Here is a 70,156-nt window from a genome sequence, read left to right as displayed (position 1 = left end):
ATCTGTCAAAGAACCAAGCACATCTTTTGGAGTTAAAGCAGTTCATTTCTGAAGCATCACCATGCTCTAGTCTGTTTCGAGCCTTGAAAAATTCCCCCTCTAATCCAAGTGTGACTAAAAACCTGGATTCCTTTTGAATGAAGCTAACCCAAAAGATGCACTCCAGCTTCTAATGGGTCTTTTTACCTATGGGACCAAAGCAAGTCTGGCCTAGAGTAAACCTCCACTGAACTGTGTGCAGTGTGGACACCATGTGCTCAAGATCAGCCATTTGGCTATATTGCCCCACTTCTACATGGCCAACCCACTGGCTGATGTAGTGTTTCTTCTTGCTTTTACACAACCTATTGCTTAGGACTTGCCACGTGTCTGTGCAGCACCCAAAGCAGAGGGACCTAATGGGGCCCGAGCACAAAAGACAAGCACTGTTTAAGGACTAATATTACAGGATCCTGTTCCTTATTCCTGACCAGTCCATGCGCAGAGAGCAAGAGCTATGAACAGAAAAAAAAAAAACAAAAAAAAAAAACACACTATGAATTCTGCAGTCCAATCAACCTCCAGCATACCAGGTATGAAGAAAGGGAAGGGGGAAAAAAAGAAAAAACACCAAGCAATCTGACACTTCTACCTGTAAATAATTATTCATCCAAACTCTAGCGATAAGCACATGACACTCTCCATGCAGATTAGGGCTCTGCTGGAGAAGAAAACCCTTCTTGCTTTCTCTCTTCTCGTCAAAGGCTATATTGTTCCCAAAGAGTTAACAGCAAAGCAGGTCTGCAATTACCAGGGAATAATGGGGTGTGATTGGGGCACTAAAGAGCTGGAATTGATTTTTTTTTCAGGCTTTCAGCCCTAGAAGCCCCTCCCTGACTTCCTGGTAACTCATGACCAGCAGGGTCAATAGAGCAGAAATCCTTCTAAAGGGCCAATCTGTATTTGAATTATTTAAACAATGTAGTACAGCCAAGTTAAATGGGGCTTATCAAACGTTACACCTCTTAAAGCACAATTGGAGACAGAAGGATATTAACTGCTGAATGCTCCACCACTGGCCTGAGAGAGGGGAAGGGAGAAAAAATTTGGGAGAAAGAAATTTAAAAAAGGGGGCCAAGGCAGGCTGATTTGTACAAGGGGGAGGAACAGGTGCCTGCTGCGGGGTCTTGGCCAGAGATGGTTTCTTCTTCTTTTTGGAGGCCTGCCATGCTTACCCAAACCAGGGTTGGTTTTATCATCCTGACCCAAGGACATTAAAACCCCTGACTTGGGGTATTTAAGTGCTTTAATCTGCATCATGCCCCCCTCAGGATGACATCAGCTAAAAAACTAGAAGATATGTGTCTTTTTTTCGCCTTTCCCGAAGGCAATGCAGGCAGAGGTTGTTTCCATGTCACGATAGGCTGCGGGTTATTATCCCTGTGTGCAGCTCGGGATGTGCACTTTGCCCAGAAAGGGCTGAGACACGGAGCCGTCCGCAGGTCGCAGTGGAAAAAAGGAACAGGAAGCTAAAAACATAAGAACAGCAGGATTTTCCTCCAAATTTGAAAGCTAAACTAAAATCTCTCTTATACTGAGAGGGGCTAGGGACAACTAGGGAAAGTCCAGCTTGCCGAGCAGCCCCGAAAGACAGCTGTGAGAAATTTTCCCCATAAAAGCAGTGAGCTTGCTTGGGTTTGGGAGCTGGGAATTTATCCAGGAAAACAGTTCTTGATTTTCTTACAAAAGTGAAAGCAAACAAGAATCCACTTGGCTGTTTTCCTGGCCATTTCTCCTGCATTACCCCGAAACTTTTGTGGTGTTTCAGGTGACCAGCCATGAATTGGGAAGCTCAGAGAGTCCCCAGTGGGATGCAGGGGGGGCAGGTAAATAGTTCACAGGTAATTCATGCACTGGCATTTTCACATGACTTCTTTGACCCAGAGAGAAAACAAATATGTTTGCAAGTAAGAAAGCGTGATCTGCCAACAAACTGCAAACAGGGCCCAGAAGACCCTGAATTCACTAGATTATGTATGGACAAGTGAGAAATAATTCAGCCACATACAACCATGCAGTAAGGATATAGGGGAAAGATATAGGAAAAAAAGATTTGTAAATGCTTCACGGACCAAAAATATATAAATATTGGTTAACTGACCTGCAAAGGTTTTGCCAGAAAGCACTGAGTCTAAAGCAAAGGGGAAAAGAGGAAATAATGAAAATTAACAATGCTGTCTAAATGACCCACATCATTCATTGATATAACTACTGTGCTGCCTCTCAGCTAATTAACCCTGTCAATTAATGGGAATTTAAACTGCTTTCTCTGTGCTGTACACACAGAGGTACCAGCTTCCCGAGAGTTGATTTTTGGGGGGTCTTTGCCCACCCCTGAGCTGCCGTGCCCAGGCTGAACCCCCAGCCCAATGGCAGTGGATCAGGGACGTGCAGTTGGCCAGAGCTGGCCAGGAAAACCCAGAGGGAAACATTTCCTGCTGCAAAACGCACTCCCATCCAAACTGGAATGTTTCAGGAGACGTTGCTGATTTCACTGAGGTTGTGTATTTTTCTAAAAAAAAAAAAAAAAAAAAAAAAATGAGAGGAAAGAGAGGAAAGTTTTCCTGACTCTGTTCCATCCTTTTTATCAGAAGTTAGGAATATAAGAAGGTGCCTCACAGCTCAAATCCAGCCCAGTGCTATCTCAGTATTTGACATTATTTGTCATTTGGGGAAGAATTTCAAAATGTTTAGATTTCGTTGTGGTTCAAAATGAAGCCCCAAACTCAACCCTTCCTCCCCCTCCTCACCGAGCAGCGTTTGCCATCCATCCCCAACTGTACTTTTAGGACCATCGTTTGCTGCAAATGCAAACCAGTTTTGGGGCCAATGTCTGTAACCTCCAGCTCAAATAAAACCGGGCGCTGGGTTTGCTCACTCAGCCGTGACAGATCCAGCCCCAGACACCCTCTGCCTCCCCGTGCATGGGGGGGTCCTGTCCCCGCCGGCTCTGGACGTCACATCTCCAGTGGGTTCTCCCCCCTTGAACGACAGACGTCTTGGCGAAGGTCACCATCTCTGGCAGCCCCCGATTTCACACACTGCTTTCCCACCCCGCAGCACCGGGCGATGCTGGAAGGGAACGGGATGATCACAATATTGAGAAAGCTCAACCCAAGCAAATGGAGGATTTATAAACTCCTGGCCTAGCCCGCACGCTGCAAGGTCGCCCCTTATCTGAGTTTGCAGAGGGTTTGCAAAGTGCTGGCAGCCCTCCAAATATGTTTGGAAGTTTTTACTCTAACCTAAGGCTGCCGGACTCCCACATTTGACATTTTCCAAGTGCTGTTAAACGACGAGGCGGCGACCGGGAACAATGTGTGATTATAACAGCCGGCTGGGATAGGGAGAGCTGCTAGCTGAGGCATTGCAAGAGCCGTAGCAAGTGTGAAGGCTCAGCAGCCTGGCTGCCTGCCCCGCGGGAGCCGTCCTCATCAGGGATGCTGCAGGGTGGAAGGAGAGTGACGGGCAAAGCCAGCCCTCGCCCCTTGAAATCCTTTTAATCGCTGACCAGAGGTGAAATAATGAAGTTTGGCAAAGGGGGAAAAGTTGAGGTACCTTTATCAGAGCAGCTGTGGGAGCATCCCTGCCTGGTTGCCTCTGCTTGGCCTGCAGATACCCCATAATCTGCACCGTCACAGTGCAAGACCCTGCAAGGCACCCCATAGTCACAGGGTCTGGGCTTCCACCCCCATTTCACAAAGAAACGAGACAAAATGCAGCCGTACTGATGAATCAGTCAATAAAGGAGCTTGTGGACTTGAACCTGAGTTTCTCAAGGTCTGCACTAACTCCTGCGTAGACAATTCTTCCCCTTTGTGCCTTAATTAATCCATCTGTAGCAAGGGTTAATCACCGTTAAAGAGCTGCATTCATTAATGGATGTGCTCAGTATCGCACAATAACTTAAATGAGCTGAGGTGCCCTAATTCTTAGCTGGGAATATTTCTGTTATTTAGTGGAAAAAAGGGGAGGAGAGGAAATCCACGCTGAAGACAGATAAAAATATAAACTCACTCATTGTTTTATTTCCCCTTTTTCTTCCTTTTATCTGGCTGGAAAACTGACTGCACAAGACAGGGAGTAAAAGAAAACAAAAGAGAGAGGAAAGAAAACAAAAAACCCGAAAGCGCTGGTTTTCCTTCTTTCTTTCTCGAGAAAACATGTCCAGAAAATTTCTTCCAAAATACAATTTTTCACTTGATAGTCACCCCCACTTAACAAATAAATTTTTGAGAGGGGAAATGAAAAGAGAAGATTGGCTGAGGAGAAGAGGGATGTGCTTGAAAACAAATTGGATTGGAAGTGCAAAGGGAGTTATTAGTCAAATAGGGAAGATTATTTTACATCTCGACCACCTATACAGCCACGCGTGCGACTGCCTAAACGAAATGTTGGCTTAATCATCCTGGTCAAAGTCCGGTGGCTGCAAGCAAAGCTTGTTGTACTGTGGATTAACAGGGGAAAAAAACTTAAGGGATTCTATATACAGTTTTAGCCAGTTTTTCTGGCTTTGGTTAGAAACCCCAGGGTCAGAGCAAAGCTCTGATTTCAAACAACTGTATTTTGAGTGATCCTGTTTATTCCAAGTGTCTGCTGAAGCTTTGACTCCGAGCTATTAGTACAAAATAAATAATTTTCACACAAGCTATTTTTTCCTCCCTTGCCAGAAAAATAAAGCCAGGCAGCCACGGCAGCGACACGTGTGAGCAGCAGAGAGGGAGCGAGAAGGGGCCGTGGGCTGCTGTGATTTTCTCAGCTGCTGAATGACACGCGGAGCACAGCAAGATTGCCTCGGCCAGCGTGATGCAGGATGCTTTTTTTGACACACAGGGGGTGGTGGGAGGCTCGCAGGGTGTGTTAGACCACAGGTTTTATGGTGTCTAAATCCACTGCTGTTGGAGAGGGTGTGTGACCTGCAATAAAGGCAGCTTAGCCTCTGTGTGCGGTAGCTTCGTAGGCTGCCCGTTGCAGACCCTGCCTGGATGAGGTAGATGTGCTGGCAGAAGACCCTGCAATGGGTGCAGATGCATCCAGAGAACCATACTTTTGTGGGACTGGATGCAAATATGTTTTTTTTAGGAAGCAGAATCCCACCACAGTGCTCCCTAGTAGGATCCCTCAAGGAGTCTCATCCCCTGGGACCCATCCAGGCTGGCTGGGATGCGGTTGGACCCACAGAATTTGGATCCTTGGGGCAGGGGAACAAGAGGTCAAGAGATAAAGGCAGCGGGTCCCTGCTCAGCTGTGTTCCCAGCAGATGCCAGGGATGAGCTGTATTTGCACACCTGCAGCTGAGCCCCCTCCCATACTGATGGTCGTACACTCACAGCCCACTTACCTTCTCCACCAGATGCTTTCCTGGTCCCCTTTTTGCTGGTTGATGTCTTGAGCTCACCAGATCTCTGCAACTGGATACTGGATTTCAGATCTAGCAATGGAGTGAAACAGGAGGGAGGTTCAAACAGTAGGGTGCACTCCAACAAATGAGGGGCTCAGAGGTAGGAAATAACTCTCCAAAGCCCCTGCAGAGGCCACCTGGCCTCCTTCCATGGCGTACCTGAAAGGCAGCCCTGCTGTAGTCCTGGTGCTGGTTTTTAAGGATCTATTAAACTATATACCGATCAATCTAGCTAGCTAACTTAAATTATCAGGTTATAAAAAGACATATATTCATTTAAGCTGTAAGATCTCAAGGATGGCATTGTGTCCTACAAAAGGCAAGGTGTTGGACTACTAGTACGTCACTGTTAAACTACTGGGATGTAGAGAAAGCAGACAGGGCTTTAGATACACAGACATTTCTTAAGGAAAAAATTGAAGATAAGGATTTAAATATGTTTATATCAATTCTGGTTCTGTATATCCTTCACCTGCAATTTTCTAGAGGCAGGGGGAACATACCAGGGGAAAATCACTACAAGCTCACTTCAGTCTCAGCTTTTTCCACACATATCTGCTAACAGCCACTATTTTCAGTTTGGAGGAAGGAGATATAAACACAGTCCATCACTGTCACAAATTACACATTTCAGTTTTCCATGTTTGGCAAAATAAGGGCTCAGCATACCTTTAATGCAAAGCACAGGCTTGATTTTACTGTTACTCTTGGAGACCACAGGTGGTTGGGCCACTGTCATGTTAGTAAGGTCTTGATCTGAAATAGAGCACCTGTACACCCCATACTATGGCTAAATATCAATAAAATCATAGGTGTCTTGCCCATTGTTCCCACTGGAGTTCAGGACCTGCAGCGTCCCAAAGGAAATCTATGAATAACTCAAATCTGAGGTCCCACCAGGACAAAGGCAGGAGAGCAGAGGGAGCCAGCTGGCTTTCCCAAGCCATGAGCTGTAGACATCTATTAACAGTTAGATTTTTGGCTCCACTAAGTGCACTCAGCCTGACTTGGTTTTATTGGCATCACCCATCTCCCAGTAAATGTGATAAGGGAGTCTGATTAGCCACGGCATTCAGACCCTGCTCTGAGCTAGTCTCCGGCACTGCTGTCTGAAGGCTACTTACCACATGTGCTTTCTGTGCCACGTTTCCAGGCCCAGCAGGCTCTAATGAAGGTTGTCCCTGGACTTCATTGTTTACTTTAAGGCAAGCATCAGAATTAAGACCAATTTAGCTGCCCCCTCTTTTCCTTTTCTTTTTTTTTCACCAGGCTCAGTCTAAACATGCATCGAAAGAAAGAGACTTTTTTATTGCCAAGACAACGCGTGATAAGAAAAGATCATCTGTCTGCAAGAAAATGACTTCTGTGGGGATAAGAAAGTGGTCCCAAGGGTCTGATTCCAGAACAGGCACAGCCTCTGGAGAACATTAAAGAATTATAACCCCCATGATAAGGCATTTTCTTTTATAGTTTTTTATTTCATAGAAATAGTCACAGCTTAAAGATAAGAACAACATACATTTTGTTTAACTAGGCTCTTGTTCCTTGGTGTGGGGCTCACTGTGAACTGGCATCCATCAAACTCTTTTGTGATTTACATGAATACCTGATTCTTCTGATAAGGGAAAGTGTAAGTCAACACAGTTCTGTTGTAATTGGGTGTTACCTGTTTAGATACTGAACTGTTATCTCAGCATCAGTTCACAGGCGAGCTCAACTTTACCTTTTCTTGCTAGGTGCAGAGAGAATGTATCTTGGTTTTGTATTGGCCCCCAGGTGTTGCAACAAACTGCTTGGAAGCATCTTTTCTCTTCAGTCTAGTAGAGGTGGTCACAGGACACTGTGGATGCTAAAAGTCAATGTACATCCAAACAGTGATGGGAAAAAATTACAGAAGAAAACTCCCCAGTTAAACTCAAAGTCCCCACTTCAGGTTCAGTATAATCCCTGGACACAGACTGGTGGAGACTCCGTGGTCTAGCAAAGAGGTACTACCATATCATTATTTTGTTGATATAATTATCCTAGTGAGCATTATTTCATGCTTATAGTATAAAAAAGATATTACTGATGTGTGTATGATAACAGCAATATCTGACCTTCATCATACCTTCAGCACTAAATGATAGAGGTACTAAGACATCTCAAAGCCTGATAAGTTTGCAACCCAAAAAACAAACCAGAAAAGGATCCCAGTAAAGGATTTGATGACTGCAATTAAGCAGGACTTCTCAGAAGAGAGACTGTAGCTCCTGCCTTGGACGCTATCCCCTTTAAATAGATGCCAGCATCCCAGGAGACAACTGCTTTACTTCTAACAAAAATAGGACCACCCAATCTTCTGTAACATGAGTAACTAGAAACAAAAAAGGAAAAAAAGAAAAGACTGCTAACAGCCTGAATCTCTCACCTGTGGTCTCTTGGGGGCCAGAGGACTGAAGAAATGGAATAGAAATAACTAACCAAAATGCTCATTTTGGATAACAGAGGCTGCCCAGCGTTTGCTGTCTTTCTGCCTGATGCCTTTAGGAGACCCAAGCTCAGGGAACTGGAGAAGCAGCATGGAAGTCAGCCATTAGCAGCAAGACAATCTCTTGTGCTTCCATCCCAAGTTTTAATATCAGCCTACAATATTTTGTGATTTCCCTGGCCTAAGCCAGGTCCCTACCAAACCCCTTGGAGTGGCAGATGGTATAGGCTGATATTAAAACTCAGTGCAGCGATGCTCTGCAATGAAATGGCTGTTTATGACAGATCTCCCCAAACCACAGTGATATCTCATGTGCTAATCCTACACCACTGCCCAAATGGGAGGAACATTGTTTCCTGCCAGCAAACACTCAGGAATAGATAAATAAGAGGATCAGCAGGGTAGATACAGACTTCTTCTTGGAAGTGGGATCCAGGTCTTCAAAAAGAGTACGACTCAAAGCCTGATCCTTCTTCAGCCTCCCCAAAAGCTTCTGCTCAATGCAAAGTCTAGATTGAGCCCCCTCATCCAAGTGTTGGGCAGTAGGTCATGCACCACCTAAAACATCATCTTGGCCATAGGCCCCTCTCTTTGTGTTGGGTGGGAACCTCTTGATAAGCAGAGATCATGGCTCTGTTGGTCTCAGGTGTCCTCAGAAACCAGGAATACTTGATATTGAGACAACTGAAAAAATGTTCCAGCCTATGTAGTTGAAAAGGCAGGATTGCATTGGCTTGTTTTTATGAGTTTAAAAGAATTTCTTGACCACCACGCCATTAGAAATCAGGGGTTTTATGGTGGTATAGAGAAAGACAGATATATAGATATGTATATATATAAAATGCTAAATATACTTTTAGCACAGGAGAGCTGAGGTTTAAGAGGCTATTTCCTGGCTTAATCTAATTCTCTCACTAGACATTTTCCTTCACACTAAGTGAAATTCTGGCTGAATTAAAGAACTGCTTTTCTTCTTATCTGCCGCTCCTGTTATCTAGCTGCAAAGAAAAGGCTGGGAGCTGAGAGACAGCCAGGGTATACCATGTTACAGATCGCCTTCCCACTGTTCCCCCGGGCTTGCATCAAATGCCAGGAAGATTTGTTAAAAAGCAGCCTGTCACTCTCAACCTAACCATACAGGGATAATAGCAATGGGAAAGCTACAAAATAGGCCACTTTGATGGGTATCTTGATTTTTTTTTAAGGGGGAGTCTCCCAAAATCTCCTACAGACCCAGTGAAGTGGTTGCACTATGACCTCTGTAGAGCAGGAACCATCCTTTTCATTAAAATGTCCAGGTCCATTCACATGTGCGAGCCTCCAAGGGTGTCATGAAAAGAGAAGAAATAAAAAGCACCAATCCCATTCATTATTTACTGTCACTACTTGTTTCTGGCTCCTGAGCCACGTTAGGGTAACTAGCAGGAGCCAAGAGACCTCAGCTCCCTCCATGACTCCACCACTGACTTACTTCTTAGCCCTGGGCAAGTCCCTCCACTTATTTTCACCTATTTCTCCCCCTTCAGCAAAGTTTCTGTCTTGGTTATAGAAGTTGCCAGTTCTGGGAAAGCAGGATAAGTTTGCCCAGCACCAAACACACCTGGGGCTTCTACTTCCAACTGATCCTCTTCATGTCATGGTGAGAACAATACTTGTGCCTAATTAGGGTAGCTCTTAACTAAGAAACCTCTTTTATCCTTGGATTTTTCATTAGTGTCTTGTCCCAGAGTTATTCACATACCTTTCTCCAGGTTCCCTACAAGTCCTCCCTTGTCTCAAGGTGTCATCAGCCTCTTCCACACTTCATGTCTGTGTGTCGCAGATTTTGCAACTGAGTTAGCTCTGCCAAGAGCTGCACTTCTCACTCAAGACACATTTATTAGGTTTCCATTGTCATTGTCTTACACGTCTGTTCCCTAAACTAAGAATACACTGGTAAGCACAGAGATGTTTAGAGCTCTTGAAACCAAATTAGCTGCCATCCTTTTTACTCACATGCAGGTTCTTTATATATAGCTTTGATGCAGGCTACTTGCAGCCTACTTCCTTGTAGTATCCTGCTGTCTCTGGAAACATCAAGCAAAAAAAAAAAACCAACCCAAACAAAGCAGCTCTTCCTTGCAGGACCCAAACATCCTTCCAAGAAGGACCCTGCTCCAGAGTCAGTCAGGAATTGCAGCAACCTCAATTTCAAAGGCAGTATGGATGCTCAACACTGGGTCTCAGTAGAAGCTGCTTTTTACAGGGTTTTCAAGAAATGGACAGGGCAATATTTGTAAGGTTCATGGCAGACTGCACGAGCTGCAGTTATGCCACTGTGAAGTTCTGCCTATAGAGAAGTGTCTAAACAGGTATTGCCACAGGTAAAAAGTGTTTGTTACTGCTCCTTCCTCCTTTTTTCACCATCCTCTTGCACGGCCAGTGTTCACCTGTAGACCAGGAGGCCAATGAATCTCAGGAAGCAGAAAAATGGCAGGTCCACCTCTGAGGGAGTCAAGAGGTCTTGGTTTGAAGCATAAGCTCATGCTCAGAGTAAGAAGGAGGCACAAAGTCTTTCTTGTCCTCCCATCCCTCTCCCTCACCTCCTGGGTAACTTTAAGAGAATCTCCTGCTTTGATTTCCCCTCCTGTAAAACAGGACTGAAATCTGTTTCCTCTGAGATCAACTAGAGAAAAGAGATGTACTGCATCATAAAATGATGGTCATTGGAATGACGTACCTCTTCCCATTTGAAACAGATAGAGATCTGGCCCCGTAATTCCACAAAAAAATCTCGATCTGAATATCTTTAATACACTGACCTGATTTTAAAAGAAACAGAAACCTGGCGTTGAAAAGCAGGTGGGTTGTATCACCTCTTTTATTATTTAATTTGGCTGGAATGTCTTTCTTTAAAGATGAATGAACCTTCTGCTGACAGCAACTCCCTTACTTTTTGCTTTCAAACCAAAATTGACGGGATTTTAGGGGATTTTCTGTTTTAAAATAAACTTCCTCATAGTGTGCTTAGTCGCTGTCCTGAAAAACTCTGGCTAAAACCACAGTATCATTCTGGGGAAGTTACTCCTTGTAGAGTAGTTACAGACCAGAACATTTCTGATCTCCCCTACACTGACAGGTTTAGTTGCCCAGTCCTTCAGACATCCACATAAATTCAGGCTATAGTAAGGACAACTTTAGGGTGCCTTTAGGTTTGCCACCCAAACTCCAGGAAACTCTGTCTCTAAGACACACAAAACTTGGTACAAGAGACCTTGTCATAGTACATGTCTTCCTAAGACTGCGCACTTGCTCACACACTGCCAGAAAATGAGTATATAACAGCACCAGTCGGTGATACCTCCCAAACAACGACCATCAACCTTCACTGTCAAGTCCTCCCACGTGAATCTGTGGGGCTACTCACTTGGGTAAGACAAATCAGCTGTAAATTCAGCCCAAAGCCAGCCCTCACCTCAAAGGTGTGGGCAGTATGGCCTTCATAGCTACATAGCACAGAAGGGTTGGCTCACGTTATTGCTGTCCAGCTTCCCAAGAGGTAACATCGCCAGGAAAACATCATGGCTTACTTGGTTTAGATGAAGATGTAAACAAATGATCATTGCCAAAAAATTACCTCAGTGACAGCTAGGCAGGGTTAAATGGGTGGATGCCCAGTATCTGCTAGTAAAATTCTTTTTTAGGAAGGAAGCATGTGCCTTTAGCTCAAGACAAATATCCTCCTGGGCATCAGAGTGAGAGCTGATAGACCTCCATCTAGCAGAGCACAAGCTGGAGACCTCCAAAACTTTCCTGAGAAACCTTAGATTATCCTGTAAAAAATAATAGTCACTTCTTCATATTTCTTCTAACTCTGCAGGATCCTGTCTAACCAGCCATTGTCAATGCCTTTATCTCCCCCCTCTTGCCCTTGGGGGATGCCACTGTTTGGCCCAGCAGAGAAGGACCTCAGCTGACCCGGGAACCCTGTAAAGCAGAGCAGCAACCTTCCAACCTGAATAGAAAATACAATAGGTAGCTAAGTATTTTCTTTAGACAAGGCATATTGGGGACAGTTGGAGCCCATACTTTGCTTCTTCACGTTGTGTAGATTATGAAGTCTTTTCTTGCTGCAGCAATAGCCTGTGCTCACTAGAAGCAACCTCTCCATCTTTAAGAGCATAATTTGTGGGCTCTGCCAAGTGGACAGGAAATTAATGAAGTTTAAATGAAGAGCTGCTCCCTTTTCTAGCTGTCTGATTATTTCTTTTGATTTAGTATAATCCTGGCAGAGTGCTCCTGATCTAATCACAGGAGCTTGCACTTTGTGATCCAATTACTGCCAAGTTTCTCGATGTTCGTTTTGCTTTGATGAGAACATTTAAATGTGTGAACTTTGATGGGGCTGGCTGACAGCTCTCAGCTCTGGGATCTCATTTTAATTATAGACCCAAGGAAATGGGTGAAAATTGGTTGTCTCAAAACATCACCTTGAGAAAGCAGGTTTCTCTTTGTGGGAAAGCGAGAATCCTTTTGTTTGGGGGGAACAAATTGGAATAGTGTGATTTTCCACAGACCAGAATATCTACTTCACCTCTAGCCAGTCTTGCAGCCTGTCCATAGCTTAGACATGCAAACTGCTCCTGGCTCAGCATTGCTTTGAGTCAGAGTCCATCAATCCTGATACCTGGTACCTAGTCCTACTCTTGCCTACAGGACTCCACCCTTCTGCCAAACCTGGCTTGAACTAATCAGTAACTGTAAATGCTATCTGATCAAACGTGCGATCAGCACACTTACATAGTTCCTTTTTTAAAAAGGAAGCTACAGACACTGAGATAACACGGAGCCTGTTTTCCAACAACCTTCTCCAGCCCAAACTTGCGCTAAGTTGGGCTGAGAACAGATGATTTCAGTGCACTGGGTGAGGAAATCGAAGACGTCTCCTTTGCACACTGATTTTTCCAGTGCTGTCACCCAAACACCGTCACGTCGTACCCTCAGTCTTTCCTGACCTAAGGTTTCCTCGGTTGCCAGTCCCTTCCCAACACAGCCAGGCAGAGAAAGAAGCTCAGGGGTTCTGCCTTGTGAGATAGCAGCACTCCACCAGCTCCCAGAGCCTTCCTTGTGATGCTGCTGCCCAGTGTTTGCTTATGTCCCCGCATTGTCCCCAACCCTGATAACTCCTCTGGCCAACGTTATCGTCTTATCGCCGCAGCGACACTGCCGAACCATCAGCCCTCCACGTTTCGCAGGGAGGACACCAAGCTCTAGCTGCTGATTAGACCTATCTATAAGCCCATTCAGGATTGTTTTGATCAATGGCTTAATCTCTGTTTGTACGGTCAAATCCCTCCTTCCCTTGTCTGCAGGCTGGATATTGGGATGAATGCCCCCTCCGCTCGTGCCATCTCAGAGCCTGGCTACATGGAGAGCATGTCGCAGCCAAAGATTCACCATTTTCACACCATGGGGCTTTATTAACTTTATTTTAGCAGGTGGGCAACTGAGGTGCCAAGAGAGGCGCAGTGGCCTCTCCAAAGTCTCAGGACAATTGAGAAGTTTCCCAAGCCTTATGGGCATCCTTCTCCTCCTACAGCACTGTAAAGGACTGGCCAAGTCAGGGCGTTATTGTGTTGACAGCTGAATACAGGAGCCTTGGCCAGAGACACCTTTCCATCTAAAGTCCTGATATCTTTTGAAGACGTGACCATTTGTTGAGCTTTATTTACCAAACAACCCTCTTTCAGTCAATGGAGCAGAGATAAGCACATGTAGAGAACTTGATGAGATCAGGACTCACCTGACAGGGTGGAGAAGAAAAAGAAAAATAGTAAAAGTAAAAGCTCATTGATGATCCAGGCTCCAAAACAGGTCAAATCTGAAGGGCAGAGTTCTCCCCCAAATACCTCTCTCTCACTTTTTTTTTTCTTTTTCTCCAAAAATGGCAATGTAAGGTATTTGGGCTCCAGCATTGAACCAGCATCAATGAGAAAAAAAAGAGAGCAGGGAAAAGAGAAACCAGGAAAAATTGATATAAAAGGGGAAAAGCTCTATATATTTTCACCTCATTTTCTTATTTCAAACATGAAAAATGTGAAATAGGCCAAGAATTCTGGAAAAAAAAAAAAAATCCATCACCAACAGAAGATGTCCTCATTCTCTACTGTATGTTTCACCTTGGTGGCCAACTTTATACAAAGGAAGGAGAAAAAGTCCATTTCACAGAAGGAGGTCCTGGATTAGAGGCCCAGCTGGACGCACTGCAGATGTTTCCCAGTGATGTCTATATTCTTGTCAGTAACTGATGGAGGGGGATGTTTCTTCCACCTGAGAATCACCCGCCTCTCCGGAGTGACTACAGAGGGACACTAAGCCTACATGATTTGCCCAGAGGTTTCTAGGCAGCTTGAAGCAGAGCTAAGGGGATTGGTCACAGCATCCTCAGCTACGTCAAATAAATTATGACAGAATCAGGATTAGTTTTTGGCCAGTTGACCACATCCACCCTATTAAACTCCAGCTCCCAACTCAGAGTGACAACAGTCAAACCACCTCATGAGAATGGTCCTGGCATGTTCCCACAAAGAGTTTGGGATATGTCTTTTGGTTGCCCCCATGGATGATGTCCAGCACCCTTACTCCAGTGTAGCTAAACTTACCAGGAGACATCCTGCCTCAAAATCTGGCAGGAGACCCTTAGCAGAGATTGTCCTCCCAGTGAATAGCAAAGCAAAGTGGACTCACAGCTGTTCGCTGCCACCGTCTCCTGATCTCCATATTTAATGGGATTCCACCAGCATCAGTCCACGGGACCCTGGAGAAAGGGAAGGGACTAACCCTGGGAGATAAGGAGCCTGACTCTGGCCTTGCTTTCTCCAGCTGCACCTTGGCATGGTCCCTGCCTACAGGAGATGTGGTATGTGTATGACTTGATTTAATCCTGCTCAGCTCAGGATGGAGGTGGGACACCCATTTTGCATTTCACAGGAGGTACCTGGACAGCAGAGGAAAGGAGAGGATCCGAGATATTTCCATGATTACAAATAACCCCTAAATTTTACCCACCACCTTGAATGTGTGAAGGAAGTAGATGTGGTGGGAGTAATTCTCCAGGCATCTCCCCTGTAGCCACAGAGACCAGGCTCCTCCAGATGTGAACAGCTCTGCATGGCATATTAACTCACATCACCTCCGATTTGGGGTTGAAATCCCAGGGACAGACAAAAGGTAGGAAACAAGACAGGAGCAGCTAAGGCTCAAAGATGCTCTTCACACAACCCGTCAGTGGAAAATTAAAGATTTTAGGATACCCTCAAAAAAACCCCTATGATTTATTCCAAATGGGATAGGAAGATGTGCAGAACAAAGAGCAAAGCCTCTGTTCCAAAGTGCCTCTCACCTACAACCTCGAGGCTGGGGGGGTTGTGACCCAGCTATGATGCTGAGATTTGCTCCAAGAACAGGTGAGTACAAGGAACATCTGCAGGGGGTGATGATAGAAATGTGCATCTGATGCGAACGAGTGAGAAAAAAAACATTGGAGACTTCTCTGTTATCTTGGTATTTGCAGTGGAGTGCTGTGGCTCTCATAGTTTTAATAACATTTTCCATGGAAGATGAAAAGGCAGGAAATAAATAGTTAAACAACAAAGACCCTGTTGTTGGGGTTTTTTTGTTTGTTTTTGTTTTTGTTTTGTTTTGTTTTGTTTTTTCCCTTTGTGTGTTTGGTTTCTGCCTGCAACAACATAAAATGTAACATTTTTTGCCCATTCTGTGTTTTTCCCACTGCATGCTGTTAACAGCCAAGGCTTTTTAGACTTGCAGGCATGCAATAAGAAGACAGAATTTTGAAAATGTTCTTTATTCTCTATAAGAAAAAAAAAAAAAAAAAAAGAAGAAGACTGTAGAAAGAAGGAATACATTTTTACTGCAAGCTAAGGAAAATATTTCAAATTTTTTTCAGCTGTAATTAGTAAAGCCCATCTGAATTCATACTCCCATGATACTGTCCTTTCAAGAGCAAAGCCTTGGCCCTAAATGTAGCTGAAAACAATTAGAAATGTTAACCTTCTTGCTTAGAGAAGATCAAGCCTAGCTTTTCTTTTTATTGAAAGTGCAATTCATCTAGAAATGTCTTAAAATCTTCTTAAAACAAGCAAGCCAACCAAAAGCAAACCAAAAACCCAAAAGAGAAAGTGAAATTAAATTAACTTTTTAAAAAAATCTAACAAAACTATTAAACTTCAGAGCATTGTTCAGACAGAAACAAAAAATATTGAACCTTCCAGTTTGCTGATTTTGTATTTCTGCTTCTTCCAGATGAAATACAAATGGCATTTTTCTTGATTTTTGGGAGGATTTTCCACTGAACCAAAAAATGCATTTCCTAATCAGTTCTACTTCTGACGTGTGTTTTTCTGGAGTGAGCATTAGCTCTACCACAGTCTGTAAGGAAAAGTGCTAAAAATTGTCCTTTTTGTGTGTCAGAAGAAGATGGTAAATCAAAAGTACATATTTTGCAGAGGATCCCTCTGTGGGTGCGTGCCACCATTTCTCCATGGTGGTTTACATATCTTTGGGTGTTAACAACTGGAATATGCTCCGATGCCTCCAATGCCCCACTGGCATTACAGTGAGACTTTACAGCTGTTCTGCCAAAAATACATAATCCTGTGTTAAGGCAAGGGACTAAGTGCTCTGTGAAAGACAGGTCCTGTCCTGGATCTTCTATCCCCCACAAGCCTTTTAATGATCCTCTCCCTTGTCTTCCCAGATAATGAGATCCACCTACCCCGCAGTGTTGTTGTGAGGCTTAACTTGGTAACCTTCATAAAGTGTCCAGGGATCCTCTGTAAAAGAGAAAAGAAAAAGAAAAGAAAAAAAGAAAAAATACCTGATACAGCCTGATTCTGGTCTCCTATGGTCAAGGAGCAAGGACTGGGGAGCTACAGCTGGTCAACACAAGCAAGCCCAAGATCTGCCGTCTCTCTTGGAGGTACCATTGCCGAGTACAGGAGCCATCCTTCATTTAGCCTTTTGGGTACCAGCAAGGGTGACGTTGCCGTGACACACGTTTTTCCAGCCTATGTGAAGACGTGTGCTTTTGCGATGTCTTTGCCGTTACGTACGAAATCAAAGTCTGCTTTGTCCCCCTTGCTTGAAACGCTGTTAGTACATCTTTTCACCAGCGCAATATTCCCCGTAGAGTCAGCCGTGAAGATGGTGGCCACTTAGATGGGAGGGCAAAGGAAGATGTCTTTTTTCAGAGGACCCAGGTCCTCTGAAAGGTCTGGGAAGCCTGCTCACCCTAAAAATGGAGAGGATTCCCAGGCAAAAGCGTATTTTTTTTTTTTCCACAAAGATGTCACCCAGTCTAATAAAAGCTACAATCTCTCCTTGCACTGCTGCTCCTCCTTCAGTATAGTTTTTACGTTGCTAGCAAGAATGTTAAGCCAAAGAAAACTCAGACCAGTTATGGGGCAAGACCCCAAGACCAGGTGCAAGATGCAAATCACTCTGTCCAGAAAACTCAAGCAGAGTTTTCACTTTCCTTCATGACAGCAGATGAGGATCTCCCACCACCTTCCTCACAGCATCCATCCAGTCCCTGGTACCTGGCCAGGGTAGGACAACACAGCACCGAGCCCGAGCTGCTGTCTCCTGCAAGACAAGAGCTATATAGGCCTATTCAAAGCACTGTCTGCTCAGCTAGGTACGTTACAAACTCAGATAGCTGAGTTTACAAGAGCATCCAGCTTTATCGAAATCTATATATTTTTTCCACCTGGAAAATAGATAAATTGATTGATGGATTGATAGATTGATTGACAGATGATAGCTAGAACTACACAGACTTTCAAATCCAGGCTCTTCTACTTCAAACTTTTTTTTTTTTTTTTTTTTTTCAATAACACCCTCCAAAATTCAAGCAATGCCCTGGAGTCTGTCTCACCCCCTCTTACACTGGCCAGCCCCAGAACTCACAGCGTTCCTCCTTACTTGTATGATGCTTATGGAGATCCATGAAAAAACAGAGGTGCATCTATCTCCAAGCGCATTGACTAACTGGTATTACTGTTTATTAATAATATCAACACTGTATTAATGAACTAAGAATGAGGACTAATTAGATATATACTGGTAACATTCCTGGGTATTCTTTCCACTGTGCGCTGCACTGCAGTTTTGCCTGACAGTAGCAATATAATTTCATGATAAAATAATGAACTTTCATGTTCATAGAATCATAAAATCACAGAATCACAGACTATTTTGGGTTGGAAGGGACCTCAAAGACCATCTAGACCCAACCCCCCTGCCCCGGGCAGGGCCCCCTTCCCCCAGCCCAGGGGGCTCCCAGCCCCGTCCAACCTGGCCTTGAACCCTTCCAGGGAGGGGGCAGCCACAGCTGCTCTGGGCACCCTGGGCCAGCGCCTCACCCCCCGCACAGGGAACAATTTCTGCCTTAGATCTTGTATAAATCTGCCCTCTCTCTGTTTAAAACCATCCCCCCTTGTCCTACCCCCACCCCCTGACCCAGAGTCCCTCCCCACCTCTCCTGTCCCCCCTTTAAGCCCTGGGAGGCCGCTCAAAGGGCTCCCCGGAGCCTTCTCTTCTCCAGGCTGAACCCCCCCAACTCTCTCAGCCCGGCCTCCCCGGGGAGCTGCTCCAGCCCCCTGATCATCTCCATGGCCTCATCTGGAGCGTTACGGTATCTTTTACGGTTAAGGCATGCTGTGGAATTTCTTGCTTTTCCCCACAGATGACAAAATGCCACCTTCGCCCAAGATTTTCCATCCTGGACAGCACTCCTAGGTCAGTGTAAAGCTGAACGCCTAGGCTAAAAGCCAAAGCCAAGATGGGTTTGAGCAGATTTAAGGGATCATCAGCTCTGCTGCTCTCAAGTAATGCCACTGCATCAGCAATATTAACACCATCGATACTTTTCTTTATGGTACAAACCCAAAAGAGGAGAAGCAGAAGAGTGAGCAGGCTCTTCCCGATGGGAAAGGGAAGCTGGAAACTTTATTTGCGCAGCCATAGGAATCTCATCGTCATAGTCTGAATTCCTGCTGCCCTGAGCAAAGCTGGGGAAGGTTGCAACATTCACTTGTCTGGAGAAGAGCAGCGTAAGGGGTGCTCTGAGTGTTTTTTTGGTGGGAAATTTCTAGAAAGTTGGAAAGTTAGAAAAGAACAAAATGCCCACGATGTCATTCAACTCCAGAAATTGTTGTGTAGATCACATGGAAATTAGATATAATCCAAAGGAGCCCTGGCAGCGCTTGGAGATTAATGACTAATTATTTATTAGCACCAACTCTGCTTATCCAGCCTCTGCTCCTAAACATCCCACACCATGGAAGGAGCTGAGTCTTTCCCATGTCCTAACACCTTGCTCAGGATGCCTGAGGCTTTTTAGGTCCCCGATTCCAGCAGGAGTTTGGATCCTCCTTTCTTTTGCAAAACTGAGGCCGAGATATTTGGGGGAGGCTGTGTAAGCATCTTCTGGGTCCCAGCCCAGTGTCCTGAGCTCAGAGAATTAATTTGTGACAGATCCAGGTGAAGTGAGGGATATTCCCAGAAAGCTCCCAGCTGTCCCTTGCTGGACGACACCGTCAACCTCCGATCACACGCTCACCCTGCACCAGAGGGTTTTTTCCCTTGTTGAAAAAGACTAGATATTTTTAGGCCTTTTTTTTTTTTTTTTTTAAGTTTTCCATTTAAAAACTGTCAATATTTTCTGTTTTTTGACTGGCAATCTAGTCCAAGGTCAAACCAACCTCCTGCATTACCGTTCAGTCCTGCCAGCACTTGCCTGCATGTGAAACCCTACTTGTCCTTTGCTCATGTGGGAGAATTTCACGTGGATTTAGCACTTGGGATTTTCAGTGTTTCGAGCACTGAGAATCAGTATGAAAAGCTAATATTTGACTTTGCAGCTTCACTTTTGTTTCTCTCATTTTTTTTTTTTTTTTTTTTCCTCTCCAGAATAGGTGGATTAATTCAAACTCATGCAACTCCCTGATGTGTCAGTGCGGAGAGGAAAAAAAAAAAAAAAAAAAGAAATGTTTTTTTCAGCCCAGGAGGAAATCAGTGATGACGCCTCCACCCTGACACTGCATCTGCCATCCAGGGACGGAGGATTTGGGTTAGGTTTGGCCCTTTCTCATCAGATCCAAACCCACCGCTGCCGTGTCCCCCCCCCCCCCCCCAGCCCATTGCCCGGTGGTTGATGCTCGGAGGGGGGGAGCAGGAGCATCCCCTCCTGGTCCAGCCCTTCCTTTCCCGGCGGCGACGGGGCTGGCCGGGGCACTGACCCCAGCGCCGGGGAGTCTGGAGCGGAGCTGGCGGCCGCCGCTCCCCGCCATCAGCCCACACCTCATCAATAGGGGCTGACAGCCCCGGCCTCGCCGCCCCGACGGCACCGCCGACGGCACGGCCGGGGTGCACGCAGGCAGCACCCCCCCCCCAAATTGGGGTCTGAGGTGCAGGCAGGCAACCCCCTTAATCCGGGCTGTAGGGAGACCCGTGGTTTCAGGATACGGGCGGCTACGGCGGGAGGAGTGTGGGGAGGGCTGTGGGTCGAGGTACAGGCAGCCCCGTGGGTCTGGGGTGCTGGCAGGGCTGTGGGTCGGGTCACAGGCAGCCCCATCGATCTGGGGTGTGGGCAGCTCCGTGGGTCAGGACACAGGCAGCCCCGTAAATCCAGGGGGTCCGGGCATCCTCAGGGAGTACGACCTGCCCCGTGGGTCTGGGAGACGGGCAGACCAAGGGGTCCAGGCAGTCATGGATCTGGGGGGGGAGGGACTTGGGGGGGGTACAGGCAGCACCACTTGTCAGAGGGTGTGGGAAGCCCCACAGGCCTGGGGGGCACAGGCAGCCCCATAGCTGAGGTGGTACTGACAGCCCCACGGGTCCAGGCTCAGCACACAGACCCATAAATAAATATCCATGGGGAGGGACACACGGATGCAGCCGCACACGGAGATAGAGTGACAGATAAGGATATATAGGGACAGATAGAGACATAAGTGAGAGACTTAGACCCATAGAGAGATATGTATAGATAAATAAATAGGTATTTCAGCAAGTAGATAGGCACTAACAGGCAAATAGGCATAGAAATAACTAGAAAGTTACATCGGTATATGGATGCGTGCCTAGATGAATAGATTGATACATGAAATGCATATAAGAATGTATGGATATATGGATAAATGGATAAATGAGTAGGTGATATGGATAAATGGATAAATGGGTAGGTGGATATATGGATAAATGGGTAAACGGGTGGATGGATACAGGGATAAATGGGTAAATGGGTAGATGGGCAAATATGCAGATGGATAAATGGATAGATGGATACATGGATAAATGGGTAGATGGATTATGGTTACGTGGATATATGGATAAATGGGTAAATGGGTAGGTGGATATATGGATAAATGGGTAAATGGGTGGATGGATACAGGGATAAATGGGTAAATGGGTAGATGGGCAAATATGCAGATGGATAAATGGATAGATGGATACATGGATAAATGGGTAGATGGATTATGGTTACGTGGATATATGGATAAATGGGTAAATGGGTGGATGGATATATGGTTACAGGGATAAATGGGTAGATGGATAAATATGCAGATGGATAAATGGATAGATGGATAGATGGATTAATGGAAAAATGGGTAGATGGATATATGGTTACATGGCTACATGGATATATGGATACGTGGGTGCATGGATATATGGATAAATGGGTAGATGGATAAATGTGCAAATGGATAACTGGGTAGATGGACAGTGACACTGACTGAGGTTTTGCACTGCTGGGGCTCCAGCCCACGCAATTCCAAGCAGCCCAGTCTTCTGCCTGGTGCAGGAGGTTTTCCCAGACTCTCCGGCATGGGAAGGGGCTTTCCATCACCGCTGCCGTCACTGGTGGACACGAGGGGCCGTGCCAGCAGCCAGGGGGGGCGATTTCACGGGGGCACTGCCGGTGTGCTCCCCACACGCGGCTTTGTTGTCATCACGTCAAAGTGCCGCAGCGGTGACAATAAACCAGCACGCGGGGATGGCGGTGAGAGTGGGTCACGGGCGCCCCGGCGGTGACGTGACCCCCCCCACGGGCCCCCCAACCCCCTCATCCCTGGAGGTGACGCTCACCCATTCATCCCCACGCCGGTGGCCCCAGGGGATCCCCCCCACCCACCGGTGACGAGCGCCCACAGGTTCCCACACAGTCATTCTATCACACCGTGGGGAAGCCCCCCCTCTGTGCTGGGCTGTCACAGCTCCCCACCAGCTGAGAGGGTCCCGGATTGGGAACTGCAGAGCCCTGATATTTTAGGCTCAATTCACTCGATTTTGGCAGTAAAGCTGAACAGGAGCGTGGGACGCTGACCCACAGCGTATTTTCAGTGCCCTCCCCGGGACACTTCTGTCCCCTGCATCAGGCATCCACCACGTTCACACAGTGGCACAGACACACGTGGAATCATGCAAAGTGTGATGCAGGCACACGTGTTCATATCCTGGGGAAAGATCCCAGTTCCGGGTGGGTTTTGGGTCCTGACTCTCCCCAAATCACCCCGGCGCTGCCCCTCACCGCTCAGCCTCTCTGCCCTCCTGCTGCATCGGAGCATGAAGTGTTGCTCCACGCATCTCTGTGCCCATGGATTTGTCCTTGGGGAGTTTGTTTGTAGTTATTTACACTGGGGCTTGGGGGGAAGAAAGAAAATAAAAAATTAAAAAAGAAAGAAGAAATAAAGAAGAAAAGAAAAAGAAAAAAAAAAAAGAAGAAAAAGAAGAAAAAAGAAAAATTTAAAAAAAAAAAAAAAATAAAAAGGAAAAAGAGAAAAGAAAAATGTAAAAGAGAAAAAAGAAAAAATAAAACCAGAAAAAAAAAATAAAAATCCAAAATCCAAAATAAAAAATGAAATATAAAAAATACAAAATACAATATACAAAATACAAAATAAAAATAAAATTTAAAAAACAAAATAAAACCCAAACAAAATATAAAATAAAAAAAAAATGTTAAAAGCATTTAAAAATAAAAAGGAATAACAATATTTGGGGGAGGAAGGGGCAGTCAAAAACAATTTAGAAATGCTCCTGGAGCATTGCTGAAATCTCTGGACGTCCTTCTCCCACCCAGCAGTACCTGGCCTTGGGGGGGGCGGGGAATCCAGAGGGAGGGGGGTGGCATTTTAGGGCCACTGTCACCCTGTAACAGATGTGACGTTTGTTTAGGAAAGTGTCTCTGAAGGTGCGACAAGAGACGTTGATAAGTTGGGGTGGGGGGAGGGAGCCTAAGGGGGCCCCCTCCAGCTCTGACACCTTCCTGCCCACACGCGCTCTCGGTTGTGGGTGGGGGGGGATGTTTATCTCTGTGGTTTCCGCCCCCCCCCCCCCCCCAGCTGTGGGGTCGGTTGCTCACAGTGGGGTTTCCTCAGGCTGAGGTGTCCCGACGCGTGGGTAGGGGTGCAAGGCTGGGGGGGGGGGGGGGAGATCAGGATCAGTCCCCCGAGAGCGGGGGGGGCTGATTCACCCCTCCCCATCCCTCCACCGCGGTTTGATGCTGGGCCCCCCCCCACTCCTTTACCCCGTGTGGGCCAAATCGGGGGAGGGCAGGAGCGGGCAGAGGGGGGGGGGGGGGGGCAGCGGCATCCCCCTCTAAACCCCCCCCATCCCCAAACCCCCCCCAAAGGCGGGGGGAGAGGCGGGTGCCCCGCGGTGCCACCCCGGGACGTCTCCAGCGCCTCGTGTCCCACCCCCCCACCCCCACCCCGCGCCGGGCCCGATCCTGCCGCGCCGCCCCCCCAAAACCGGGGGTGCAGAGGGGCCCAATCCCCTCGATTTGCCCCCCCCCCCCCAAATTACACCGGCTGCTCTAATACAAACCAGCGCCGTGCAACCCCCCCGGCCGCTTCTCCACATCCCCTATACCTATAGATACCTATAGATACGCACCTATAGATCTGTGCCTATAGATATATACCGCCCGCAGGTGCCACCCAGCCGAGGGCACCGGTGTTTTGCTCGCTCCCCTGCACCCCGTAAGGCCCAGACACACACCCCCCCACCCCCAAGGTCCTTTCCCAGCTGGCGGCTGGTGGAATAAGTAAAATAAATTAAAAAAAAAAAAAAAAAAATGTTCAAAATTACGCGTGCAGGCTTGGCACAGCAGCCGCCGGCTGCCTTTATCCCTTTCTCTGTTAAAACCACACTTGCCTGCTGTGGTTTTGCTTTTTTTTTTTTTTTTTTTTAATCGCTTTTTTTTTTTCAAGATTTTTTTTAAATATTAAATTTTCAGCACAGTCCTGCGGAGAAAATTTAAAATCAACTTTTCCCGTCTCCCGTCAGCCCCAATTCCTAATGTTTTGTTGTCCGTTTGTTTGTTTGTTTGTTTGTTTTTTCTTTGTTCGCTGTCACTCCCGGGTGCATCTATCAACACCCCGAGATTTAACTCTAAAACCGCCGCGGAATTAACTTCGATGCGGGAAAAAATACAAAACGGCTTCGTATCGATTTATTTCCTTCCTGAGAGGGGAAAAAAAGAGTCTGGAAAAGAGAGTGAAAAAGCCGAGGTGTGTTCCGCAGGATTATTTTCAACCAGATTTCGTTAACCGCTTCGTTTTGCGGGCGAGAGAAGGAAAAAAAAAAAAGCTCCTCCGAGTGCAGAGCAGGTATTTAGTTATTATTTTTTCTTGTCGCTGCACTCTGCGGTGTCCTATCCTTTGGGGTTTTTTGGTTGTGTTTTTTTTTCTGTTTGTTTGTTTTGTTTTGTTTTTTTTCGGGATAAAATTTGTCTGAATTCCATCCTCTCCCTCCCAGGCTGGGGGGTCGGCTCAGCTCCTCACGGCATTGATTTTTCAGGGTGAGCACCTCCCCGCCCCACGACGCGATGCTCGGCACACAGGACCGGTATTTTCCCGCTGAAAGAGGCTGGATCCGGCCACGCACACGCAAAACCGACCACGGGATTATTTTTTAAGTGTTGTTTTTCCTAGAAGAGGCAAAGCCAACGCAGGTCCTTGAAATCATCTCTGCTCCTGGTGGAGCTGCTCGGGCGGTTTTAATCGGTTTTAATTGGATTTTTGCCTTTTTTTTTTTTTTTTTTTTTTTTTGTTAAGGAAACCGCTGATACTCAGTCGGAATTCAACGAAGCTTCAAGCAAAGCCCGGCTTTTGTCGAGAAAATCGCCAGGGATTTTGCAAGGCGTGGAGAGGGAGATGCGTGTCCAAACCCCAGCACATCTGGATACGCATCTGCTTTGAGAGAAGAAATAATAATAATAATAAAAAAAAAAAAAAAAGACATCGATATATTTAATTCCCCCTTCCTTCTCTGCATGCCGATAGCCCTACATCCATAAGAATATTTTTATATATACCCACATGCACACAGCGTGGTATAAATGACACTGTATTTTTAGGTATGGGAGTATATACATGCTTATATGTAACACACGCTCCCGTGTCCAACACGCATTAATTCCCGTCTATATGCAATGTTTGTATTGGTACGTATATAACTACATACTTATTATTACATATATATTTCACCTATGTGCTTAATGCATAATTATCTGCAACACACATAGCATCACCACTGCCGATATTTCCCCGTGCTGCATTTATTTGCCTGTAACTTTATTTCTATACGTGCCTATACCCACCTTCGTGCCTAGATTGGTGGATTTAGCTCCTCCACACACAGCCCCGCCGGGCTGGACCCCCCTTTTTTGGGGGTCCCCGTGCCCCCCCCCCTTCTCCAGAGTAACGGAGCCCATGACCCCCCGTGACCCTCCCAGCTTTGGGGCACCCCCCCTTCAATAAATCGCTTTCCCCTTTTTTTTTTTTCCCCCTGTTCCCTCTTTCATACAGAGATTTTTAAATTCCTCAGATATTTTTTTTTTTTTTTTGGTCTTTCTGAGACCCAAAAAGCCTCTACCAGCTTCCCCACCTCCCCCCCCCCCCCCCGAATTTTTCAAGGGGAGCCCCGGCGCCGCGCTGTAGGAAATATTAAGGGTGTGAGCGCTATTCCCGGGGAGCAGTGCTGTGGGGGTTCCCTCCGGGGGGGGGGGGGGGGGGAAGAGAGGGGTACCCAGCTTTAGGGATGGGGGGGTAACCCCCAAACAGGCTGGGGAAGAGGGGAGAGCAGCTGTGACCCCTCCACACACCGTGAAGGATTTGGGGCAGGAGCTTGGAGAAATCCCGCCCTGGGCAAGCCCCCCCAGGGAAGGGGGTCGCCTCCAAAGGGCTTGGGGACCTGGATGGGGTGGGGGGGTATCGTGTTCCCCCCTCTCCGAGGAAATACCCTTTATTATTTCTCTGAGCTGGGGAGGTGTGGAGCAGGGCTGCCCGGCTGGACTTTGCCTGCAGCGTGGGGCCGGCCGTGTGGTCATGCCCGTGCTGGTGCTTTGATTTTATTATTTTATTCTTTCTTTTTTTTTTTTTTTTTTTTTTTTTTTTTTCTTTTGCACAGCAATGAAACCTGGCGCCCGGCTGATGGTGCAACAGATACCAGCCCCCCCTCCCCCGCCTCTCTGCTTACCTCTCCCCCCCTCCCTCTCTCTTTTCCTCCCATCACCGCCCACTTTCACGTGACGTGGGCAAACCAGTCAGCGAGTGGGACTGGGGAGCCTGGCCACACTGGGGAGCCCTGGATTTTGGGGGGGGGCTTCTGGGGGGGTTGTGTAAGACAGAACCCCGCTGCCCCTAACCCCTCTCCACGAAGCAGGAGCAGGCGGGAGCCAGGCATCTCATAACCCTCTGCCTTCCCCGAAGCGAGGGGGTGTCCTGCCCCACGGCCTTGCCCCCCCTCCACCCTTTGCCCCCCCAGCTCCAAAGGTGGGTAGCGCTTCTCTGTTGTCCCCTTGCTCTTTTCCCTCGCTGTCACGCCGGGAGCCCAGCGAGCCCCTTCCCACAGGCCTCCCCTGAAAGCTTCCTCCTATTGTCTCCTCGGGCTTGAAAACACTCAATTTTCCTTTAAATTTTTTTTTTTTTTGGGGGGGGTTGATTTTTTTATTATCACCATCATTTTTAAAGCACGAGGGGAATTCACTCCTTTTTCCCCTCCTGTGGTTCCTGCTCCTCTTTGGAGAGTCCTGTGGAAACACTCCATCCTAGGCCGGTTACACACACATGAACCAACCTCTTCCTCCATCCCCTGGGTTTCGGGGGGGGGGGAAGCAGAGATCCCTTAAACCCCCTTCTTCCCAGCTCGCTTCCATCCTTACCCCTTCCCAACGCTGCCTCCAGCTTCTCCCTCTTTCCTCGGCCGCCTGCCGCTCTCTCCTCCCGGGTATCAGCCCTTATCTCCTGGTTATCTCTTCTGCTGCTAAATTCAGCCCAACGGAGGGGTTCAGCCTGGGGAATCTGCTAGTTAAATCTAAATCAGTCCCAAGAGTTATTTTTCCAGCCATAATTCCCCCCCCCCGGCCCCCCCATCCAGCCCTTCTCCGCGTGTGAGATGGTTTTCTAGGATTCCTGCACAAACTGTGGAGAAAGCAGCATCACAGATAATTTCACCTCCCTCCCAGACCTTTCTTGAGAAGGGTATTTCACCCTGGCCCCCCCTCCACAAGTGTTTTTTGGGGGTCTCGCCACATACAGGGCTCCCATGGCATCCCATGGCCTGCGCTCTGCCCCAAAACCAGCCGCCCCCCCCTCTTTTCCAAAGGAACTCAAATCAGAAACTAAACCAACACGGGAAAAAAAACCCACCGCACCCACTCTGCCCAGTGGCTTTGGGAAATGTCTCCCCATCCGGACCCACGGCGTCCCCAATCCCCCGTGGGTCAGCCCACTGGGCTTCCAGCTTCTCCCCACGAGGGAAAAGCAGAGAAGGGAGGGTGGGTTAAAAACACCCGGGAATAGTTTCGTGGGTGCTAATAGAGGCCTGCTGCCCATAGGCAAGTGGGTCGGGGCAGCATTAATGGGGGGATGCAGTGCTTAATGCCCCCCCCCTCCTCTTTTAAGCACCCAGCCTTTGCAGGGTACGGACACGCGTGGGGCAGGCACGGGTGGGGAGGGGCGAGCCAGCCTTCCTCCTCCTCCTCCTCCTCCTCTCCCCCCTCGCTTTCCCCACCGGCTGCCTAATTTAATTCCACACCACCCCCCCCCCCCCCTTCCCAACACCCCCCAGCCTCAGCCTCCGGGTCGCCTCCCCCCGCTGCCAGCCCCACATCAAACGCCGGCCCCGGGGGCCATTAACAACTTAAAGCACCGACCCTACCTGCGGGACAAAGGTTTTTGCGCTCCAGGCCCTAGGAGAAAGCATCGCTGTCTCTCACCTTCCCGGCTGCGTAACGCCCCCCTCGCCTTTTTCATCCCCCCCCCCCCCACCCCGGGACTGCTCTAACCTCCTTATCTCCTCCTGCATCCCCGGCTGCATCTCCCCCTGCCTCCCCCGGAGGTGTTGTTGGACGGGGCGGGCTGGGGGGGGGTGGAAGAAAGGCGGGGAGGAGACTGACCGAGGGTTTTAAGCAGCCCAGCCTCGTCGTGGAAGGGGGGGGGGTGGGTGGGGGGGGGGCGGGAGGTGATGGATGGAGCCCGGTGGGAGAAGCTAAATCCAGGCGGGAGCTAAATCTCTCCTCTGGAGGGACCTGGACTTCTTGCTTGGGGTCTCGAAGCGGTGGCCGGACCTGCTGAAGGTGGGGAAGGTGGGCGGTGGGGAAAGGGGGGTGGGGGGGGGTTGCGGAGGCGAATTGCATCGCCGGCGGTGGTTGGGTTTTGGCTGGAAGGCCGTGCCCACGCGCGAGACCGCTCTCCCGGCCACCGCTCACCGCCGGGGAAAGCGGAGTTTGGGGGTTTTCCACCCGCTCCCCACCGCTCTGGATTGCGGCCGGGGACCCGGCTGGGGTTTGGGGAGGCCCGTCGCGACATGTACCAGAGTTTAGCCATGGCAGCTAACCCCGGCCCTCCGGCGTACGAGGGGGCAGGTGGCTTCATGCACAGCGCGGCCGCAGCGTCCCCCGTCTATGTGCCCACCACGAGGGTCACCTCCATGCTCCCCAGCCTGCCGTACCTCCAGAGCAGCGGCTCTTCCCAGCAAGGCAGCCCCGTCTCCAGCCACTCCATCTGGACTCAACCCGGAGCCGAAAGCGCCGCTTACAACCCCGGATCTTCTCACCCTTCCGTGTCACCTCGGTTCTCCTTCTCCACCAGCACCCCCATCCCGGCCACCTCTTCCCGGGAAGCCGCGGCGGCTTACGGCAGCTCCTTGAACCTTTCTGCTAACGGGAGGGAGCAGTACAGCAGGGGGTTCGGCACCTCCTATTCCACCCCCTACCCGGCTTACATGAGCCCCGAAATGGCCACGACCTGGACTTCTTCACCCTTCGACAGCCCCATGCTCCACAACCTGCAGAGCCGAGGGACCCCCGCGGCCACCCGCCACGCCAACATAGGTGAGCGCTGCCACGGTTGGGGTAGGGGAGGGTGGGTTTCACCCCAAATTATTTCACAACGCACACACACCCCCCCCAAATTTTTGCCCACGCACCCCTCTCGGAGTCGCGCGAGGAGGCGCGAACGGGCAGGAGGGAGAAACTCGGCGGATTTAGGATGTCTCTGTCTCTGGCAACCACAGCACTGCGGGGCCCCCCCCCTCACCATCCCTCACACTCACGTTTTCTCCGCAAAACTGTCATTTCAAAATATCCTCCAGGATCACGGCTTCCAAAAGAAATGAATATAATTTAGGGTAGGCCTGGAGCAGTAAGAAATTATGTGCCAAGGGTCTGCTGGCTCCACGAGCAGCTCCGAGGGGATTTAGGGGCTGCGATGGGGGTGACCGTGGTGTGCAGGACCACGATGCCCCGTGGATGTGCAGGCAGCCCCTTCCCCAGCTGCCTCCGGGTGTAAAATGGGGAATATTTGTTTGGAAAATGGGGAAATCAAAGTTTGGCCCATGAATTCCAGATCTTCCCTTTGGGCTGGTTTATTGTTATGACAATTTGTTTAAATTTTGGAAAGGCTGGTTAGGCTAGAAAAAGGGAAAGAGAAGGGAAATTTAGGTCTGAGGGGGGAGGAGGAGAAAAAGAAATGTACCCACATTTATTATCATGCTTTTTGGGGGACTCGGGCCCATCTGAACAACCCAGCTCTGTATTTCAGTGTCTCCTCGCCCCCCCAAAATTTCAGCCCTGATCTCCTGTGCTGATCCTGATCTTGGAGCCTTTTATTTCATTAAGTGCCCTTAGGTCCTATGACCAAAAACCAGCCGGAATGGCTTAAAATATAGCTTTTAAATTTTGTATGGTGGAAGAGGGAGAATTGGGGAGAGAAATGCAGGGCACATCCTTGCATCATGGTTTCACAAACCCTTTTTTCCTCTGCGCCTTCTCTCCATAAAGGTATTCCCGTTGGCTTCGGGGTTGGGGTTAACAAAGAAAATGACTCAAATTTGTCTGCAGATACATTTTAAGATTGCGTTCTTTAACCTGAATCTCTGAGGGTAATTTTTCCATCACGTCTTGCAAGATTTGCTTTATCTTTGACATGATTTTAAGACGTTAAAGAAAGGAAAGTTGGGCGTCAGTGCAGGCTTGGCCTTGCCAATTCCTTTTGCTTTTCTTTGGGCATTATGAAAGTGCTTAAAATGGGGAACAGGTTATCTTTAAGGACAGCTTTGGCCAACCAGGCAATGTTTTTGGGAAGCCATGAGAAGGTAGAAAGTACAGGAAAAAAGCAAGATGAGTTGAATAATCAAATAATGGCTGAATATTAGCAAGGACATATGCGCATTCATATTTGACTACCTTGACAAAAAAAAAATATCACCTTTTTGCAGTGGTCTCAAAAGGACTCTTACTAATAAAAATAACTTAAAACCAAAATAATGAAAATGACAAATTGCAGTTGCAGAAATACCCGGCAGCTTTTAAGGTGCCAGAGATTGAGCGTAGTGATTTTGGGGTTTCAAGCCCTGCGTTAGGCAGTGGTTTGCATTGCAGGTCTCGCAGCCTAATTTTGGTGGCAAAAAGTGGTTTTTATCTGGGTTCTTAAATAGCACCGGGAAGACGGGATGCATTGAGCCAGTCCAGGAAACTTTAGCGGTCATTAATGAAGGAGGAAGGAGTCGGGACCCCCCTTCTATCCCCAGGTCCTGATTTGGGTGCTGGATTCATGGTATTGCCTTCAGCATCGCCCAGGGCAGCACGGCAGGAACCTGGGGGATTGATTAGGGTGAGTCTAATTAAGTGTCTGCCTTAAGAGTGGAAAAAGCACTTGGGTTTTATATAAAAAATGCTAGTTTTCTGGTAAAAAAAAAAAAAAAAAAAAAAAAGGAAACTGCCTGAAAGGTGGCTAGTTTTAAATTCAGGATTAAAATGCATTTTTCGGAAGGCAGTTCCTCCAGCAAGTGGTTTAAGGTCCAGACCTGCCCCTTTCCCTCCTCTCCCCGAGTCGGGACGCGGCCGCTGCCGGCTGCTCCCAGCCGGGTCCCTGCCCGACGCCGGGGCGATGCCTTGCTCAGGCTGCGGGTGTCGAGGGGTTGTATGAAGCACGACAAGGCTGGCTGGTCATTTCTGAGCAGAGAGAAGACAGATAAGTAATTTTTGTTGGGTTTTTTGTTTGGTTTTTTTGGTTGGTTGATTTTTTTTTTTTTTTTTTTTTTGATGAGAAAGGGTGAAAAGCCCCGATGGGCTGAAAAATTGAAGGCACTGAAAGATTTAGTGGGAGGGAAACACCACCGTGGATTGAACCCGTCACAGACCCACTTTAATAACGCATTTGAGCCTGACTCAGTCCCTGGTATGGTGGAGCCCAGACTCCTTCCTTTGTCTTTCCTTAGGGCTAAAGATATTTTTATTCTCCACACAATGAGGAATCTCAGGGTGGAAGCAAAATCCTTCACGCGAGGCTATATTAAATCAAGTGATTTTTGCAGCCCTCTCATTTCTCTCCAGCGATTTTACTTTCTGGAGAATCGTCACCTTTGGCCAGTGCTAATTGCAGCATGCCCCTGAGAATATTAATTATGATAATTTTTTAATAACGAAGATCAAATCTTTGCAGGTGTAGCTGGATATGCAGATACAGATATGAAGTCTATGCAATTGGACATGGCATTTTTTTCCCCGCTGTAAATCCATGTACTGAGGAAAGAAGTTTGGTGAAACTGTATACAAACATGATAGAAAATGGAAATTTTCTAATTTTTTGTAATAAGAGGAATTTTGGCCTGGGTTAAAACATGCCAGTGAAGCTCTGTGCTACAAAGTGGGAAGGATGGGTGCGTAAATCACATGGGTTTACTTGAAAATCTTTCCCCGGTGTGAGTTCAAAAATGCCAAATTTGAGTTTTTCAGGGTAAGTTTGTCGAGTGATTTCATTATCCTGAAGGGCAGGATCAGACCCAGCAGGGCCGAGGCCGTGAACTTGCTCCAGGCATTCCCTGGGATGGCTTTACAGTGAATTCCCGACTTAATGAGGCATGAAAAGGTCCGGCTGCAAAGTCCCCTTTCAGGACGCTTCCCTTCCAGCACCAAAAACTTCTTGAAAACTGTCCCAAAATTCACAGCTTGCCCCTTCCCCAGGCAGAGGGGAGCGGGGATTGAGGGCGGCATGGGAGCCCGAGCGCATCCAGCCCGCGGCCGCTCGCTGCCTCCTGGATGTTTCCAGCCTGGGAATGAAGGGCCAGATCCTGATTTGCCACCCCCACCCCCCTGTAATTTTGCTCTTTCCAAAAAAGCAGCGGGGCTTTTCTTTTGCCGTGGCATCGAGGAGGTGGATGTGATTGGGAGTAAATCGGGGAGAGGGGCTGTGGGAATTTCTGACGGGTGCTTTGCGTTTTGTTTTGACTCAGTCGAAGTCAGGGCTCCCTGAACAGGCACCGTTTGAACACAGCAGCAGCATCTGGGAAGATCAAAGCCTGGAGCAGACGCTTGGTTGGAAAATGTCTTCTCCACTGCTGGTGGGGGAGAGATTGTGAACCAGATCTTAAGCTTTCCCATAGGGATGCTAAGAGATTTGCCCTGTAGCATCCCCTGAGCAGGCATTTCCAGTGACTCATCGGCATTTGTTACTGACCCTCTGCCCTACAAGCAGCTCCTGACCTTCCCCAAGCATCTAAGGATGAGGTGGCTGCTCCCCGTGGGGCAGCGGGCGATGGGGGGGGGCCCAGCATCTCTGCTGTCCCTGCCCTCACAGGGATGGGACCGTGGGATGGAGGGATGGGGCTGTAGGATGGAGGGATGGGGAGGTAGGACAGAGGGATGGGGCTGTAGGACGGAGGGATGGGGAGGTAGGACGGAGGGATGGGGCTGTAGGACGGAGGGATGGGGCTGTAGGACGGAGGGATGGGGCTGTAAGACAAAGGGATGGGGCTGTAGGATGGAAGGATGGGGCTGTAGGACAAAGGGATGGGGCTGTAGGATGGAGGGATGGGGCTGTAGGACAAAGGGATGGGGCTGCAGGACAAAGGGATGGGGCTGTAGGACGGAGGGATGGGGCTGTAGGACAAAGGGATGGGGCTGCGGGACAGAGGGATGGGGCTGTAGGAAAAAGGGATGGGGCTGTAGGATGGAGGGATGGGGCTGCAGGACGGAGGGATGGGGCTGTAGGATGGAGGGATGGGGCTGTAGGATGGAGGGATGGGGCTGCAGGACGGAGGGATGGGGCTGCAGGACGGAGGGATGGGGCTGTAGGATGGAGGGATGGGGCTGTAGGACGGAGGGATGGGGCTGTAGGACGGAGGGATGGGGCTGTAGGATGGAGGGATGGGGCTGCAGGACAAAGGGATGGGGCTGTAGGACGGAGGGATGGGGCTGCAGGACGTGTCTGCATTTTACACGGGACCCTACATCCCCTGTTTTGCAAGCGGTTGCATTTCTCACTTCGGCTCCGCCGGCGGGGAAGGTTGGCCCAGGGCTTTGTTCCCCCCTGCAGGTTTCAAGCCACATTCTGCTCTCCTGCTTAATTTAATTGTCACCAGTCAGTCTGGGATTTGAGATGAAACTCACAGAATTAGGGTTTCTAATCTCTGAGCAAGATCAAGCTCCAATACGCAACTGATTAGTACCCTCCAAATCCCCAAACAGTATATTTTATATTGTAAATGAAGCAACTATAATAATAAAAATACCACCATCATGGGTACTATATCACCCTTATTAATAATACAATTCCTCAACTGAAAATTGTACTTTATTGACAAATACAAATGCGTAAGTTGCATAGAACAGCCATGGTGTAGTATATAATACATTAGAAATGCTCATGAATTTTTGGAAAGCAGTGCAACTCAAGTCAGTAGATAGTGGCACTGAATCTAAGACTTTATAAAGCCAGGATTAATTATTTTTCTCCTCCGCACATGTGCTCATGTATGTGTCTTTATCCCTGTAACAATAACAGCAATATTTTTTTTTAAGAGACAGCCTATGTTTTGCTCTCTTCATATTTATTGCCACCAATTTTGGGGGAAAAGAGGTGAAATCTTTGGAAACAGATGAACATTTATCAAGCGGTCTTTCCCAAAGGAAATTGGGTCCGATCCTGCCGCCTCTGTGGTCTTCTGATGATGGAAAAACCTTGGCTCAGCCAGCAGAGAGGGTGTCCCCAAAATTGGTTATCCCAAACGCAGCTGGGCATTTTGAATGGTCAAATGATTTCACTCTGAAAAATTAAGAATGCCTTGAAAAAAAAGCACCTACAAAGCACCAACCAGCAAACAAAAATCCCAAACTGGGTGAAAAAGCAGTGAGATGAGCAAGTTCTTGTGCCTGAAGGTCAGCAGCCTGTTGCTGCTGGGGGACAATGTTTGCAAGGGCTGTTAAAAATACAGGTGGAGAAATGCAATTTGAAGGAAAATCCAATTTTAAAAGATTGATAGTGTAGTCCCAAAACCCGCAGAGACCTTGTCTCTCATCAGCACAGGGCTCTGAGCTGAAATTTTTGCTCCTCGAGCCCTGCAGTGCTTTGTATGCGTAGGGAAAAGGGGTGCAAATATAGCATAACATCTGTCAGCGGTTTTGTTCCCAAAATCACATACCAGCCCGGTGTTTTCTTCCTTCCCTACAATTTCCTTAACTGAAAAGAAGCTGCAGAAATGGGATATTTGGGGATCTCCCCCTGCTCGGCGATGCTCCCGGGGGGGGCACAAGGCAGAGGAAGGTGGGGGGGATGCAGCCAAATATCTCGAGTCTTTCGAGGCGTTTTGCAACCCTATTAGAAAAAGACTTAACGAAGCGTCTGCCTCCCATTTGGGGCTCAGCACTGCCTGCGAAACCAGGCGGGGATCCGTGTCGCGAGCTCAGACCGTGGGCTTAAAGCCGCCGGCTTTGCTCACGCTGGGAGGGCAGAGGCAGAAATGCTGATTTTTTTTTTTTTTTTTGCTGGGATGGCCGCTCCAGTTCCATCTTACAGCAACGTCCGATCCCGGAATAACGCGATTACACTGCCAAAACCCCTCAGTCGTAATAGCAAGGTTGAGCTGTTACGGGTAGAGCTTGCTTTTTGGGGGGGAGATGTGTGTAATTATGCCTGAAGGGTTGGAGAAAGAGAGATTGGAAATGCCAGATATTCACCTTGTAGATGGATCCTGAATTCACACTGCTGTCTGGCAGGAAGGTGTAAATACGCCTTTGGTGTGAAACGCTGCTTAAATAACCAGAGAAATATGTGAGAATGTGTTTTTGCCTCCGAAATTAAGCCAAATTATAGAAGCGAATTTCATTACAAGGTTGGATTGAGGGTTTTTTATATTTTGAGGAAGAAGAAAAAAACCTTGTGGGTCCCCTTTGTGGGGCAAAAACCTTGCAGCTGTCTATGATAACGTCCAGCGTTACAGCAAAATATTAAAATCTCTTTGGCCTTTCCAAGTCTTCCCCACATCATCGGTCACGGTGACCGGTCCAAGTTGTAAATACATCTGTAATGACAAATTAAACCCAATTATCTGCCATGCCCGAGCAGTGAGGGCTTTTATACACGGGTGCTTACGCGTGTGTGACAGCGCTTGAAAATAATTTGATCATCATTGGCTTCGCAGCGGCTGGTACAAGTGGTATTAAATGCTCTTTTGAAAAACCCTCCCTACGTTTCTGCCCTGCCGAGCGATGCTGTTGTAAGGTCTCAGAGCAGAAATGTTGTTTCCCCCCCCCCCCCCCCCCCCCGCCCCTTGCAGCTTTTTTAGAAGGTCACTCGCTGCAGGGTACGCTTGAGTTTGCAGCATTCCCCGTGCTATTGCGCCCTTTTAAACACTCGGGGCACTTGGTGCTGATTTCTTCTTCAATATGATAAGCTGGAGCTGGATTTTCTCATCCCCAAAAAAGCACAGGCGGGCAAGCGCTGGGTCTGCTAGGAAGGAAGATCTGGGCAGAGATTTTTGAAGCTGGATGCGGATCTGACCCCGTCATCAGCACTGAAATATTTCAGCTTTCAGGTTTTGACAAGGTCTGGATTTTAAAGACAAGTTTGGGGCAGTGTCAGCTGGAAGCAAAAATAATTTTTTCTTTTCCAATGAGTTCCTGGTGATTATTTTTTTCTCAATTGCTGGCCCAGAGGGGTTGGTGGTTTTTTTTTGCTTAATTAGGTGGACACTTAAACATAGGATGCACCCTTTGGTTGTGGGGGAGCAAAGTTGGGTCCTTCCCATGTCTTTCTGCCTTTTTCTCTGTCTTTCTAAGACCAGTTCTGCTGTTTCGCTCAGGCAAGGCTTGCAGGATCAGGCCCGCCAGTAAATATATTCAGTATGGACTGTGAAAAAAACCAAAAAAAAAAACAAAAAAAAACCAACACCCCAAACCCCCTTCACCTTGCTCAGATCTGAAACCATCCCTGTTTTTAAAGCAAAGGGAGTTTCGCCTGGGGCTGGTGCAGAATAAGGCCCATGCAAGAAGCTTCCATAGGGAAAAAAAACGTGTCCCCCTGCAAATTATTTGGAGACCTACAGCTTTTCTTAGGGAGATGAAGCCCAAAAATCCAGTGGGACCTTACTTTTTTCCTTTCTGGAAAGTGCCTGCTTGGTTTATTTTTTGCAGTATGAAAGGATTCATGCTTTTTATTTTTTTTTAATTATTTTTAGTAACCCGTAAAGCTGGTGAGCGCCTTATCGGAGCCAGCTGGGCTCAAACAGCTCACGCCAGCCTTGGAAAGAGACTCAAAACCTTGTTTTATTTGTGAAAGAGGGAAAAAATAATTCATGGAAAGTCAAGGAAAAGTAAGTTTTCCACCAGAGGAGGGGTGAGGGCAGCCGGACGAGGGATGCAGCAGGGCTGGTCTCCCGTCTCCAGAAGTGCTGGACACTTCTGAATCTGGGATAACAAAACCACTGCCTGGAAATGTTTTCTCCTAATCCCTGGGAATTAAGTCGGTGTCTGCCAGGGGAGCATTTCAGGAGAGGTCCTGCAGTGGGACGCTGCTGCCTGCTCTTGCTCTCCTTCCCAAATCTCAGCCATTTTCCTCCGGTCGATGCTTCCAGCTGCAGCACGGTGCATTTACGGGGTGCCGGGGTAGGCCTGGGTGCCTGCTGCCATCAGGCTCCCCTAAAAGGTTAAAACCCGAGCCCAGCAGAAGAGGTTGGAGGCAGGAATGGAGTAGGGGGGGGAAAGGAGACCACACCACTCCCTCGGAGCAAGATTTTGCCAATTCTTCCTTTTTTTTTTTTTTTTTTTTTTTTTTTCACAGTACTTTCAGAGTACTCTCTGGCTATGTCTATATTTAAGCAAGCTCCAGGTTGTCCTCTGGCCTCGAGGGCCGGGGGAGTGGGCTGTCTCCTTTGGCTCTGCAAACATCTCCAAACAGTCTGGGAGACATCTCCCAAATGTTGCCAGCCGTTGTGTCTCCGTGCACCTCGGTTTTCCTTCAAGCTCCAGCTTCCGGAGTCATGTTATCATACGTCAGGCTCTGGTTTTGCAGGGAGGGAAGAAGCAGCTTTTCTGGACAAGAGAAAAGATGGGAAACTCCGATTCCTACATGCTGAAACTTCAGCAGAGACAAAAAAAAAAAAAAAACTTAATAATTATTATTTAAACTCCTATGAGTTTCAAAGGCAGGCTCTTGGGTTTGCGAGCCAAGGAGCCATCATTATTTAGGACTCAGGGCTTGCAGTGCTGGGGCTGTAGAAAATCAGCGAGGTGGTGAGCCCCAGACATCGGGACTCCTCCAAATGACATGTTTGGCCCCAGATGTCTGAGATTATTTTGGGAAGGCAGTGCTGGCCCCAGGGGCTGGTTGTTCGGGGGACTGGCTGCTGGGAAGGACGCTGAGTTGGGACATGCCTTGGTGATGTGGAGAACGAGAGGGGCAGCTGGCTTGGGGGGGGGGGGGGGGGGAATGTCTCCTCCTCACGCTCCCCTGGGCTGTGGGGATGCTCTGGATCCTGGGCACACCCGAGGCTTTTCTCCAGGGGCTTCCCATGTTCGGTCCTTCTTTGCTTCAGTGGGGTGGATGTACCCTGACCCTCTGGATGTGAAGATTTGGCCTCGAGGGTTTTTCCAGCTCCCAGCACAAGCAGGAGGGTGAAACCCCCCTCGCAGCACTTCCCTTTGCCCCCAGCCAGGGGAGGGTCTCACTCCGGCAGGGCTACCTGCCTGCCCCACTGCCTGCCCTCCCCAACCATTTCTATTCCTAAACCAACATCCCAGTCAGACCCTGTCACCTCCCTTGACGCGAAATCAATAACAACGGGTGAGCAGGTTAATTATAATCACAGAATAAACGCCGCGGTCTCAAAGTTCACTCAACTTCAGCAGCATTTCAAAACGAGTGGACGACGCCAAGAAACTTTCATTGATTCTTCCAGGGCAGGTGTGGGAGTTTGAACCTGTCCCCAGGCTGATTTTGATTCAAGACCTACTCAGTTTTCTTCCTTATCTCGACTTTCGCCTATCTTATAATGCCTGTTATTTTAGATAAAAAGTCCAATCAATTGAGTTAGAAAAACTGCAAGTTATATGTTGCCCTGATAAGTTCGGTACCTGCCGTTTTATTGGCCTGGGCTGCAGTTTCTGTGCGAACTGACCTTTGCAGATGCTTTATCGGCAGCTGGGAGAATCGCACCATCCTCCCGCCCTGCTCAGGGGCTGAGTTGACTTAACGTTCTGAATAACTAATAAAAAAGGAAAAGAGGAGGGCCAGGGGTTAGACAAACTGACTGTCCCCTATAACGTGACAAACCATAGTAAACACCTTTTTGTTTGTCCCTGGCTGGCGTCCCGTAGGGAGGCCAGGATCTGGCTTGACTTATTTTAGTGTAATTCCTCTGAGTGGGATTTATCAGCGTAACACCTCCGAATTGGAGTCAGAGCCTATGTCTAAATTAGTGAGCTAAAGAAAACGGGGGCAGGGGTTTGGATATGCACATGGTCGTCAGTATTGGTTAGCGCTGTCATGCTCAGAGAGGGCTTAGAATATGTGGAGCAGTATATACCCTACATTTTTCACATATTCCTACATATGGTATATATATTTTATATATATATATTAAGTGATTTTTTTTAATATATATGTGTGTGTGTTATATTTGTGCATGTATATATAAATAAATATATACACACACACACAATTCTACATAACTATATTCTATACAGCCATAGAATAATTCTAATAGCAACACCAGAGACCACTGATTAGAGATGACTCCTAGCTTGCTACGATGGCATTCTTAAGGACATGGCATATGTGTATATATATAAATACAGATATTTTTATATACATACAAATATACATACACATGTATAATACACACAAACTTATGATAGCAATAATACAATTAATTGTATTCCTACAAGCAGGAGTTTGCCCATTTGACTTGGATAAATGTCTTCCCTTCTGATCTGCAGCAGTCTGGGGCAAAAGGAAAAAAAAAAAAAAAAAAAGAAACAAACTTCGGGTTTCTGGATTTGTAGGATTGTAGAAATGCAGGTTGGAAGATCTCTAGTCCAGCCTCCTGTTTGAAGCAGGACAACCACTAGCAGTGGCTGAGGTCAGCTGTGGTTTTATCTGGTTGAGGCTTGGAAAAGCCCAGGGATGGAAATTCCCCCACCTCCTAATGAAAATGCTTTTCCTAATGCCCAGCCTGTGTTTGTGCTGCGTCCCCTTGTGCCTTCTCCCACTATTAAGAAGAGTTTGCCTCTGCTGCCTGCATACATCTGGCTAGCTGACGTCCTTGTAATGATCCCCCAAAACACCAATTCCCCTGGGCCCAGAGCTGGCCTGGCTTTGGGCAACCTGTGTGCTGGTAGTCACCTCTACAGACAGACAGATGGTCACCATCGCACAGACGGGTGTTGCACTAGGACATACGACCACAAACCACTGGATTCCCGTGGTTTAAGGAGTTTCAGCTCATCAGCTGCTCTGTAGAAGCCCGAGCGGGCCAAGAGCACGTGAAGGCTGTGTCACGCCTGATGATGAACTACTGCCAGATGCCAGCCCCATGGGAACACAACAGACCGTGCTCTTCAGCTATTAGCACAGCCCCTGGCACGGTCCGAGCACAGACCATCTCAGCCTGACCCGAGCATCTCCTGGTGCAGGCCCTGGGAAGCAGTTTGGGTGTGATCACTGTGGCGTGGGGTCCGAGAGCACCTGAACGTGGCCAGGCTCTTCTAGCTGGGCTCAGGGTCAGGGCTCACCAGTCAGCCCGTAGCCATAAGGCCAGTTCCCATGGCTCAGCCGCAGAGCAGCAGGTTGGCAAACCTCCCCAGCACACCTGCTTGTGGTCCCCTGTGGGCACATCAGACACAGAAACAGATGCCCAGGTGGGATCGTGGCATTGCAAATCGCAAGCTTTTCCGATCCTCTCTATTTTTTTTTCCCCATTGTCCCTTCCCCTGAGGTCATCAAAGAAGACCCACTGGTAGGGCACGTCCACTTGGAGATAGGACCTATTCCAAGGAGGATAACGCTGTGGCTGGTTTTCATTTGTCAAAAGAAAGACCATTTCCAGGTGCCTTCTGCCAAGCAGACAACAAGCTGTAGATGGCCTCATCCTGTACATTCCCTGGGCTCTCTGTGATAATCTAAGATTTGTTTAAAAATATTTGGATGGTTGTTAAGCAGCGTAATCTCCTGTTTATCAGAAGAGCCTCACATATTTACAAGTGTAAGAATTGTAAGTAGGAGTAAGAAAGGGGAGGTCACTGTGGTGGGTGAGATCAGGTGTGCATCCCCCCAGAAGAAAGCAGACCTTGGAGTTCACTCACGCACAACCTGACAGTCAGCAGAAGTTGCTGTGGGACAGCAGGTTGCTATCAAAGGGGTGGCCAGCAAGTGCTCCAAGCAAAAGCACCCTACATCCTTGGGGATGTTTGGGTCCCTGTCTCCTATGTACCTTCTGGATGTGGGACATAGGATTTCAGTGTGTGGGTCAACAGTCTCTTCACTCAGCTCTGGTACAACCACCAGGCTTGATGGTCTGGTGGTTCTGGTGTGCTGGAGAGCTGTCAATGCTTTTCCAAGCAACCAGGTTGGCCAGTCCCCCAGGACCATCTCCTACCCCTTCCCAAAACAAGCAATTTGCTTGAATCTGCTTTAGAGGAATCCAGCCTGTTTCCACCCACCCTTCTTTCATCCACCGCTTGTCTCCACATCTGTGACTGTGGCCCTTGAAAGCTGTCCTGTTGTCCCCCTTGAGTGAAGCAGGGAAGAGCCTTTTCTCCTTCTCACGGGGGAAGAACAGTGCTGCAAGGAGATGAAAAGCCTTGCTCGAGGGAAGCCTATTGCAGAGCCAAGACTGAGCTCAAATCCAGGCCCAGGATTTGACCACCCTTCCCATCGTGTCCCTCTTGCACGTGATGTCAGCTGGTCCCTTGGCTGCTTCTACCTCCATTGTCCTTCGAACTGGGGAAAACATATCCACAAAGGAAAGGAGTATTCTTGGCTGTTGGCAATGGTGTGTGCCACAGACCTTGGCTTGCCGCAGGCAGAGGAGGGAGCTTTGCAGGGGAGGGACACAATGTTCCTTTTGCTTTGATGTAAAACATTTGGCCTGGGAAGGGCTGCACAGGAACAATCTCGCTGTGGTGTTTCACGAAGAAAGGAAAAAAATTTGCCTTTTTGAAAGCAGCGTGCGGCTCAGCCAGATTGTGGGTTGGAAGTTTCCTAAGCAATAACTAGGGTCTTTAGGTTTGCAAGGGGATAACTCTTTGGTCTGTGCAGCCAACTGAATAACCAAACATTTTCTCCCCCATAGACATGTCAGATAAACCCCAAAACATTCTGGGGCAGCGTCAAGCCATTTCTGCGAAGCTTCACAATGATGCATTTTACTTGAAACTGTGTTTTTGGTTAACAGTGAGGAATTAAACCTTTCCCCATTTCCTGCAGATCAGCAATCACACAGGTGATGTTCTCTGTTGATCTAGATCAGTAGGGAGCCACATTCCCACCAGCAACCATCCCAGTGATGGGCATTACTCAAACAGGTACTGTCATGCTCTCCATCTGTCTAGGTCCCATTATTCTCTAAAATAGTGGGCCCCTGGATGAATTTCCCCCAAATTCTGTCAGAGGGGAAACAGGCAGAGAAGAGGGAAGGGGAAAAAGCCAACGGGCAGAACCTGTTTTTATAGAAACATCCTTGGCTCCGTTAGATGAAGGGTAAGATAATGCACAGGGGTTTCTGATCTGTCTGTGTGTCAAGCTGATGATGTCCTGCTTGAAAAAGGCTCACAAACAGCTTTCTTTTGGCTACAGATCTCTCCCATGAATAAATTTGGGCTCTTTTATTTACAGTTTCTCCTTGCCTTGTCTACTTTTGTCTCTCCTTGTTTTTTTGCTGCTGTCTTCCTTTCTAGTTCAGCCATGCTCTGTTACAGTACTGGACCAACCAGCACTTTTAACAGCTGTGGTCTGATCAGAAATATTCTGGTGGGTTTTTCCCCTTGAAACTTCAGCTTCTGGGTCCATGCAACTCATGGGAGTACCTCAGCCCGGTCAAAAGAAATAGATGTGACTTTCAGTTCCACTAGCTGTAGTAAAATGCATATCAAAAGGATTCCTAAGGGCTTGAACTGTAGGAAGGACTTTCACACTGTCACTTTTTAATGGAAACAATCTTGGGGTTTGGGATAACCATCCTGAGCAGCTGGGAATGGAAAATCTTATTTCCCCCTGTCGTGCTGCCATGGTTGTCCCTTGAAGCAGAAGGTGAGGGTGTCTTGGGTGGATCCCAGGTTGTCCATGTGTCCAAGGGACCAATGTCCTTTGTCTCAGCTGTGAGTGCCCCTGAGAGTTCATTTGGGATTCGTGTATACAGAGAATCATGTCTCTCACCTCTTATCATAACAAATTGTTTTAGGAAACTGTTTCTCTGTGGGGAAAACTGCTCTCAGGGTCTGTTTAGAGCCTGTAAGTGCCTGGCTGTGTTTGAAAGACAGCTTCTCCTTTGCTGAGTTGCTTCATTGGGTTGGGAAGACACTTCTGCAGGGGGAAATGTTGATATCAATTATCCCTCCAGTTGTAAACAAAACTCCAGTGTTATATTAATGGAAATCTCTTTCCATTCTTCTTCACCCAGAGGGGCTGAAGGCAGGAGGGGGCTGAAGGGCAGAAGAAGGTAGACAACGTCTTTGTTGTTTCTCATGCAGCAGGGTCTGACCCCCAACCAGTGCAGGGAGGGCTCTTTGTCCCCTTCTGGAGGCTGGTTTGGGGATAGAAACTTATAAACTGATTGCTGGCTCTGAATTGAAGGATTCAAAATCTGTCTACTGGAGGAGCTTTTACTGTTATTTTTCTTTAGGGTCCGGATCCATCAGGTTTATGTGCTCAAGATGATTGCTCCAAGGTTAACAGATTTAGGGTTGTTAAAGAACAGTCCAAGCAAACCCAGAAGGTCTGGACCTAGGAATGGACATACCATCAGGCTGGCAGAGTTGGGGTTTGCAGAGATGGTGGAAAGACCCAGAGAAGGCAGTTCAAGCCACTCTTGTTCAAGACTCAAGGCCTGGACAACCTCCCTCTGATCCCCAGATGACTTGGTTGTAATAGGCTATTTTATTCTCCTGGTAGGGAAGGCAAAAGTACTCAGACTTTGGGTGGGTCATGTTCTTTGTCAGAGATGCTGTCATGCCCTATCCATGCTGGAAAAAATGCCTGTAGGTGTGGGCTGGCTGGCGGCCCTCAGATCTGCTTTCTTGTTGGGCCCTGCATTGTCCAAACCAGTTGATCTCTGTGGACCTGTCGGGTGGATGTGAAGGACCACTCCCAATGACTAAGAGCCATGAAGGGCAATATCCAAGAATGCTTTTTCCCCACCAGACCCGTGCCCCACTCAGGAGTTGCTCCTGGCTCCCCCGGGACTGAATGTCCCATTGTGGAAAGTATTTCTGACATTAGCATGCTCAAGGCCTCACCCAAGATTAGGAGGCTGTTGTGCAACACACAAGTGACATTTCCTGCCCTGGGGACCTTGCAGTCCTCATAAACAGTAGGTGTGAGGGGGAAAAAGATCTCCTTTCACACAGCCAGCTAATGACCAGGATAGGGACAGGACCCAATCCAACCTCATAAACGGCCAGGTCATTCAGAGAGATTTCATGATCTGCTCTTCACGTGAGAAGCTCTTTCATGGACTAAAGTATTAGTCAATGCTGGGGGCCCAACCCATGAAAAGGACTGAATGATCCCAAGACTGATATTATCCAAGATAAGGGCTTGGCAAAGGCACTTGGAGGACCTGTACCTTCAAAGAGGAAGATGAGACCATTCAGCACATGTGAGGCTACTCCAGCCATGGGCCGGTGTCCTCCTCAGCCTAACCATCAAACGTCATCCTTTCCTCAGCCCTGTCCCAGTGCTGGCCATACCTGGCTTTGGGAGAGGGAGTAAATCTTTTCAGCAGAAAGGCTATTACAGAGGTCACCCGACGGACCCATAAATCTCCATTATCAGGCAGCGGCTCCTGTGCCATGAAACGGAAATTATTGCCCTGAGTGTGACTGGGGGAGCCTTTCCTTCCCCCCGCATTGTTCAGGGCCCTCTGGGAGCCGCTTGGGCAATTTGCTGCCTGAATAAACGTTTCCTTTCCCGGCTGCTAAGTACAAGGAATAAGTGTCAGGGGATCTCATAATGCCAGGATTTAGAGCTCCAGCGCCAAGACAGAAGCCAAGAAAACACTTTGCTGCTTTTTCCCAGGGAGCCTCCTTAATCCCCATTATTAATAACAACTGCAAATTAAACAATCAATGCAATTGAAGCCCGGTGACCTCCATGACCAATATAGCTCAGCCTGCCAGTGGATCACGGTTCCTGTGGGCTCTGAGCCTGGGGAATAGGCTTGTCTTGGCAAGGACCTCAGAGGTATTTCTGTCTTCTCATGAGCACTCAGGCATGGGGAGAGGGTCTTGCCCCCCAGCTACGCCCCTGGGGGAAGGAGGCAGGTAGAGTCCATGGCCAAGATCTTCAGAAACAATCAGCCATTTTGAGGACTTGTGTATCCTAGGTCTTGGACACCCGCTCATGACAAACTGCACGGGCTGCAGCTCTTCAGGTGATACTTTCTCATTATTTTGTAGACCCTCAGGTTTCCAAGAGCGGCTGGGATGTCTCAGCTGTGTGGCCAGAAGGTCAGCTCAAAAAGCTCCCCTCAGTAACTTCATCCCCGAGTTTAGTGATGCTGTGAAATTATAGCACCTCTTTTAGAAAGAAATCCAGTCCCTTGCCTTCTACTCCTCCACTGAGGCCCAAACACCCTTTGTTCACTAAAGGGCAGGCACTAAACTTACATCATCTTCTCTGAGCCAGTATCCAGTAGTGTCCAAGACACATCCCTTGCCATCATCCAGCATACTTTGAAGCAGGAGAGGCTATTTCTCCTCCAGGTGAGATCTCTTGAGGTCAAGGTGTTCCCTTTGCTTTGACGGGACTCCAGGAATGGTTTTAATGAGGTTGCAACCTTCAGATGTCATCTTCTGACTCAGCACTGGGTGGTGCAGGCAAGGGACGCACCCATCCAATATCACCCCATGAGGGCTGTGATTAGGGAGAGCCACCCATTGTGTGGAGCCTCAGTGTGTCCTGGGAACAAAGTCTGTTCCTTCCCTGTCTTGAGCACCAGTGATTTCTCTTTATTAATATTCACAAGGATCACCTTTGTCTGCAGCTGAGAGGGGAAAATCACATAAACGTTGTTACGATGGATGCAGGAGAGGATTTTTTGAAATTTAAACCAGTGAAAGTCCCTCAAGAGAGAAGCTCCAGTTCAACTCCTATAAAAACTAAAAAAAAAAAAAAACAAAACAAAACCCAAAACAAAAAACAACAACAAACAAAAAACAAAAAAACACAAACAAAAAAAAAAAACAAAACAAAAACAAAAACAAAAACAAACAAAAACAAAAACAAAACAAACAAACAAACAAACAAACAAAAAAAACAACAACCCCCAAACAAGTAGTGAAGAACACAGTTCAAACAAATACAGATGAAAAAGGAGAGCAAAGGGAGCAGGTCTCAAGACTGTTTTGTACTGGGGTTTTAGATGTCTGATTACAAACCAACAGTGAAAATAATGTGGATGGTGGAGCTGGGTGCCACACAAAATCTTAGGAAATAACATTCAATATTCAGTAGCAAATTTGATTATTCTCAGAAAATAAGAGACTTAGACTTTGACTGGTTTCAACTCCACATCCTCTGTTTTTTTCTAAAAACAAAAGTATTCCCATACTTGACATTTCTTCTTATCATACCCATGTTGGGGGAACTTCTTATTCAAGAGCTAGTCCAATTCTTAACATTTCTGAGGGACTGTTAGGTATTTTCTCCTTTTTCTCTGATTAAAAACTTTCAGATTTTGATTTTCTGGTGGAAAAATCTCCAGGAAATGTGGTGTTTTATAATTAGTCACAGACACAACTCAAATCAGTCAAGAGTTTTAACTGTTACCTTTGGACTACCTCTGCTCTGCTAAATTCTCCCTGGATTATGTAAACAAATTTGTGCTGAATTATTTTCAAAGACGAAGGGATTTTCTCACAGGATACTGCGAAAATAATTTGGCTTTTTCTTTGGAAAATGATAATCAAAAACCTCAACAACTTCTAAGATGAAAAAAAATAGTGAAATGTTTTCCTTTCTTGAGATTTTTCAAGGAAATGAGTGCTTTCCTGACCAGCTGTTCCAATCCTCTCTCTTTTCAAAGGAAGTTTATTTGATCTAGATTTTGGCTGTGACTCAATAGTGATTTTAAAGGGGAAAGTGAGGCATTATGGTTACAGTATCACTGAATCCACATGTACAAAAATCACCTGGAGGGATTCCCATCTCTCCAGAATTGCTCAACGGTAATGAGATTTTCCTAAACTGATGAGAAGATACTGGATTCCTTTTTTTCTGGCTCCAGAGCCCTTGGGTACAATCATTCACCGTTTTCTAGTATTTCCCCATGGGCACATGGTGTAATCTATTGCCATTTTTAGCCTGATTTTCTAGGGAGAATTAGGCTCACGTGAATCTCTTTCTCTGTGTCTCTGTTTACTGGAGCCGCTTTAGTCATGTTTTAATCCTCTGACTGTTTCATGGTTGTGTAGCTTCCTACAGACTTTCCAAAAATAGTCTGGAGAAAAAGGAAAATAAGGCTAATGTTTGAACATAACCCTCATCAGATGTCAGAGGGTCTACATGGGATTGAGACACTGATCAGCAAGAAGCCAAATTTTGTTGGTTTGCTCTTTGGAGAACTAGTGTTTTCCAGCAGAAAGGTGAGATACTCATATAATAAGCAGGTGGACAAGCACAAAATATAGTAAGATGCACAATAGCATTTTAAGAGTAAATATTATGCTGGTCTGTAATGGCTGAAGGTCCTCATGAGAAGTTCTTGCCAGCCTCCAAACGCCTCCTGTGTGCTGCAGTTTGTTGGAAATTTTTTCAGCAGACTGGTTTATTCCCAGCCTACGCTAAGTAATGGAACCCTTTGCTGTCATTTGTTGTTTTCCTCTTCTCCTTCCCAGATATTTTACCATCTAGTGTTCCCTTTTTGGTGCCCACAACAGAATGTGTCCATGTGCAGGAAGGAATGGTTTTGTAACAGAAGAAATACATCCCCTAGCTGAACTCAAAAGCTGATACTCTCTAGGTGGGATCACCATCAGGAACACGTATTTTCAAGGACCGTGCCAGCTGGATGCAGCTATATTTACATCTCAGCAAGGCCTATAGCTGATGTTTACATTTTATTAGGCAAGGTTCTTGGTTTCTCAAGGGCATTGTATCCAAGGGTGAGTTGACCTGTGTCTTTCCAAATGATGATGCAGTCGAGGTGCGTTGCGTTGACCTCTGCACCATCTTGCAGATGATATGGACCTGTCATAGCCAGAGGGATTGGACTGGCCCAGCCCAGGGCAGTTCTTGCAGTCGGGACCCAGTGGAGGATGAACCAGTAGTGTGGTGGGTGAATGTACCAAGCCCTGCAGAGTGACACCAAGCACGATGGAGATTTGCATCAAAACCTGAGTCTCTGACACCTGTGGATGCCCAGGGACGTCTGTTAGCTGACAGCCTGAGCTGGGGGGTGTACATATGGACTTTTTAAATTCAGGAGATGCTTCTCATGCAGAGAATAGGGCGAAGGCATGTGAAAGTCCCTCCCCCTTGGCTCTTTGCAGAGGGGCTGGATGGGAGCTGGCACGGGCTGGGTGAGGAGCAGTCCTACGGGGGAGCAGGGCACATGGCATGGCTTTCCCTGCCCATACCTGCTTGAGCCCCGTGGAGAGATGCTCGGGCAGCTGTCTGATCTCTGGGCAGCTCTGATTTGTGGGTCCAGGCTGGTGTTTGTCCGTGATCACAGGCAATTTGTCTTGATTGTAAACACGGCTGTTCGCCTGCCCCAATCTGTTTGCCCTGGCTACGTCCAATCTTGAAAACTGGACGACGTCAGAGCAGAAGGGAAGGTTTCTATTTCTGTCTCCTTGTATCCGTGTCCCAGCACATCCCTGCTGCCACAGAAGTCCTGCAGCCAACACTGTATGGCAGGGAAAGGAGTTCCTCTTCCCAATAATCCCAGGGGCTTCCCTGAGAAAGGAAGAGCCATTTCTTGCAACCTTTAAAATCTGAATGTTTGTGATTTCTTGAAATGTCACTTCTGGACTAAATTGAGAACGAGATCAGAAATTAAATGTATGGCCACTTAATTAACTAAGTATTTTCCCTTCTTTTCCATCATGGCAGCAGAATTTTTTGATGATTATTCAGAGGGGCGAGAATGTGTCAACTGTGGGGCCATGTCCACCCCACTCTGGAGGAGAGATGGCACCGGGCACTACCTCTGCAACGCCTGTGGGCTCTACCACAAGATGAACGGCATCAACCGGCCCTTGTTCAAACCTCAGAGGAGGCTGGTAAGTCAAGATCACACAGCGCATGTGGGGCAAGGCTCTATGTGAGGATGAGGCAAAAAGACCTTGGCTAGGTGGAGATTCCAAGGGTGTTTCAACCTCTTGGGTCCCCGTCTGCCCAACGTAGGAGGTTTTGGTCCAAATTTCCAAAATAAGCCTGATGATTGTCTTGTGCCGGTATGCTCCAAGATCTTACACTGTCCAGATCAGTTCTGCTGACACCCAGGCCAGGCAGTGGAAGGGGCTGTAGGACACAGGGGCAGTACCGTGGTGTTGGTTTAGCAAAAGCTAGTCTTTGCTTTAGTATCTCTGTAGGCATATTAGGATAATTGAAAACCCTTTTCAGCTCCACCACACCACCAGCCCATCTTCTCTTATTCTCAGGGTCCTTATTGCCTGGTAACTGCTGGGTGACCCCTCTCACTTCATGGTAACTGGCCACCTTTACTGGATATCCTGCTCATGGCTCTGTTGGGTGACCTGAGGCAGAGCTTGTGGGGCAGGCCAGGACATCCCAAAACCTGTGGGGTTAGGATGGGGTGTGCATGAGGAACCTGGGGGATGGGAATATCTCAAGTATTGATATCCTGCCTGTCCCTGCCCGTTTTGGTGAGGGGTTTTAGGAAGGTCTCTCTAGCCTGTGCCCCAGGGACATGGGTCCATCATGACCCCAGGCAGAGAGGAACCAGCAAGCCATCCCTAAGGGACATGTTTCCCCACTCCTTGACTTCCATGAGGCTCCATCCCCAAGCTGCCCTGCCCTTTGCATTGCCCAGACCTGTTTGTGCTCCAACCCAGCCGTCCCTTGCAAGTGTCAAAAATGACACTGGCAGCTTGAGCGGAGCCACCAGCCACAGCCACCCAGCGCCCTCTTGTGAAAACCCCTTCCTAGACACTGCACCGACTGAGCCAGGCAGTGTCTGCACCCTGGCACCCAGGCCCTTGACCTCTTTCATTTACGGGTCTGCATGTCCTCCTTGGGCACATCTGGTCAGGAACAGCCTGTTGGGGACCAGGCTTGGTCCTTTACAGCAAGCATCAATGCATGCTGTAAGCTCTGCACAGCCTCAGCGTAAGGCCTGGGAAAATCCGTGAGGAATATAAATGCATGAGTTGTGCAGATCTGTACATGCACTTCTGTCACTTGGCTGGGCAGCTGGAAATCTGAAAATCTTGCAAAAATGGCCAAATTCCTGCTTTTTCTTCTGGAAATTAATTTCCGTGATGGAAAGGAGGATGTGTCTAGGGATGCAATGTAGGGGTGTGGTGGAAGTAATGCCAACTGATTTACATAAATAAATAAATTCAGTGCAAGTGATTTGGTTTAATCTACCACTGTTTAACCCCCTTTTTTTTCGGAAATTGAGATACCCTAGAGAGCCCTGCGAGGGGAGATCTTTGCCTTTGCTGCAAGCTCTCTTTTTAAGCTCTTGGTCCACTTACAAAGGCTGATGACTGAGGCTAATACACGGTGAGGTTACAACTAAAGGAGAGTTTGGTTTCTCTGCACCAAAGGGGATTCCAGCTTTTGAAGTCTTAAGAAGTACTTGAATTTCAACTTTTATTGTCCTGCTGCCGTAGATTAACTGATCCTGTTTCACAATGAGGGAGAAGACATGGAGAGAAAGCAATGGCAAAAATCAGAGAGGAAATCCCTGGTAGCTGCCAAATCCTCATCCCTCAGACTTTCACCCCATTACACAGCCACTAGCTATGCTGTCCAGGTCTGCAGAGCTGGGTAGATATCCAAGACCACCAGATTTCCTCCCTGTAGCCTCCTCTTCATGCACCATGAGAACAGACATCTTCACACAGCTCTAGCACTTCTGTTCACAGTCCCCAGTTTGTCAGCAAATAGAGAATTTGACCCCAGCCCATCCAAACTTTATCCTCAGCATCTTAAGACCTGATCTTTGAAGGATACTGGGAAGAGTCAGGCAGGTGTGGAGGATGTGGCTTTTTCTTCCTCCACCTCTCACACTGCTTCCAAGTTGAAAACTTGTATTTTATATGGTTTCAAGGCCATTGTCTTTCTCCTGTGGCCTTTTGAGCCTAGCTAAACCAGTTCACCCAGAAAGGGAACTTCAAAAGGCCTGTTCCCTGCACTTCTTCATTAGTGGGGATTTCTATTAATTATCCCTCTTTATCTTTAGGAAGACGATGCTGCTGGAAGCACTCTTTTTCTTATCTCCCCCTCAAGCCACACGAGCAACACCATGCAAAGCCAGCAAGGAGTATGTAACACTCATGGCATTGATAACGTCTTTTTGGGAAATGCCATGATGCTTGGAAGGTGAAGGGCTTGGGAGCCTGAAAGGGCAGGATGGTCTGAGATCCAGACACCTTAGTGTAGGTGTGTGCACGTGCAGTGGGTCTCTCAGCAGCTACTAGACCCACTGGAGATCTGGGGATCTGTTCTGGGGATGTCTCTGGCACCATCTGAGATGCCCCAGGACAGTTGGGGTGTCTGCACAGTGCTGGCAGGCAGGAGGCAGCGGAAAGGCAGTGGAGCAGAAGCTGGAAGGCAAGAGGGGGAAAAAAAGGTGGTTGTGTTATCCACTGCAGCAATGTGAGAAGAGAAAAAGACAGAGAAATAAGAGAGGCAAGGGGAGAGAAAAACCTGAGGCGACAGAGAAATAAGAGAGGCAAGGGGAGAGAAAAACCCGAGGCATGCTGGAGCGAGCTTGTTGAGATCTGAGATGCTGCTGGTGGCAGCAGGGCTGATGTGTTTTCTTCCTCTCCTCTGCATTTTCTCACAGTCGGCTTCCCGCCGCGTCGGCCTCTCTTGTGCCAACTGCCACACAACAACAACCACGCTCTGGCGCAGAAACGCCGAGGGAGAGCCCGTCTGTAACGCCTGTGGACTCTACATGAAGCTTCATGGGGTAACGCCTTCACTGATCTCTACTCTCTGCGGGGAGGGTACCGATAGCCCTACACTGGTGATTGGCTTCGTTGCACAATTCTGCTCTCCAGGAGCCGTTTTCCTACGGGCTTTAGTCCCCCTCAACATTACACCATGTTTATACAGGCAAGGGGTGATGGATGCAGAGCATTTCTCACAGACTAATCTGTTACCCTTTGCATCCAAGTCTTAAAACCCAAGAAACCTAGGCCCAGATTCTTCCCACCTAAAGTCAGGCACTTTAGTGAGAAATCTGAGTCAGAAGCACAAGGAAGGGCTGAGCTCCTCCACATAGGGTGTCACATCCCAGCCAAGACTTGGTTGTAGACTTGTCATGGGACTGATAGACGAATTTTCTTGCATGGGTGTCCAGATAGTCTCTTCCTGTCAGTGGGGGCTTCATGTATCTATGTGATCTCTGATATATCTAGAAGATCCCTGTTGGAGTCCTAGGCATAGCAGGACTTCAGGATAAAAATCTCCAGTCCTTCTCCCATCAGCCAGTGGCAACGGGGCCTCCCCCATGTCAGAGACAGAGGCCTTCAACAACCTGGTGATTGCTTAGTAGCAAGCCCCAGTTCTGCTCTCATTGCTACTCCTAGGATTTTTATACACATCCATGCTCTCAAAGATGTTCAGTGCTTCAGAGTGGGTGGAAGAGGATTCATGAGAGACAAGTCAAAGCTGAAAGACAAGGTGGATGAGGGGAAGGCTTACCTAACCCAGCAAATTCTTCCTAGGAATCTCAGTGTGTTTCTGACCATGAGGGTGACTAACTCAGTGGGATCAGTTCTTAGGGGAGGTCTCCTCACACAGTCTTGGTACCTTTCCAGAAAGCAGGTATTCGTCAGAAAGATGTCTTCTGCTCTGAGTTAAACAGGAAAGTAAATCACATCAGCTGTTGTTCCCTTCTGGCCTTAAAACACTCCATATCTATGGTGTAGAAACCCTATATATTCCCATTTGCATGTACATGTTGTAGGTTTGACATCTCTTCACACAGCAGCGCAGACCTTGGATTCCAGCCTGTTGCTTTGAATTAAATCAGTTAGTTTTCACAAAGCCTCTGAGATAGAGCTGGAATCATGTTCTCCTAGATGGCCTTATGGTCATACAGAAACAAATGTGCTTTTATATTTGGTTCTGTAGGTTCCAAGGCCTTTAGCAATGAGAAAAGAGGGCATTCAGACAAGGAAGCGCAAGCCAAAGAACCTTAACAAAACAAAGACACCAGCAGGTAAGTGTTGAATGAGGGAGTTTATTGTATGTGTGTGTGTGCACTTGTGTTTCTGACCATCATGTCCTGTGAGTCAGACACCCAACCACAAAATGGGCCGATTCTTCAAAAATGGGGGATGTCTGAATGCCTTTCAGCAGTAACAAGGCCCTTCCCACTTTTTTTTTTTTTTTTAAATTTAATTTTACCTGCACTAACTCTGGGTGGGTGGGTACAGCTCTGTACTGAAAGGTCTTTGGGAAGAGCCTGGTTTACTGTCTGCTTTCTCACAGGTCCACCCAGCAGCGAGAGTCTTACCCCGACCACCAGCTCCACCACCAGCAGCAGCAGTGCCACGACCACTGAGGAAATGCGCCCCATAAAAACGGAACCCGGGCTCTCATCTCATTACGGGCATGCCAGCCCAATTTCTCAGGTACAGAGGGGAACTGCTGGCAGTAGGACAAAGATGAGAACTAGGATGGTAGACATGGTGAGACAAACACCCTCAAAACCTCTGTGGAAAAAGGCTGCCTCTCTTCAACCCAAGGGTCCAGGAGTTCACAGTAAGAGATCTGTCCTCTGGAATGGGGAAAAACCCCACATTCTTGTCACCATGCTTACAGCACAATATAGCTTTTTAACGATGTGTGGCAGTTCTGAATGGACAACAAGAAGTAGCAGGTTTGCTGAAAACATGAAATTCCTTCTAGCTAGGCGGCCATATAGGTCCCATAGCGAGAAAACGCCCATTCCCTTTTTATGATTTGTTTTCATTTGTCTTGAGCAAGGAAAAATTTGGCGATATTACCCTACTTTCCCTGCACTAGATGGCTGCATGCTGAGAGATATGAGCAATGCAGCGTGAGGAGAATAAACTCACGCAGCGCGAATCTAACTGAGTCGGGTCCCTGTGAAGGTGAAGCAAGGCAGCATGATGGCAGAGCGCTGCAGGGTAAAGCGGGGTGCTCTGTACCATATCCACCACTGGTCTTGGGACCAGCACTGCATCCACACAAGGTGTGTATCCTGCTGAGCAACACCGAGATCTGGAAGCTGATCTGCGTGCAGGTTTAATAACTGCCTTGGTTAATGATCCCCGTCACACAGCATGACTAAGAGATGGCTGTGTATGATAGTTGCTCTCTTTCTGGGCTCATACAGGGAGCTCCAGTTTTCTCCCTGGAGAAAAAAAATATGTGGTTGAGTGTCGTGCTGGACTGATCCCACGGCTGCAGCACTCTGCAGCACTGTTAATGTGTCCTGCAATCCACAGGAGTCCATTTGAAAGCAAAGAGAGCCCAAAGCCAATGAAATCTCAAGCCTTGGGAGGTAAAATCATCATCTCTGACATTTAGAAGAGAACAAGATGCTTTGTATGCAGTAGTAGGAAAGAACAGGGTCTAGATCAAGAAAGAAAGAGCCTGTTCAAAGTATTGTGCATAAGCTGCAATACGCAGCTCTCCAGCAAATTCACAGACATGTTATTACAATAGCACCGGCCCCTCATAGAGGGATCCATATGGTCCTCTATGGTTCAAAGCTTTGCTCACAGGATTTTCCTTTTTTCCATAGGCATTCTCAGTCTCTGCCATGTCTGGACATGGATCATCTATTCACCCTGCGATTTCAGCTCTGAAGCTTTCCCCGCAGGCTTACCAGTCAGCTATCGGCCAGTCTCCACAAACCAGCTCCAAACAGGACTCCTGGAACAGCCTGGTGTTAGCTGAAAACCACGGGGACATCATAACTGCATAACCTGGTCTTCCACCCATGAACTTCAGGCTGATCCACTTGAGAGATGAAGAAGATGTCATGTAATCATCAAGTCAATGTTGCTTCCCACCTCCTCTGCTCTCCTGCCTTCTCTCCCCTTGTGAGATGTTCCAGCAAAGAGGTAAAGAGGACTTATCTGAGGTGTAGGAAAGCTCTTATGAAACAAACAGAGAAGACTCAAGTCTCAAAGTAATTAATGGATTTAAAGCCTTTTTTCCCCACTTTAAATGAGCCTCTCTATTTGACTGTCACCACCCTCTATGAAATATCCAGAAACACAAAGATGGACGCAGTTCTTGAGTTTTGTTTATTTAAAAATATCTGGCATTTGGCTCAGATAATGGTGGAGCAGAGACACTTATTTTCTTCTGTTGCCATCCATTCTTTTCCTGACCAGAAGAAAATGCCACCGTCTTCTCATGACCCAAATTCAATGATCTTCCACCAAATGGAGCCAGTTCCAGAACAGTTTGTTGAACAGACTTCACTAGACATGCTGTGGTGACTTTTGTGGATTTGATATGGTCTAGGGCAGAGAAAAAAAGATACCCTCCCACACACACATCCTCAGCTCACACATCTAGAGCATTGTCTTCATTTTCTAGATGGTCTGAAAAGCTAATGAATGTCCGTATTTAATAGTAACTGCTTTCCTATTTATCATTACAAAATCATGGGACTGTGTTTCCAAAAGATGTTGGCTGAGCCTGGAGAACGTCTGTCCAAATTTAGAGGAAGATTTTGGAAGGAGGAACCTTCTGGAAGCAGGTAGAGGAGACCCACGCTGATCATCAAATCCTGGAGTAAATTGCTGGGCTCCTCCCTTATGGATAGCTACAAGCCAGGCTTAGACATTATTCAAGAGTACAGCAAGTGAAGGATGCTCTTCTAACGCTGCTGTGCCATTGCTTTTGAGACAGTTAATTTAATTGTTTTGCATACTTTTATGTTGGTTTTGATGTCATTGATGAAATCTGATTGTCGTTTATTTTTGGCTGTACTGTGAGTGCCCACTTTCCCCCTAACAGCTGGCTCATGACCATTTCACACAACATACCCTCTAGGATTTCACCTTTTGCAACAAGCAAAGGCGTCAGCCTCTAATGGAGGTAGGTGGGGGCCGTTTCTTTACCAAGCATGTGCATAGACTTGCTTGCCTGCAAGAGAAGCATAACTGCATCCATGCATGAGTATTAAACAAGGCTCGTGGTTTTTCTTGCCCATAAGTCTCTCAGCAACCAGGGAATCCTAGTAAATGGAGTTGGAAGACATGCTGAGAGCTCACTGACTCATTCCCTTTTCCCAAAGGGATCAATTCTACTTAACCTAGCTCTGGCTGCTCTTTCTCCAGCATGTGCTTAACAAACTTCAGCATCGTAGATGCCACAGCTCCCCTGTGCAGTCTAAGTGCTTCACCAGGTGCTTGCCATGACGTTTTCATCAACATTTCTGAGGAGGGACAGCTTTGCCTGTTCCAGGCAGAGAATTTCTGGGAGACTTCATCCTACAAGATTGTCCACTTTTGTTTCTGTCCACTCCCAAACTCTGTTACTCTTCCTGCCTTCCCAGCTCCTCTCTTTTCCTCCCCACATCCAGAACTTGAGTACGGAACTACCAAGTGAAAATCTAGAGGAGGGATTGTGAATCCCTCCCAAATGTGCCATCCTCTGTCTCCCACTGTTTAACATTCCCACAAAGAGTGTTTCCACCCAAGCACCAATATACGTGGCTCGACGAAGAGGAAAGCCACATATGTGTTTGAAGCAAAAGAATGGCATTGTGTTATCTTTGTTTGAATTCACCATTTGCCTCCTGATGGTAGAAAAGCTTCTTTAAGAAGGATTCAACTGGACTGGTTGTGATAAAGACTAGGACTGAAGTCACAGTAGAGATCTTCACCTTTACCCATCTCCAGTGCTCTGAGTAACTCAGATTTGCAGGGTTTTGAAGTGGTGACAGAGAATCTGCACACTCTTTACATTCAAAAAAAAACATGGCAGTGATGCCCTGGGAATGGCTGGATGATGCTTGCACCAGAGTTTCCACTCTGTCTTGCTGAGCTAATGCATTGGTTAGTGACCTAGGAAGGACTCATGGAAACGACACTTATTTGTAAGGGGGAGAGGGAAACCAACCAACTGAACAAGCTGTAATTATTTAAAGATGTAAAAAAATATATATTATGAAGTAGTATGGCTACCAATCCACGTAACTTCTACACCTTTAGAACTAATGGAAATAAAATAATGATAATAAAACCGAAAGGCTTGACTCTGACTACCCTTGTGGGATTCTTGGAGATGGTTGGGGGTAAATGATCACATATGAAGTCCTTTTTAAAACGGTATACCAAAGCATATAGGAGTATAGGTGGCCATCAGAGCACACCCATACTAGATTAGGGGGTGCGGGGGCAGAAGATGTTCAACATGAGCCTGGGATAGTGGTGAGAGGGTGACAATAGCCTCTCTCATGGCAATTTAGGACGGAGGGTCATGCATAGCTAGTGTTGCTGCATAGGCAGCCTTGATTAGGGCCTCTTGGGCTGGTGGGTATAGCCACAACAGGGGCATCTTATCTATATTCTTGCATCCAATTTCTGTTTGGTAGTCCCAGAGTAGGGATTTTTCCCCCAGACTTGTTTTCTCTTTCCCCTCGTACCAGCTAGGTGCAGAGGTGTACCTGGCCCATGCGCAATTTAGTGGGCAGCTGAATGAGATGCTATTGCCCACGCTGGGGCACTCATCATCTCTGTCAGGATATTTGACATATCAAGAGGCATTCAGTGGTTTGGTGTATACTAGGGAGTGATCATCAGCGTTCCATGGGGAGCCATGCTCAGTGGTTCTCCATGGGACTTCAGGGCAGGGGATCCAAAAGTGGGGCTCCACTTGTGGGCTGGCTGGAGAGTATCATGACACTCAGCATCCCACACCGAGTTAGCATTTATTGTGTCCGGTGACCAGCTGTAAGCAATATAGGTGTAGCCCACATCCACCTTGTCTCCCTGAAATCTCCACCTATAATTGTTATACTGAGCCCACGTTAATTCAAGAGCTAGCGATATGTCGACACCCTGTACAAAATTTGGCAAGGGATCCTCAGCTAATCTGGGGGTGGGTAAACAAACTGTTACTGATGCTAGGTTTGTCATCTGTGTGAATCCCACCATCATCTTTGCCACTACATTGCCATCCGGGTCTGTGTCATCTGCGCCAACCGCTGTTGCCACCAGTAAGCATGACAGAATTGTCCACCTCCCCATTGTCCTGTAGGGGAGCACGAAGAGTGGCCTCAGTCCCTCAGGACTGAGTTTGTGGGTTAGAAGTCTGGGATTATCCAGTCTGGGATTATTATGGTGGGTTCTTCGGTTTTCACCTAGGGCTTCCCAGGCATATAAGCCTCTGGGTTTTGTCAGTCATGGGTACAATGCCAATGGAGGGCAGCTTCACCATTACAGGCTGGCCCATGTACATCCGTAGTGGGAAGTGGTCTCTTTTATTACCCAGCTTAGGGTTGTCACCCATTTAGTGCCATCATCCATTAATGGTCCCACAAGACAAAATGAGGTAGGTACCACTGTCTGCCCACTACCACACTGAATCCTAATATATTTTCTTTATTTCCTTTATAAGGGCTCAAATCCACTTCCATAGCCATCATCCTTTTCCTCAGGCAACCAAAACAGGGTTCAAGCTAGTGGACATCTCTCTGCTGCACCCATTACCCCTAACTATTATGCTGATGGCTTTTCTTGATGGTTTTATTCTGAGCTCATCTGCCTGCTGTTTGTTTAAAATGCTGATTTGTGCTCCTGTGTCGATCAACACCTCTAAACTTACCCGCTTCAGATCAATGGGAATATGTACATAGGGTTCCTTAGCAGCAGCCCATTGACAAGAATTCACCAAGCATGTTGGGAAGCCCAAGCTCCAATCTGCAGTTTTTAGTTTTTTAGTTTAAGTCCCCTCACAAGGACATGAAAACATTAGGGTTTTGTTTTCCATCTTGGAGGGTGGGGGGTGGTTTCTGGTGCTTCCTTTTTCCCAGTTTTCCCCTCCAGCAGTTCCACCAGCCTTCCTACGTGCTCGGTGGTCTGCCCATGTAAAGAGCTTGGGGTACCCCCAACGCCAATGCCTTTTGCTACAAGTCATTCTGCTCCAGACAGCCAGTTCGATCCAATGTTCTTTGGAAGGGTTCAGGACCCCACGGGCGCTGTCCGGGCTCGTGGCTAGCTTGCTGGTCCCTCCTCCTCCCGTCTGCCCCACTGCCCAGATCCTTCCACCCCATTTCGCACCCATGGGTGGCTACTTCATGCGGAGTTTCGGCCCAAGTTAGCACATGTGTGAGTGGATTTTGAGGGTTTTGTTGGTTATGGCACTTTGGATCCACCCTCTAAGGGGTTGGATGTGTATTTTTAAGGTGTCTGGTAGCCCCCTAATGAGACGCCTAAGGCGGGTGGGATCCACCGGTGCAGCCATGGGTATCCCCTGCTGCCCTTTCTCATACATCACCTGTACACAAGCAGTCTGTATCCCCTCCACCAGCTCCAACAACCCGCTGATCTGAACGGTAACAGGCTCTCCTCCTTCTTTGGGATCCACACCTCTGGCCCAACATGCTACCCAAGATGTTATAGACTGATCACCTGCCAGCCCATCACTCAAAAACACATCAGGTCCCCAGAACGCTTGAGCCTCATCATCACTCAACAATATCCAATCATCTCTGGTAAGCGAAACACGCCACAAGTATTCCCTCTCTGTCTCATCCAGTTTATGTGAGAACTTAGCTTGAAAGTCACTAAGTTCGGGTCCCATCTGTGGGGTGGTTGGACAGTAGTTTGAGGGTTTCTACCCTGTGAACCTTCTTGCCTTTCTGTTTTAATAAGAGGTCTCACATCCTTCTGTTTTAACTCTTCCATCTTGTTAGCACTGTTGTCCTCAGAATCTCCCCAGATGTCCCTATCCTAGTCCCTGGGATCCATACCAACAATCCATTTCTGAATTTGGACAACACAGGGGGGGCTTTTCCACTTGGCTTCACATGATCTCAACCCTCTGTTGCAAGAAATATGTCTGCTCTCTCTCTCTCTGTAACTCCGCTTCCAAACAATCTATTATCAACTGCCTCTCAGAACTATCCCTTTCCAACTGCTCGTAATGCTTACGCTGGTCCTGCGCTTCTATCAGGCAAGGACCCGGGATGGTGCAAACAGTTCCTCTTCCTCTCCCATCTCGTTTGTCTCCATGACATTTCTCCACCTCCTCCACAACTGCTTCAGGCTCACACCACTTCTCCTTTGCCTACTCCATTCCCAAGGGAGAAAGGTGGCCACCCTGCCTCCACAAGAATCCCTCCATCACTACACCCTGCTCCCTGTGCCAACTAAAATGTTATGGAGGTACAGAAAAGCGGCTTCACACAGATAATAAACTTGAACAAACCTGAATTTGTAACCAAATCCAAACAGCCAAAACCAATGAGAGAATGGGGGGAATGAAATTAACGCTTTGATAACATTTAACAAATTATAGGTTCGGTGTACCAGTTGGGGAAGTTATTACTACACAGTGACACAGATCAACGATGACACAGAAGAACAACTTAGTGTGCTTACACTGACTCACTGAAGGGAAAACCTTTCACTCAGAGGTGCCCAGAAGATGGAATCGCTCACCCCAAAGGGCGAGGGCTCGCTTGAGGATACCCAGCAGAACTCACCAAGGGAGAGGGGTGAGGGCACTCAATCCCGGGAAGTTTCCTTGGGTGGCATCCCAATCCCAAGGGGTGGACTTCCAACCACAGACCTGCTGCTCCAAGAAGAACCACCCCAAGGGGGTCTCTGGTGGGGTCCCCATTTTGTAGCCTGGTCGGATCCAAGCTGTGGTCATGTACAGTCAGCATTCTAGAAACTTCTCTCAAATGAGGGATTTCATTAGCTGAGGGTCTTGTTGGTCGACCAGGGGTCCCACGTCCCTTTTCCTGCCATAGGGTGGGAGGGTGAATGCTGGTCTGCACCCCACCAGGATGTGTACGTGATAGCAACCACAGTGTGCTGCCAGAGGCATGGAAGAGCTGGCAGCCACCATCTTAAAAGCCCTAGCCCCTAAGGAGGGGGGTGGGCTCCTGCCCCAGTCCTGTCCTAGAGAGCTCAAAATGATAAAATTACAGAGTAATTTAAATCAGAAAAGACTAGAACAAGTTTCTCAGATTCCTGTTCAGTCCAGTGTTTAACACCCCAAGGATGGAAATCCTACAGCCTCTCTGGGTTCTTGTCCCAGTTTTGGACTAGTTTTTCCAAATAAACATTAGATTCTAATGAGAGGCAAAATCATTGATAAATTAATTGCTCAGACTTGGGGACTCTCAAGCAATGACTCACTTTAGGAGACTGAATGTTGTCTCCAAGCCCAGGAGTCACACAGAGCCCCTTCTTGTAGGTAGAAGCTGGGATGGTCAATGCAGGATGACAAATGCCAGAAGTAACAAACCCAGAAACAGAGCAGTTTAAAGCCAGGTTGGGTGAGGCTTTGAGCAACCTGGTTTAGTGGAAGGTGTCCCTGCCATGGCAGGGGGCTTGGAATTAGATGATCTTTAAGATTTCTTCCAACTCAAACCATTCCACGATTCCATGACAAAAAGGGAAAAGCATCCCAAGTTTTCCATGCAGCAAGTAATCCCCCTAGCACAGCAGAGTGGGAAAAAGCTCCTCAGGGCACTTTAATACCATCGGGACTTAGGTCTTGGGCCTGCTCACTAACAGGGTTTGTGTAGCAGGCTGTTGTTCAGCCTAAACGCTCCCAGCTGAACTCCCAGGCACCGCCCTTAAGCCAAAATCACCTTGTCAGCAAGGGCTGGGTTTTCTGCAGGGGGGTGGAGGTAGCTGAGCACAGCCCTCCTACAAACACCCGACCTTCCTCCCAGGGTGCCCAGCTTCCTCCCCAATCCAGCCAGTCCCTAGAACACGTGTGGAACTGGTGAGGTGAGTGGGACCAGAACTTAAAACCCCACCCATTTCCAACCCCACCCATTTCCAACCCCACCCATTTCCAACCCCACCAGCCAACCGGGGAGCTCCCTTGCTATTTGTGTGGGAGGTTCCTCCTCCCCTATAAAAGTGGGTGGGTGGAAGATTTTTTTTTTTTAGGTGCAGATGGTTGTGTTGAGGGTGGGTGGGGATGTGGTGGGAGGTGGCTAGGGGGTTTTAGAAGGGGAACTAGGGGCAGAGGAAGGGTTCTGGAGCATGGAGGAGCAGAAGGGCAGCAATGAAGTGGGAAAGAAAGGTTGCATGGTTTGCTCCCCAGATGCAAGATTAGGATGTGTCTGGCAAGGGATGGATGCAGAAATGTATTGCTTGGGGGGAAATCGAGTGGGTGCCTCCACTGCCATGGAGGGAATGGGGTGGAAATTCTGGCCTCAGTTGTTTTTGAGAGCTGCAAATTGATTCTTGGCTGACTGTGAAAAGATGGGGAGCTCTGCATCCCCGCTAACTGCATGTGGAAGGTCAGGACTGTGCCTTGATAATCCCTGCAGGGGTGTGAAGCCAGGGTGGGACTTCTTCTGCATCAGGGTGTGGGGCTGCAATCTGTGGGTGCAGATGAGCTGGGTTGAGGTGGATGAACCTGGCAGCCTTGCCCTTGTTACGTCCCTGTGTGGGTGCTCGGCTTCTGTCCGAGCACAAGGACTGGAAATGAGCCCCTGGATGGGGAGGATTTCTCCTGAAGGCCTCCCTCCCAGACCCGTAGTGGTACCAGCTCAGGTGGCTTGCTGGGCCAGGCTCTGGGGTGGTGATCATGCTCTTGGGGAGATGGGTGTCATGTCCTGCAGAGGGCTGGGGCTTGTTATCCTCCTCTTCCTCCTTGGAGTGGGGAGCATTTTGGAAGAGACTGAAGTAGGTTTAGAGTGGAAGGATGGAAAGAGGAGGCCTGAGACAGCAGATGCTGCTTCTTCTGATGCCCTGGGGGAAAGGACAGGCTCTCCTCTTGAAGGGGAGCATTACTCTGATGGCCAGAGTGGCTCCAGCTGGGTAAGATAGTGCATGAAAACCTTACAAAGTGCTCAGCACTTGTAGTCTCTCCCGAAGAGCCTGTTGTGAACTGAATCGGCAGCAATCGGAGCTGTGCAGCTCTGCAGGTGGTGAGTTTCCCTGGGGTCTGAGTCCTGGGCTGTGTGAGCTGTCCTGGGGCTCGTTCCATGCTGCCTGATGTGAAGCCAGTACCTGGATAGTCAGGAGGAAGACCCCTTGGATGACCTGTGTCCAGTGACCAATGCTGCTCCCAGGGATCCAGATTGCTGATGGTGCCTTTGGCATCAGGAGCTTCTCTTTAGGTGACTCTTGATCTGCTACTGGCTTTTGACTAAAGTCTGAACACAATATGCAGCTGCTTTGGGTGAAATTGGAGCAAGCCTGTGAATAGTTATCCCATGCCCTAGGAGACACAGGTATAAAGCTTAATATTAATGGTAAAGCTAGTTTGTATGACCAATTAATATTTTTAATTTCATGTTTTGGATCCAGGTAATGTTCCCTGACATGTTTTTCTCCTGAGCCCTTCCAAAAGGGCTTTGGTTTGTTCTGTGGCACATGAAGGCTTTTACAGCAATGCTACCTTGCTTGCTTCTGTTGAGGGTATGTCTACACCGCACTGCTGCTCACAACCCTGTGGAGGTGGCTGGTGGCTTAAATACCTCCTCTGGGCTAAAAGCTTCAGGGGACAAGGATGTCCCTTGTTGTGACAGGAGCATGTGGCACTGAAGACTGGTTTTGCAGTTGCTCTGAGCTGGTGCAAGTGTAGGCTGCTGTATCTGAGCTAGCCCAGACAGCGGAGAAACTGAGATGTTAGGATGAGGTGGGAATGCCTCTTCTGGTGGGGGCCCATGCACAAGATGGCTGTTGATTTTCACATCAAGCTATCTCAGAGGTTTGCCAGGTGTGGCTCACAGCTTTGTACCAAGTGCTGTGGAGTTTGAAGCGGAGCCTCTGGTCTGTGCTGGTATCTGGGATTAGTCTGCAGGAGGAGTTGGCACTGTGGGATAAAAGCCCAACTGCTTTCCTTGTCCTGGAGCCTGCTTTCTTGTGCGCCCAGTCCTGGCAGAAGTCCTCAGGAGAACTCCAAGTGATATGTGGCTGGGATTTCATGCCAGAAAAAACTCCTTATATACTAGTGTGACTTCCTGGAGGGAGCTATAGTATGCTGCAGGATGGTGTTCCTTCATCTCCCCTTTATCCAGAGTCTTCTGATCCCAGATGCTGCCAGTAGAGTGTATGGATGCTCCCTAACTGGCCCTGTGCCCCTGCAGTCAGTGGGATGACCTAACTTCAGGACTGATCAGGGAGCAGCACTTGCCATGGTGGCCGTATCGGGAAATGGAGGGCTCACTGGTTCTGGTTCATTAATATCTATGTAAGGTTGGGTTCCTCCTTTGTACTGGGACATCAAGACTGCAACTGAGGGAATGGTTGGAGTTAAGTGAGCTCCTGTTCCTGGTGAGGAGAGAGTTGCTAAACAGTCTCAGGTCCTCTATGACTCGTGGAGAACCTGTGGTAGGAAGGAACTTCTGGAGAACCCCAGGGCAAATTCCTGCTCGTGGGGCAAAAACTATCATTAGAACAGGTTGCTCAGGGACTTATTTGATTGAATTATGAATATCCCCAAGGATGGAAATTCCCCCATGTCTCGGCCTGAAAGGAACCTGTTTCTCTTTATGGACTTGCCACAGGAACTTGAGGAGGAAAATGGGGGTGAGGAGATCATTTTGAGCTCAGACTCTGGCTGGCTTTGTGTATTTCTGAGTTGCAACTTTCCTTCAAGTCTAGGGCACCAAGTGTGTGAAGGACCTGCTATTCCCTCAACTGCTGGAGATGCCAGAGGGCCCGTCGGTGAGGAAGTTCCAGCTGCTGACCTCCCCTTTTGTGGGACAAGTGGTGGCCAAGGTGGGGGGAAGCAGCCGGAAGATCAATGTGAATGACCTGAGTGCCCTGAGGTTGCAGGACTCCCAGGTGAGCTATGCTAAAGATGAACTTATTAGTCCATGGCAAGTCTGAGGCAAAGCACCGTTGTCCTGCATCTGGGTCCCAGAAGGTGCATAACCTGAGAATAACACCAAGCTTGTGGTTGAGGTGGACCATCGGCTTTGTTTATTGCCACAAAATAGGTGCACAGGGCCAGAGAGATATGAATGCCCATTTTGGTGTACCGCCCTGCGTTGCCAAGTTTGGGATCGGGGTTACTGTTGCAGGGATGTGGGTAAGACACAAAGGTGCCCAGGGTTATTTGCAGTTTTGAGTCCGTGATGCTAAGGCACTGCTTCTGTGCCTCTCAAGGGATGAGGGGCTGGGGTTGCTGAGGGTTGTTTGTAGAAGATGAGTTGATGTCTTCAGTGTGTGGATGTCCCTCAGCTGTGAACTTGCACAGTTGCTTCCCTTATACCAGAGGGCAAGGTTTCACCTGGCTAGGTTGAAATGTCTATGCTGTGGGCACTTGTGAGAGTCCTGCTGGGGGTTTCACTTGCCTGACCTTCAAATGTTGATTTGGACTTGACTGACCAAATGCTAGAGCAGCCTCACCTCTGATTACATGATGGTCTCAGCTGAGGGCGCAGATGTGAACTGCTCAACAGTCATTTGTGACTAGCCTGTGGCTTCAGAGCCACCCTTGAGTTAGATCACCCCAGCCTGAGACGCTTGAGGCCAGCACAGAGTGGGGGTGGTGAATGAGAAGCAGTGATGATGGACTTCAAAACCCTGTCTGTCTGTCCCGGTGTGCCTCTTTGGCCTGACAGGACCTTCTGGGAGGGCTTCACCCTGGAGAGGCATCTGAACATGCTGCGCTTCGTGTAGACAAGGAAGGGTTACTGAGATGATGACTGCAGCTCTGATGAGAACAGCTCAGATGCTAACGAATCCCATATTCCGGGTGGGGTGATGTGCTTTCTATTTAAAAGAGGTGGTAATAAATAGTCACTTGTACAGAAACAGCCAGAGGTTATATGGATGCTCGGTACAGCCCACCTTTTTTTCTCAGGTTCATGGGAAGAACTTGTACCTGGCATTTGTGGCAGCTGAAGGTCCCTTAGGACCAACTGCAGAAGAAACAGTGCTGCAAAGAGAGGCTGCTTGTGGGGCAAGTTCTCCTGACCAGGGAGGGCAAGAACAGGTTGGTTCTCCACAGACACATCCCCAGGATAAGGAGCTGCAGGAAATCCACTGCTCAAGATATGAAGTCCCAGATGCAGCAAATTGTCCGGGCAGCTGGCTGCGCTTCCACTTCGGTTTGTTTGGCAGTGTTCGGGCAAATGAGTTCTCAAGAGCAAGCAAAGCCAATAAGAGGGGGGACTGGAAGGACCCTACAGCCAGGTATTTAGTGGAGTCCTCACAAACTTTGCTCTCTCCCTGCCCTTCATTCTGGAGAGGCACTCTTCTGTCCCCAGCTAAATTGTGTGGGGATGCTCTTAGCCCTGTCTTCTCTGATAATTCTTAAGATAAGTAGGTCATGGAAGATGGCATGCGTGGGTGTGGGGTGTGTTTAACCAAGGAATCCACAGTGCACTTGTGGGATGTATGTTGCCTGCCAGCCTGAGGATCGTAGTATCATCACAGTTAAGATTTTTATTCAGAGAGAGAACTTTTAGGATGCCAGACTGAATCATGCCCTGAAAATACCAGTTTCTCCTATTCCATGTTTAAAAAAAGCTTTGGGTAAATAGCATATATCTAAGGCAGCTGGAATCACAAGCTGGAGTGATGCAGATAAAGGAAGCGGTGTGTTGAAAACACAGGCCATGGTCTGTGTCCTAAGTCCCACTGAACAAGGGGTAACTACTGGAAAATAGTCTGGACTCTGTTCTTGTGAGCCATTTAACGTGAGTGGTTAATAATGTACAAGGTGGGTCTGGCCCCCTGTGTATGGGTTATACTTGTTAGGGACACACTTCATGCCCCCATCCTGAAATCTTTTGAAGGATATCCCTTCCTGAAGGGTGAAGGAAGGAATCCTTCTTTTGAAGGATTTTGGTGTCCCTGCCCATGGCAGGGGGGTTGGAACTAGATGATCTTCAAAGGTCCCTTCCAAACCAAACCATTCTATGATTACTTTATTTCTGTCCAAGTATTTTTAAGACGGTCAGGTCCAAGATGCTGATACATATCCCTGCTTCTGCTGCCTCTCAGCTAGGGACCACAGAGCAAGAGAATGAACAATTCTCCACAAGTTGTGTGTGTTTGCAACCAAGTTGCTTGGCTGGAAGCATTAAAGAGACTACCTTGCACTGAGGTGGTGGCACTCCATCACACCAGGCCTGCTGTGACCCCGTGCATACGAGCAAGTGTAGTGAAAATCTGCAGAGGAGTGGCTGGAATAGGATACAGCCTTTGATTCCCACTTGAACTGTGGCAGTCCTGCCTGGGGGGGTCTAGGAGACTGGTACTTCAAGACGTCTCCCTGGCTGTCATGAGAAGGAGTAGGCATGTGTGAGGGCTGATGCCTCTGTGCGCTTCTCCCTAAGCTTATGGCACGTACAGCCTCTTTTCTCACCTTCCAGTAGCTTTTCACATCACTGTTACGCTGCTGTCTTTCTGTGGAAGTTTCTTCAGCCAGAACAGAATGTAATAAATGGTTCAGGGATGTTTCTGATGAGAGACTTCAAATTCTTTGCTTCTCCCAGGCTGGTTCTGTACTTTGAGGGTGGAGGCTTCCTCGCTTTCTACAACTGCCGAATGCACTGGTGCTCATCTCCAAGGGCTGATCCTGCTTCTGACATCCTGTCTGTGGAGTTCCACCGTGGCCGGGCGCTGGATGCCCTCTGCACACCCGATCCCATCTGCTACACCCTCTTAGACCAAAGATATTTTTCAGGGCTGGGTGAGTTCCAGGGCATAACGGCAGAGCAAGAAATGGAGGAAGGTGGTGGTGGGGGGGAACGTCTACAGGTCCAGAGTTGCATGTCTGAGCTTTTTACTCCTTAGCCTTACGGCTTCTGGTTGATCCAGCTGAGGGTATGGGCTCATCTTGTTGAAGACAAGCCTTGCAGTCTGTAGCCACAGGCTTCAGACACTTGAGTGCACCGCGGTGCCCGGTGAACTGTCATAGTGTGGGTGACTATGAATTGGCTTGTACATGTGGAAGAAAGGGAGGTCTGTTTCAAGGGTCATGGGAGGAGAACATCTTCCAGTCCAAGCCTAGCTATACGTCTATTCTTTGTATGCCACCTCTGATGGGGGGAATGGTGTTGCTAGCTGTGATCCTTGAGGCAGAAGTGACAGATTGGAGCCATAGGTCTGCGTCATCTTGACAAGAAATATCCTTATTGTCTCCTTGTTTCTGACCCTTTCCAGGGAACATCATTAAGAATGAGATCTTGTACCTGGCCAAGATCCATCCGTTAACACAAGGCTCTCTCTTGGCTCTCTCAGATCTGGAGCGTCTGCTTGACTGCGCCATTCAGTTCAGCTCGGACTGGCTGCAGAGCAAGCTGCATGGCAAAGGACTGCACCCTCAGATTTACCAGAAGGAGCAGTGTCCCCTTGGGCATGCAGTGATGAAGGAAACCCTTGGACCCTCGGGTGGCTTTAAGAGACTTACATGGTGGTGTCCTCAGTGCCAGCCTGAGGTGCTGTCAGGGGATGGGGATCCTTCCCCAGTCACTGAGTGACCTGGCTTTGCGTTCCTCCTTTCCCAGAGGGTGTCTGGGGTCTCTGAACTGTGCTCTTAGCTGTCCTGAGAAGGTCTTCGTGGTTTCTTTGAGGCCGAGTTTGCTCCTTGGGGACAGTGAATTGGCAGATTTAGGTGCTCAGTAGAGGTTACAGGAATCACTGCAGTACTGTGTGCCTCTGAATGCAGAAAGTGGTTGTATGTATCTATCAGTTTTTCTCATGGTGACACAACAGTATAAATAGTTTGACTAGTCCTGAGGTGCCTTGGTCCCCGTGTTCAGACTACAGTGAATGGAAAGTGTAGGGTGCTGAGTGGGTGATTACTGTGGTCTGGAGTGACCCTGTCCCTTGAGCCTGGTGTGGGTGCAATGGCTTATGGTGGAGTTAGTGGAAAAGAGTGCATCCCTCTGCCTAAACAGCCTGATTAAATTGGTATTAGATAATCCTGCCTCTGCTAGTATCTGAATACCTGTGTGTTCAGGCTGTGATTAGGTATGGTTAAAGCTCTTACAGGAACAGCTGCCTCCTGAGGAGAGAAAACAAACCTCAGTAGGGCTTGGTGGGCCTTAACTCTGCCCCCATGCAATCTCAGTTTTGTGGCAAACTGCCAGATCTCCAGGTTAAAAAAAAAAAAAAAAAAAAAATCCACCCAACTATACTGCTTTAACAGATTATAAGGGTGGCCCCTAAGGGAGGGACTGTGAAGCTCAGTCAGGTCACTAGTTACAACTGGGATCACAAGACTGGCAGATCTGGGGCATGTCTAACAATGTTTGTGACGGAGGTTGCATTAAATTCACGTTCTGCAAGGTAAGTTGAAAGCAGAAGGGTTTGGAAATAGGAGGTGGCGTGGTCCTTCCTATGTTGAGCTGTGTCACTATGCAGCAGGCAGAAGCTGTTGCTGTCCTCTCTCCTTGGATGTGGGCTTGCTTTAACAACAGATTGTTGACTTGAGTGAAAAATAAAAGCTGGAGTTAGAACTGGTGGTGTTCGGTGTGTCTTTCCTGGTAGTTTCTTGGTTAAAAACTGGGTAACTCCAGTGTTTTGGTGCTGCCCTGCAGAGGATGGTACCAGCAGCTTTCCTCAGCTGTGTTGAGTGGCTCAGCAGGAAAATTTTTAATGGGAAATGCATTTAGGAGTGGACTGTAAATCCACAGGGAATGTTGGAGTTATACCTCAGCAGCAGGCTGCTTCCCAGACAGGACTTGCACAGCCTCCCCTCTTAGCTGTGAGTGGTTGCAGGTTATGGGGTTGATTAATCCAATTAATGGGGTTACGGTGCCAAAGATGGTTAATGTTGCTTCTGAGCGTGTTGGCAACGGCCTGGAAATGAGGCAGGGGCTTTTCGGTGCCCTCCTACGAGGAAAACAACAGCAACAAAAAAAAAAAAAAAAAAAAACAAAAAAAAAAACATCCC

The 70,156-nt window shown here is 47.9% G+C and overlaps 2 protein-coding genes and 1 long non-coding RNA gene across 5 annotated transcripts; 2 read left to right on the top strand and 1 right to left on the bottom strand.

Moving 5' to 3' along the window:
• Positions 1-24,407: 24,407 nt before the first annotated feature.
• On the bottom strand, positions 24,408-28,223 carry LOC122154528. Of its 2 annotated transcripts, XR_006166510.1 has the most exons (3): positions 28,137-28,223; positions 27,139-27,290; positions 24,408-25,165 (listed from the first exon to the last, which is right to left on the bottom strand). It is a non-coding gene; the product is annotated as an uncharacterized LOC122154528 (long non-coding RNA). The 2 variants fall into 2 exon arrangements; XR_006166509.1 differs by lacking the exon at positions 28,137-28,223 and having other exon boundaries at positions 27,139-27,332.
• A 379-nt stretch (positions 28,224-28,602) lies between these two features.
• On the top strand, positions 28,603-57,349 carry GATA4 (GATA binding protein 4). 2 transcript variants are annotated; one of them, XM_042803515.1, is made up of 6 exons: positions 28,603-29,310; positions 49,025-49,191; positions 51,948-52,073; positions 53,243-53,330; positions 53,603-53,745; positions 54,885-57,349. In XM_042803515.1, the coding sequence occupies exons 1-6, from the start codon at positions 28,785-28,787 to the stop codon at positions 55,065-55,067; spliced, it is 1,233 nt and encodes a 410-aa protein (XP_042659449.1). In that variant the 5' UTR covers positions 28,603-28,784; the 3' UTR covers positions 55,068-57,349. The 2 variants fall into 2 exon arrangements, with proteins under 2 accessions (XP_042659449.1, XP_042659448.1); XM_042803514.1 differs by having other exon boundaries at positions 49,022-49,191.
• A 7,499-nt stretch (positions 57,350-64,848) lies between these two features.
• NEIL2 (nei like DNA glycosylase 2) lies at positions 64,849-68,738 on the top strand. Its single transcript, XM_009971062.3, has 4 exons — positions 64,849-65,088; positions 66,113-66,444; positions 67,752-67,948; positions 68,422-68,738. Exons 1-4 carry the CDS (start codon positions 64,951-64,953, stop codon positions 68,736-68,738), a joined length of 984 nt encoding a protein of 327 aa, XP_009969364.3. The 5' UTR covers positions 64,849-64,950.
• The last annotated feature ends 1,418 nt before the right edge of the window (positions 68,739-70,156 follow it).

Source organism: Tyto alba, unplaced genomic scaffold, assembly GCF_018691265.1.
Source record: "Tyto alba isolate M040663 unplaced genomic scaffold, T.alba_DEE_v4.0 Super-Scaffold_40, whole genome shotgun sequence".
NCBI classification, from domain to species: domain Eukaryota; kingdom Metazoa; phylum Chordata; class Aves; order Strigiformes; family Tytonidae; genus Tyto; species Tyto alba.
This window is presented reverse-complemented; position numbering and strand designations above follow the sequence as displayed.

What these genes read in the sequence shown, in the direction of transcription:
- GATA4 (XM_042803514.1), top strand. Translation starts at nt 28,785, where the DNA reads ATGTACCAGAGTTTAGCCATGGCAGCTAACCCCGGCCCTCCGGCGTAC. An exon ending in TCAAACCTCAGAGGAGGCTG is followed by an intron (nt 49,192 to 51,947) that starts GTAAGTCAAGAT and finishes ATTTTCTCACAG; the next exon opens with TCGGCTTCCCGCCGCGTCGG. An exon ending in ATGCCAGCCCAATTTCTCAG is followed by an intron (nt 53,746 to 54,884) that starts GTACAGAGGGGA and finishes TTTTTTCCATAG; the next exon opens with GCATTCTCAGTCTCTGCCAT.
- NEIL2 (XM_009971062.3), top strand. Translation starts at nt 64,951, where the DNA reads ATGCCAGAGGGCCCGTCGGTGAGGAAGTTCCAGCTGCTGACCTCCCCT. An exon ending in TGGAAGGACCCTACAGCCAG is followed by an intron (nt 66,445 to 67,751) that starts GTATTTAGTGGA and finishes TGCTTCTCCCAG; the next exon opens with GCTGGTTCTGTACTTTGAGG. An exon ending in AAGATATTTTTCAGGGCTGG is followed by an intron (nt 67,949 to 68,421) that starts GTGAGTTCCAGG and finishes GACCCTTTCCAG; the next exon opens with GGAACATCATTAAGAATGAG.